Below are 70,862 nucleotides of genomic sequence, written 5' to 3' on the forward strand. Positions count from 1 at the left end.
AAAATTGTATTTCTAGTCTAACCGGAAACATACAAATTTAATTAAAATTTAAAGCTCATATAAATTTATAATTGAATCCAAAATTTAATTTAATTTCAGTCGCATTTAAATTAATTCATGATTTTAATTTTAGTAAAATAATTAGAATAAATTCCATTTATTATAATTATAATATTCAAAATTAAAATCCAAGAAATTAATTCAAATTATTAATTTTAAAATTAATTAAAATTACGTGAACTGAAATTTTCAAATTAAACATTCAAAACGATCTAATCGAAACGCAAACACCCTACGCGTTGCACGCCCATGGGCTGTACGCACACAGCCATTGCTGGCCATGTGCGCGCAGCCCATGCGCTCGTTGCATAGCTGCTGCTGTCCCATACGCAAGCCTCCGCACAGCGCCCACCGCACGCGAGCTATCGCTCGCAGCGCGCGCGCGTTACCGCGCTCGCTGGTGCGCGAGATCGCTCGCTGGTGCGCGCGAGCCATCGCTCGCTGGGGCGCTGCATCGCTCGCTGGTGCGCGCGAGCCATCGCTCGCTGGCGCGCGAGATCGCTCGCTGCGCGCGCGCGAGCCATCGCTCGCTGGTGCGCGACATCGCTCGCTGGGCGGGCGACGTCGCGCGCTGTGCGCGTGAGTGATGCTGTGCGCAGCGCTCGTGGCACGCGAGCTTGCGCTCGCTGCGCACGAGGCTGCGCGCTGTTGTGCGAGGCAGCACGCGCTGTGGCGCAGCTCGCTTGCTGCCCACACGCGACTGCCTTGGCTCGCCCCTCGCCCATGCCCATCCGTTCATTGCTCGTGGCACACGACACAAGGCAGGGCTGCTGCCTTGCGCTCGTGCACTACGCCCTTGCTCATTGCATTCGTGCCGCACGGGCGACGAGCTCCCTTGCTCGTCGTCGCATGCCCGCATTATACAACACCCCTTAAGGGTAACACGAAGCGTCCATTGCTTCGTGCGTGCAAGTTATTTGAACGAATCGCATAAAATTTAAAATTTATATTTAAAATTAATGACAAATTAATAAATAATATTAATTTCATAATTTTAGGGCGAAAAATCGAAAATTTATTATCCAATTGATTTCCGATTGATATGGATTCAAGTCTAGGTCATAAAAATTTAAAATTTATCGTAAATTTACAATTTTTATGGTGGTTTTTAATCATAGGTTTCTAATTAAATTACAATTAATTATGAAAATCAAATTAATTCTAAATTATTCTAATTTTCAACAAATTAATCATAATTACAAATTAGATTGCATAATTAACAAGACTAGGCATTCAAACTTGTTAAACATATGCAGTAGGTCAATCAAAAATTCAAGATTTATCAACAGGAATCGCAAATACTTAATTTAACATCTTAAATTTACGAAATTTTGCATCCGAAAAACTAAAACCTTCGAAAAGTCATAGTTAGGCTTCGAATTTGAGAATTCTGGGTTCGGCAGAAAAATACTATTTTTGTCAAAATTTTAGAATGCCTTTTACATGCGGAATTGACACAAAAATCACTCAATTCGGATGAGTAATGAAGAAACTGCCGAAAAACTGCGTACATATAATTAAATAAACGCAATTTGCAATTAATTAACAATTACGAAAAATTAATCACCCCTTTTAATTCTTGCAAATTTGTAATATTTAACCATGTTCATGCAATTTAGATTATGAAAATAATAAGGGGCTCGTGATACCACTGTTAGGTTATGATACATATGACATTTACATAAATCATGCGGAAACAACCATTAACCCAGGAAACATATTATTTACACATAATCATATAGCATAATTAGATGCATACTCTTTGTTGCGTGCCTTCCCTAGCTGCGCCCGAACCGAACAAGAACAAGTCTTTTAGGACTCCAAGTGTCGTCCCTCCGTAGAAAGTCCACAGCACGTCCGGATCCGCCTTAAGATTGACCAACTAGAATCGCCCTTAAGGTACTCAGAAAATTCGGCACTTTTGGGGCAAGATGGGTGTTTGAATTTTCTCTCAAAAAACTCACTTTTGAATACTTTGAAACTTGTGTATAAATTATGACCCCTAGGCCTTTATTTATAGAGTTATGGAAAAGGAATCGTAATCCTAGTAGGATGCGAATTAATTGGAATTAGAATTCTACATGAATTCTACTTAATCAATTTATCCAATAGGAATAGACATTTAATCATACACTGACTCTTGCAGATTCAGGAATCTCGCATGAGCTCAAACTCACACACACACGGCAGCCACAAGGGCTGCCCACGCATGCGAGCAGCAGCCCACGCAGCGCGGCCCACGCATGCGCGGCCTTGTGCGCGCTGGGCTGTGGCGTGCGTGCTTGCTGGGCGATGGCCTGGCTTCGTGCTGGGCCTTCGTCCGGCAGGCCTCGTCCGATGCTAATTCGTACGATACGCTTCCGATTAAATTTCCATTTCCGGAATCTATTTCCGATACGAACAATATTCAATATTTCCGATTCCGGAATTAATTTCCGTTTCGAACGAATATTTAATATTTCCGTTTCCGGAATTATTTTCCGATTCCGGTAATATTTCCGATTCTGACAATATTTCCGTTTCCGGAAATATTTCCGATTCTGGTAATTTTTCCATTTCCAACAATATTTTCCGATACGTACCATGTTTCCGTTTCCGGCAACATCTACGACTTGGATAATATTCATATTTCCGATACGATCCATATTTCCGTTTCCGGCAATATCATCGTTTCCGGAGTATTCATTTCTTGCCTGTGACGATCCTAGCTCCCACTGAAACCAAGATCCGTCGGTTCCGAATATTCATAGATGGAGTATTTAATGCCATTAAATACTTGATCCGTTTACGTACTATTTGTGTGACCCTACGGGTTCAGTCAAGAGTAAGCTGTGGATTAATATCATTAATTCCACTTGAACTGAAGCGGCCTCTAGCTAGGCATTCAGCTCACTTGATCTCACTGAATTATTAACTTGTTAATTAATACTGAACCGCATTTATTAGACTTAACATAGAATGCATACTTGGACCAAGGGCATTATTTCCTTCAATACCCCCCCTCAAACTGGAGATGGTGATAAACATCTTCAGTTTGAAAGCTTCAAAACAGACTCTTTCATTAACTTTGCACCAAGAACTCCTCATGAACAAGCATAGATGTTGGCCACTGCTGTTGCTGTTGTACCAACTGCTCATGCTCATATCAAACTGCAACTTGGAATATTGCCTTGAAGAAATGAGCCTCAATTAAATGAACTGCTCATGGTCATGCTCCTCCTGGCGATGAGAGCTGCAGCCAAAGTATCTGGAACACTGCCAAAATTGTTAGGTTATGATACATATGACAATTCATAAATCATGCGGAAAAACCATAAAGCCAGGAAAACATATTATTTACACATAATCATTTAGCATAGTTTAGATGCATACTCTTTGTTGCGTGCCTTCCCTAGCTGCGCCCGAACCGAACAAGAACAAGTCTTTAGGACTCCAAGTGTCGTCCCTCCGTAGATAGTCCACAGCACGTCCGGATCCGCCTTAAGATTGACCAACTAGAATCGCCCTTAAGGTACTATTATTTTCGGCACTTTATAGGCAAATGTGTGACTGAATTTTTCTCTCAAAAACTCACTTTGAATACTTTGAAAACTTGTTATAAATTGTGAGCCCTAGCCTCATATTTATAGGGGTATGGAAAGGGAATCGAAATCCTACTCAGATACAAATTAATTAAACCTAGAATCCTACAAGAACTCTAATTTAATTAATTTATCAAATAGAATTAGGAATTTAATCATTAACCGAACTCTGCATGTTTTAGGAAACGTGCACGAACACAAACACTTGCACACACACGCACGGCAGCCACGATGGGCCCCCATGCGTGCGCGCGAGCAGCAGCCCACGCAGCGCCCGCGCGCGCTGCGCGCTGCGCGTGTTGTGCGCGCTGTGCGCGCTGCGCAGCCTGCTGGGCCTGGCCTTGCGCTGGGCCTGGCGAGGCTGTTTGTGCGGCGCGCTTGGCTTGCTGGGCGATGGCCTGGCTTCGTGCTGGGCCTCGTCCGGCAGGCCTCGTCCGATGCTTATTCGTACGATGCGCTTCCGATTAAATTTTCCGATTCCGGAATTCATTTCCGATACGAACAATATTTAATATTTCCGATTCCGGAATTAATTTCCGTTTCGAACAAATATTTAATATTTCCGTTTCCGGAATTATTTTCCGATTCCGGTAATATTTCCGATTCTGACAATATTTCCGTTTCCGGCAATATTTCCGATTCTGGCAATATTTCCATTTCCGATAATATTTTCCGATACGTACCATGTTTCCGTTTCCGGCAACATCTACGACTTGGATAATATTTATATTTCCGATACGATCCATATTTCCGTTTCCGGCAATATCATCGTTTCCGGAGTATTCATTTCTTGCCTGTGACGATCTTAGCTCCCACTGAAACCAAGATCCGTCGGTTCCGAATATTCATAGATGGAGTATTTAATGCCATTAAATACTTGATCCGTTTACGTACTATTTGTGTGACCCTACGGGTTCAGTCAAGAGTAAGCTGTGGATTAATATCATTAATTCCACTTGAACTGAAGCGGCCTCTAGCTAGGCATTCAGCTCACTTGATCTCACTGAATTATTAACTTGTTAATTAATACTGAACCGCATTTATTAGACTTATCATAGAATGCATACTTGGACCAAGGGCATTATTTCCTTCAGTCTCCCACTTGTCCTTAGGGACAAGTGTGCATTTCCTAATTCCTTTGTCGCTCGATGCTTGCTCTTGAACATAAGGTAAGAGTTGTCATCCTTATTATGTCCAGAGGTGTTCCTCGGTTTCAGAGTTCAACTGATCAAATAAACAGATAATCATAGCCTATGATTCATCCGAGCACGGCCATGCATTTCACAGTTTCTAGCTCTCCGAGTGGCCTTGTACAACTTTTAAGCATCTCATCCCGATTTATGGGAGGACAATCCCAATCTTGCGATCTTGAGATTAGACTTCGTTTGATAGGTGATTACCTGAGCGTTGCCTTTATAGCCTCCTTTTACGGTGCGACGGTTGGTCAACGTCAAAGCAACCAGTTCTCAAACAAGTAATCTCAAATCACTCAGGTATTGAGGATTTAGTGTCTAATAATTTAATGAAATTTACTTATGACAGACTTTCATCTCTTACAGTAAAGTTTCATAGGTCTTGTCCGATACTAGTCTTCCCAAAGTAAGTATCTATGCAAATGATTATGACATTGCCATGTCCACATAGTTCAAGAAACAGAACTACTAGTCATCTTGCATTCTAATCGTCTAACGTTTTCTATGCGTCCAATTTTATAGAAAACTCCGACTAGGGACCATTTTCAACCTTTGACATTCAAGTTCACTTGATAGACATTTCTTAGTCACAGGACTGGTCCTGACAGTCTATCTTGAATATATCGTCAAATTGAAGGGACTCATCATTTAATAAACCATAAATTAAATGGAAAAATGAATTCATTTCATTTATTGTGAATGATTAACCAATAATGTTTTACAAAGATTTAAACTCTAAAATTTTAAAACATTAAACAGAGACATCAAAGCCATTCTCCAATATGCTTGATTCCCATAGCTGCAGTGTGCGAGTTGTGCTTCGCCTGCGGCAGAGGTTTAGTTAATGGATCTGATATGTTGTCATCAGTTCCAATTTTGCTTATCTCGACTTCTTTTCTTTCAACGAACTCTCGTAGAAGGTGAAATCTACGAAGTACATGCTTGACTCTCTGGTGGTGTCTAGGCTCTTTTGCCTGTGCAATAGCTCCGTTATTATCACAATACAGGGCTATTGGTCCTTTAATGGAGGGGACTACACCAAGTTCTCCTATGAACTTCCTTAGCCATATAGCTTCCTTTGCTGCTTCATGTGCAGCAATGTACTCCGCTTCAGTTGTAGAATCCGCAATGGTGCTTTGCTTAGCACTTTTCCAGCTTACTGCTCCTCCGTTGAGGCAGAAGACAAACCCAGACTGTGATCTAAAATCATCTTTGTCGGTTTGGAAACTTGCGTCCGTATAGCCTTTAACAATTAATTCATCATCTCCACCATAGACCAGGAAGTCATCTTTGTGCCTTTTCAGGTACTTCAGAATATTCTTGGCAGCAGTCCAATGCGCCTCTCCTGGGTCTGACTGGTATCTGCTCGTAGCACTGAGTGCGTACGCAACATCCGGGCGTGTACATATCATAGCATACATTATTGAACCAATCAATGATGCATATGGAATCCCATTCATTCGTCTACGCTCATCAAGTGTTTTTGGGCACTGAGTCTTGCTTAGAGTCATTCCATGAGACATGGGTAGGTAGCCTCGCTTGGAGTCCGCCATCTTGAACCTATCAAGCACCTTATTGATATAAGTGCTTTGACTAAGTCCAATCATCTTTTTAGATCTATCTCTGTAAATCTTGATGCCCAATATGTACTGTGCTTCTCCTAGATCCTTCATCGAAAAACGTTTCCCAAGCCAAATCTTGACAGAGTTCAACATAGGAATGTCATTTCCGATAAGCAATATGTCGTCGACATATAATACTAGGAAAGCAATTTTGCTCCCACTGACCTTCTTGTATACACAAGATTCGTCCGCGTTCTTGATGAAACCAAAGTCACTGACTGCTTCATCAAAACGTATATTCCAGCTCCTGGATGCCTGCTTCAATCCGTAGATTGACTTCTTTAGCGTGCATACCTTTTTAGCATTCTTTGGATCCTCAAAACCTTCAGGCTGTGTCATAAACACAGTTTCTGTTAAAACGCCGTTTAAGAAAGCAGTTTTGACATCCATCTGCCATATTTCGTAATCGTAATATGCAGCGATTGCTAACATTATCCGAATAGACTTTAGCATTGCAACTGGTGAAAAGGTTTCATCGTAATCCACACCGTGGACTTGCCTGTAACCTTTTGCGACCAATCTAGCTTTGAAAACTTCAAGTTTCCCATCTTTGTCCTTTTTCAGTTTGAAAACCCATTTGCTTCCAATGGCTTGGTAGCCATCTGGCAAATCGACCAAATCCCATACTTGGTTTTCAGACATGGAGTCTAATTCAGATTGCATGGCTTCTTGCCACTGCTTGGAGCTAGGGCTCGTCATAGCTTGCTTGTAAGTCGCAGGTTCATCACTTTCAAGTAATAGAACGTCATAGCTCTCGTTCGTCAAAATACCTAAGTATCTTTCCGGTTGAGATCTATATCTTTGCGATCTACGCGGGGTAACATTTCTAGATTGACCATGATTCTCACCAGATTCTTCTAAAGATCTTCTGAGTTTCATCCTGAATGTCATCTTGAGCATTCTCTAGAGTTTGTTGTTCGACTCGAATTTCTTCGAGGTCTACTTTTCTCCCACTTGTCATTTTGGAAATGTGATCCTTCTCCAAAAAGACACCATCTCGAGCAACAAACACTTTGTTCTCAGATGTATTGTAGAAGTAATACCCCTTTGTTTCCTTTGGATAGCCCACAAGGATACATTTGTCAGATTTTGGATGAAGTTTGTCTGAAATTAATCGTTTGACGTATACTTCACATCCCCAAATCTTAAGAAAAGACACATTTGGAGGCTTTCCAAACCATAATTCGTATGGAGTCTTTTCGACAGCTTTAGACGGAGCTCTATTTATAGTGAGTGCAGCTGTATTTAGTGCATGTCCCCAAAATTCTAATGGAAGTTCGGCCTGACCCATCATTGACCTGACCATGTCTAGCAAGGTTCTGTTCCTCCGTTCCGACACACCGTTCCATTGTGGTGTTCCAGGAGGAGTCAATTCTGATAGAATTCCACATTCTTTCAGATGGTCATCAAATTCATAGCTCAGATATTCACCGCCTCTATCAGACCGCAGTGCCTTAATCTTCTTGCCTAATTGATTCTCTACTTCACTCTGAAATTCCTTGAATTTGTCAAAGGATTCAGACTTATGCTTCATTAGGTAGACATAACCATACCTACTGAAGTCATCAGTGAAAGTGATAAAGTAGCTGAAACCACCTCTAGCATTTGTACTCATTGGTCCACATACATCTGTATGGATTAAACCCAATAGTTCATTTGCTCTTTCTCCAACTTTAGAGAAAGGTTGCTTTGTCATTTTGCCAAGTAAACATGATTCGCATTTACCATAATCCTCTAAGTCAAATGGTTCTAGAATTCCTTCTCTTTGAAGTCTTTCTAAGCATTTCAAGTTTATATGGCCTAATCGACAATGCCACAGATAGGTGAGATCTGAATCATCCTTTTTGGCCTTTTTGGTATTTATGTTATATACTTGTTTGTCGTGATCTAATAAATAAAGTCCATTGACTGATCTAGCAGATCCATAAAACATCTCTTTAAAATAAAACGAACAACTATTGTCTTTTATTAAAAGGAAAATCCCTTAGCATCTAAGCAAGAAACTGAAATGATGTTTTTAGTAAGACTTGGAACATGGAAACATTCTTCCAGTTCCAAAACTAGCCCGGAGGGCAACGACAAATAGTAAGTTCCTACGGCTAATGCAGCAATCCGTGCTCCATTTCCCACTCGTAGGTCGACTTCACCCTTGCTTAACTTTCTACTTCTTCTTAGTCCCTGTGGATTGGAACATAAGTGTGAGCCACAACCTGTATCTAATACCCAAGAAGTTGAATTAGCAAGTATACAGTCTATAACGAAAATACCTGAAGATGGAACGACTGTTCCGTTCTTCTGATCTTCCTTTAGCTTCAAGCAATCTCTCTTCCAATGCCCCTTCTTCTTGCAGTAGAAGCATTCGGATTCAGAAGTGGGTTGATTGACCTTCCTCTTTGCAGATTTGGCGCCAGTTTGCTTAGTTGGGCTGGCCTTGTTGCCACCTTTCTTAGCATTCCTCTTCTTTCCAGATTTCTTGAACTTGCCCCCACGCACCATAAGCACATCCTGCTTATCACTTTTGAGCGTCTTTTCAGCGGTCTTCAGCATACCGTGAAGCTCAGTGAGCGTTTTGTCCAGACTATTCATACTGTAGTTCAGTTTGAACTGATCATACCCGCTATGAAGAGAATGGAGGATGGTGTCTATAGCCATTTCCTGAGAAAATTGCTGATCCAGCCGACTCATATTCTCAATGAGTCCAATCATTTTGAGAACATGTGGACTTACGGGCTCGCCTTTCTTAAGCTTGGTCTCAAGAATTTGCCTATGAGTCTCGAATCTTTCGACTCGAGCCAGATCTTGGAACATGTTCTTCAACTCACTGATGATTGTGAAAGCATCTGAGTTGATGAACGTTTTCTGCAGATCCGCACTCATGGTGGCGAGCATTAGACATTTCACATCCTTGTTGGCATCAATCCAACGATTGAGGGCTGCCTGAGTGACCCCGTCGCCTGCAGCTTCGGGCATCGCCTCATCTAGGACATACTCCTTTTCTTCCTGCATAAGAACTATTTGCAAGTTCCTTTGCCAGTCAAGGAAGTTTTTCCCGTTCAACTTCTCCTTTTCGAGAATTGATCGAATGTTGAATGAATTGTTGTTTGCCATATTAAAAACTACAATTGAAAAGAATAAACAAATAAATAACCATTCACAGTTTCTCTTAATAAACTTAAATTCTAGCATACATGCATAATTCAATGTTTATTAAGCATTTTATTCAAATTATGTGTTCCGGCAGGTGTGAATAAAATGATTCCAAGATCCTAAAATCATTGAAGAACTAAGCACAGTTTGTCGACTTAATCCTAGAACATCTTAGGTAAGCAAAAGCCTTTTGCTAATAGTCTAGAAACTATTCTTGGTTGATAGGTACGTCTAAGAACTTATTAGGTAAACCTATCGAATTTGCCACGACATAAAAGGACTCCTTACTTATATCGTTGAGTTTCACCAAAACTAACATGTACTCACAATTATTTGTGTACCTTGCCCCTTTAGGACCAATAAGTAACACCTCGCTGAGCGAAAACTATTACTAGATTGATGTAAAGGATATCCAAGCAAGTGTATATTTTGGCATGGCACCTTTTAACTCAATTTTTAAGTTTGGAACTTAAGGCTCTTACTATGTTGGTTAGATTTTAAGTGAACTAAAATCCTTAATCATGCAACATAATCAAGCTTTTGATCTCATGCATTTTAAGACATATTTAAAACAATAAATAACTTAAAACATGCATAAGATATTTGTGATCTAGTATGGCCCGACTTCATCTTGAAGTTTTGACTTCAAAGTCCGTCTTGAAAATCTCCGTGGGAGGCACCATTTTCTTCAAATAGGATAAGCTATAACTAATTACAACTATTTGATGGTTCGCAGACCATATTTGAATTGAAAAAATAACTTTGGTACTTTAGACCAATTACATTCAAATTAATGGTACGCAGACCATATTTTCTATCCTATTTGGGCCATACTAGTCACTTCATAACCTGCAAAACAGTACATATACAATATATACCATTCACCCATTCATTATCATGAATGGCCCACATAGCTGGTTAGTAAAACACATTATGCATCACGTAAACATTTGCAGCAATTAATCAAGGGCACCAATAATCTACCAATTATTCAGTCCTTATTAATTCTAATCAAGTTGTTTTAACCTTAAGGATTTGTAGACCTAATCAAGAGTTTATGACTAAAATACGCTCCCACTTAAACCAATAAATTCATATGCTTTACTAATTTTAAATATAAAAATGTATTTCTAGTCTAACCGGAAACATACAAATTTAATTAAAATTTAAAGCTCATATAAACTTATAATTGAATCCAAAAAGTTTAATTTAATTTCAGTCGTATTTAAATTAATTCATGATTTTAATTTTAGTAAAATAATTAGAATAAATAAAATTTATTATAATTACAATATTCAAAATTAAAATCCAAGAAAATAATTTAAATTATTAATTTTAAAATTAATTAAAATTACGTGAACTGAAATTTTCAAATTAAACATTCAAAACGATCTTTAATCGTAACGCAAACACCCTACGCGTTGCACGCCCATGGGCCGCACGCACACAGCCATTGCTGGCCATGTGCGCGCAGCCCATGCGCTCGTCGCATAGCTGCTGCATCCCCATCGCAAGCCTCCGCACGCATTGGTGCTCGCTGTGCGCGCCAGCGCTCATCGCACGCGAGCTATCGCTCGCAGTGCGCGCGCGACATCGCTCGCTGGGCGCGCGACATCGCTCGCTGGGCGCGCGACATCGCTCGCTGGGCGCGCGACATCGCTCGCTGGGCGCGCGAGCCATCGCTCGCTGGGCGCGCGACATCGCTCGCTGGGTGGGCGACATCGCTCGCTGTGCGCGCGAGCAATGCTGGGCGCAGCGCTCGTGGCACGCGAGCTTGCGCTCGCTGCGCGCGAGGCTGCGCGCTCTTGTGCGAGGCAGCGCGCGTTGTGGCGCAGCTCGCTTGCTGCCCACACGCGACTGCCTTGGCTCGCCCTTCGCCCATGCCCATTCGTCCATTGCTCGTGGCACACGACACAAGGCAGGGATGCTGCCTTGTGCTCGTGCACTACGCCCTTGCTCATTGCATTCGTGCCGCACGGGCGACGAGCTCCCTTGCTCGTCGTCGCATGCCCGCATTATACAACACCCCTTAAGGGTAACACGAAGCGTCCATTGCTTTGTGCGTGCAAGTTATATGAACGAATCGCATAAAAAATTTAAAATTTATAAAATTAATGACAAATTAATAAATATTATTAATTTCATAATTTTAGGGCGAAAAAATCGAAAATTTATTATCCAATTGATTTCCGATTGTTATGGATTCAAGTCTAGGTCATAAAAATTTAAAATTTATCATAAATTTACAATTTTTATGGTGGTTTTTAATCATAGGTTTCTAATTAAATTACAATTAATTATGAAAATCAAATTAATTCTAAATTATTCTAATTTTCAACAAATTAATCATAATTACAAATTAGATTGCATAATTAACAAGACTAGGCATTCAAACTTGTTAAACATATGCAGTAGGTCAATCAAAAATTCAAGATTTATCAACAAGAATCGCAAATATTTAATTTAACATCTTAAATTTACGAAATTTCGCATTCGAAAAACTAAAACCTTCGACAAGTCATAGTTAGGCTTCGAATTTGAGAATTCTGGGTTCGGCAGAAAAATACTATTTTTGTCAAAATTTTAGAATGCCTTTTACATGCGGAATTGACACAAAAATCACTCAATTCGGATGAGTAACGAAGAAACTGCCGAAAAACTGCGTACGTATAATTAAATAAACGCAATTTGCAATTAATTAACAATTACGAAAATTAATCACCCCTTTTAATTCTTGCAAATTTGTAATATTTAACCATGTTCATGCAATTTAGATTATGAAAATAATAAGGGGCTCGTGATACCACTGTTAGGTTATGATACATATGACAATTCATAAATCATGCGGAAAAACCATAAAGCCAGGAAAACATATTATTTACACATAATCATTTAGCATAGTTTAGATGCATACTCTTTGTTGCGTGCCTTCCCTAGCTGCGCCCGAACCGAACAAGAACAAGTCTTTAGGACTCCAAGTGTCGTCCCTCCGTAGATAGTCCACAGCACGTCCGGATCCGCCTTAAGATTGACCAACTAGAATCGCCCTTAAGGTACTATTATTTTCGGCACTTTATAGGCAAATGTGTGACTGAATTTTTCTCTCAAAAACTCACTTTGAATACTTTGAAAACTTGTTATAAATTGTGAGCCCTAGCCTCATATTTATAGGGGTATGGAAAGGGAATCGAAATCCTACTCAGATACAAATTAATTAAACCTAGAATCCTACAAGAACTCTAATTTAATTAATTTATCAAATAGAATTAGGAATTTAATCATTAACCGAACTCTGCATGTTTTAGGAAACGTGCACGAACACAAACACTTGCACACACACGCACGGCAGCCACGATGGGCCCCCATGCGTGCGCGCGAGCAGCAGCCCACGCAGCGCCCGCGCGCGCTGCGCGCTGCGCGTGTTGTGCGCGCTGTGCGCGCTGCGCAGCCTGCTGGGCCTGGCCTTGCGCTGGGCCTGGCGAGGCTGTTTGTGCGGCGCGCTTGGCTTGCTGGGCGATGGCCTGGCTTCGTGCTGGGCCTCGTCCGGCAGGCCTCGTCCGATGCTTATTCGTACGATGCGCTTCCGATTAAATTTTCCGATTCCGGAATTCATTTCCGATACGAACAATATTTAATATTTCCGATTCCGGAATTAATTTCCGTTTCGAACAAATATTTAATATTTCCGTTTCCGGAATTATTTTCCGATTCCGGTAATATTTCCGATTCTGACAATATTTCCGTTTCCGGCAATATTTCCGATTCTGGCAATATTTCCATTTCCGATAATATTTTCCGATACGTACCATGTTTCCGTTTCCGGCAACATCTACGACTTGGATAATATTTATATTTCCGATACGATCCATATTTCCGTTTCCGGCAATATCATCGTTTCCGGAGTATTCATTTCTTGCCTGTGACGATCTTAGCTCCCACTGAAACCAAGATCCGTCGGTTCCGAATATTCATAGATGGAGTATTTAATGCCATTAAATACTTGATCCGTTTACGTACTATTTGTGTGACCCTACGGGTTCAGTCAAGAGTAAGCTGTGGATTAATATCATTAATTCCACTTGAACTGAAGCGGCCTCTAGCTAGGCATTCAGCTCACTTGATCTCACTGAATTATTAACTTGTTAATTAATACTGAACCGCATTTATTAGACTTATCATAGAATGCATACTTGGACCAAGGACCACTGTGGGTCTGAAAATGTCCTCGATGGGTCTGAAAGAATGAGCCACTATGGGTCACAAAACAGACCTGATTTTACAGGTTTTGATTCTCCAGATCTGTTGCTGGGAAAAATGCACAAAATTGACCTGATTTTACAGGTATTGATTCTCCAGATCTGTTGCTGGGAAAAATGTTGAATCGTGCCAACATTCAAAAGAAAAAAAACTTCAAACCAAAAAAAAACTTGGCAACAAATCATGCCAACAGCCAACAATCAACCTTCTTTGTCTGCAATACTAGTGCTGAATTCCCATGTTGTTCCCACCATTCTCCAAGAACTTGTTCTAACTCATATATAACTTGTCCAAACATCGATTTATCTAACAAGTGCACTATTAAATGCTAGCTTTAGAAGCCCAGGTTTAACTATCCTATTAGCCAGGCACCACCAACTATGCCCTTATGAATCAATCCAATCTTGCAAACACCAAACTTCAAGAATTACAAATTTGAAGATTATGAATCAATCCAACCTTGCAAACACCAAACTTCAAGAATTACATCAACTGATTACCCAACAACATCCAAGAAATCAGTCAACACACACAGCAATCAAAACAAATGCAAGAAAAATACTCCAATATGAACACTCTGATATTATCAACCATTTCACAGAATTATCAAGAACTCGCCAAACTCACTGACTCAAGATTATCCGAGTCAACACCAATTAGAAAAGACCAAAAGTCAACCCAAAGCTATCAACCCACAAATCGAAAACTCATAAATCGGAGAATAATTTGGGTAAATCGAACCTTGAAGTGGCAGAATAAGAAGCAGACAGCCGACAGAAGAACAGTCCCCGCCATTAATTTGAGCTTCGAAATTGAAGAACAGCAAAACTTGAAGTATCAGAAGCAGACGTCGAAGAAGACGACGACGGAAGAGCACGGTCAGAAATCGCAACCAAATCGATCATAGATCAAACCTCCGATCAAAAAGTCCGGTCAATCCTTCGATTAAAAACACCGAAGAACGTAGAATCACAAATTGCTTCAAGAATCTACCATCAATACCAGATTCTTGCAAATATTTCAAAAAAATTTCAAGAACCCTAGAATTTGGGGGAAAACTCAAGAATCAAAATCGTTTGATTCAAGGTTGGAAATAAGATTTCTGAGCTGAATTAAGAGATATTAGGGCGAATTACATCCTAATTCATCGAATTTTGACTCAATTCGTCCCAAAAATAAATTCGAAGCAGAAAAAAAAATTGGGGAAAAATTGATGAGTTGAACCGAACGGAAATTTTATGCGGAATTGTAGAGCCGGGATCGTTCCCGCTCTGATACCATGTTGAATTTGTGAGTGAAGGAGGAAAGAAGAAGAAAGAAGGAAGGAAAACTAAGGAAGCCATTGATGAGCTTGAGGAGCTCGTGGCTGAGAGTAAAGAACAAGAGACTACATTTTTATTAATTGTGTAACTAATTGAGATGGTACAAATCTAGAGTATTTATACTAAGTAACAAACTAATTACAAGCTAATGTTCTATACTATGTTATATACTCCAATAGCTTTAAACCCGCCATACACAACACCAAAGGGATACTTGAATACATCCATTCGGATTTGTGGGGCCCCTCTAGAGTTCTTTCGATTGGTAGTTGTAACTATTTGCTCACTATAATTGATGGATTCTCTAGGAAGGTTTGGGTGTTCTTTATGAAGCATAAAGATGAAAAACTATGGCTGTACAATATGGCAACAAAGCAAATGAAGATAAGGAGGGTAAAGACTAATTGAGTTAGTCGGGTCAGGGGCGGAGCCAAGGGGGGGCTAGGGTAGGCCATGGCCCCCCCTATGGCTAGAATAAGTATTAAATTCTGCTATCATTAACACAAGCCAGCAGTAGCAGAGATGGTAATCCTTAACTCCTAACATAATATGTGAGCATATCACAGGTTCGAGACCTAGCAAATGCAATTTTAGTTTGCCTATTCTTTGCTTTTTGTTTCTACTTTCATTTATTGTTATTTGTTATGTTTTTTTTGTTCCAATTCTTTGCTTTGACAACTTCATTTTAATGGCCAACTTTAACAAAGTATTTTAAATGTCAAAAAAGGATTAAGGAGTATATTTTGAAACCGCGCTATTATTTTTTATTCTCGAAGGGATATGAATAAATTTTGTATATCATACACCGCAGTATATTTGGCCCCCCCAATTAAAATTTTCTGGCTCCGCCCCTGAGTCTGGTTATCCTCACCGTCAAATTCATGAGGAAAGAGGATGGCAGAACCGCAGAACTTTCCCCTTCTTTTGTTTGGTCTTATATTTTGGAAGGAGAAAATCTAACTTGCTTAGATATACAAGGTATGTAGCCCCCTTTTATTGATGTTTGACTTATAGCCTTAAAAATGAATGTAGTTTGATACAGGGTTATCCTTAACGTATGCATGGCTAAGAAAAAGTTCTTGTACGACTGAGAATTTTTATGTATTTTTGTTGAAAACAATGGGTCGTGGGACAGAGAAAGAAATCATAGTATCTTATTAGTAGATGATGGTTAAATATAACTTCCGATCACTGTCATTAGAGATAAATTAACAAATTTTGGTACAGTCTGTTGTTGGTTTGACTCAGGATTTTAGCATCAGAAAATATATATGTTTCCAAGTTGGTTGGATAATCACTTGGAAGTTTATACAAAGTAGACAGGTTACTAGAAAAATTGGCTATGATAAGTTGTTGCCTCCTCCTTTGTAAGTTGGATATGTGACTTTATTTATAAGGAATGAGTATTGTAATACCAAAACTACCAGTAGTTATCGATCATGTGCTGATATGCATTCTTCATCTGAGATGTTGCATGACATTCTGGGTGTCTGTGGTCCTCATTTGACATCATCGTGATTCTGAGGTTCTGTTAATTCTTCCTTTACATTTCTAATGTAATGTAGCACCAGGGGTAAACCTACATAGCCAGGGTGGTGAGAATCCGCGTTTTCTTTCTAAAATTTCTAGGTCCGTCACTGATTAGCACCCCATTTCACTATTACATGTAGGCTTTCACTGTATCTGATCTTTTCTTCTTTGGACATGATTTCTTGAGTTTCTTAGTTAAGGGATATAAATTACGCCCTCTAATCTTTCAATTTCCTGAACTTTTGTGCAGTAGTTCTGCAAAATACATTGTAGAATGTAATGATATTAGATCAAAGTGTTGAGATTTTTATTTCTGTTTATCTTTCAATAGGTTGTCATACGATGGAGTTTGTTTTTATAAATAGAAACGAGTATTACTAATTTGGTATGTATTCCCCTCCTTTCCAGCTGAATGAAAGATGTGAAGTCTGAACTTAATTAAGTTACACTTCAGTTTACCGGACCATTATTTGCGGCATTGCAACTGTTTTTTCTGAATGTTTATTTCATTAGTGACTAGTGAGTGACCTCTAAGATGTGAGAATAGAGCATGGAACTGCATTACTTGAAAAAAGTTGAGAAATTTCATATCTGTAATCATTTTCTGCAGTATTCTTTCATTTCTGTAATAATTTTTCTGCAGTACTCTGCATTACATGACTTCTCATGTACAAAGAATTAATCCAATTAATTTGAATCACTCATATTTCTTTACAAACATATTCATCGTAATTTGTACACAAAACTTGTTCATTCTTGGTTCCTGGATTCATCTTCTTTCCAAAATCAAGTCAGGCACCAGGATGCTTTCATCTATATTAGCCAATCTCAGAGAAGGCAAATCACATAAGCACTAGATATACACCAGGCCCTCTTGCATGTTAAGGATAGAAAAGTTTTGCAAATAGTAGTTCATTCCATGTATCTTGCAATCCTGGTAAACACCAGTGGACACAGTCAGCATAGCTCTTAGGGTCTGCTTGCTGTTCTGGAGTCAGAGGACCCCATTGCTTCTTATAAATTTCTGTGTGTGCATCCTTCCGGTAGCTGGATAATTGGGTGATGTTAAGAAATGTTACAGGGGCCTTAGATCTGCTAAACTCTTCTCCAATAACTTTCATTATGCTTTTACGAGAATCTGAACCCCAGTATTCAGGATCCTCTATCAAAGTTGTTTCGTTATAACAGTTGCCGCCTTCCTCGCCTCCCCAATCTATGCTCCTGCAACAATGAAAAAATGTTTAATACTTCCTTTTTGTAAGCTACCAAACTGGTAGTTTTTCCTAATAAAGATCACCATGGGCGAGGCCCGGTCGGGTTTCAGGCCAGGCCCACTCTCCGTGATGAGAAGTTCAAAACCAGGCCCGCCCCAGGCCTACTGGCTGTCGTGCCTAATTTTACTACATTTAGCGTGCTGGGTTGAGTCATGTTGTGGCTTGTCATGCTTTTTCCAAAAAAAAATGCGGCCCAGGCCCGGCACGACTTCGTACACGTCACGCTTGCCGCTTTTTTCATGCTCGGGCCGGGCCTGCCTATTTAGTGTCCGGGTGGGTTGGGCCTCGGCCCGCCCCACAGCCATCTTTAGTACCACTTCTTCCTCTTTTTGATGTTTAGGACCCAAATGATTGCTGTGTTAAATTGGAATTATAGATTTTACTGCATCCTGTACTACTGTGGGTGACCTATGTGACTGTATTTTATCTTAAACAAATGAAAATTTGAAAAAAAAGAGGAGCTAATTTTACAGGCAACTTACTTTGCATGAGTAGGTGACATGCTAGTGAAGAAGACTCTGGTTTTCTTTGGGTCCATATTTCTCTCAACCCATTTCAACATGCTCTTCATTCCCATCCGATAAGCATCCTCAGTGGAGAGCTCTTCAATTTCCTGCACTTCATCTTTGAAAGACCCTTTCCTGAAGGCAGGAAATAGTAAGCTTAGTCAGCAAAAAAGATTGGACAGCAACAACAACAACAGAGAAAAGGGACCGGGTTGCGGACATTACAAGATCTTGAACTGAAGACCAGTCATCCACCAGAGGTATGTATTAAACACCACAATATCAGCACCTTTCCAGTGTTTTCCATGTGTAGCTATTGATCCCTTGCGAACTACTCTATCTGCTATTCTGTGTACAACAGCATCATCAGAGTTTGACTCTAGCAGGAAAGGTGCCCAGTAGAATTCAACTGTTGCATTGTAATCCTGTATTTATAACAATTAAAAGCTCATTTTCGTGCTTATAAAATTAAAACTATGCAGAAATCGAATTTACAGTATGATCTAACCTTTAATCTGAAAACTGTCAATGAAGAGTAAGAGCTTTCCATCACTTTGCCTTGTTCAGGTACAAGTCTGTGCAGAAGACAGATCATGGAAACATACTGACCCCTGTTCAAGGAATCGCCTACAAACAGCATTCTCTTGCCTCGAAGAGCCTCCAGCATTAAGGTTGCATTGAATCTGCATGTCAAAGCTTTTGTTCAGTACTCCTATATGCATATCAATTTGCATGAACTGCAAATAATGCATAATTATAATGGAGGTATGCATCACACTTGATAACTGATCCCCTAGCTAGCCTTTTGAGGTTAATTTGGATGAATAAAATCCTGGAAATATTTATCGATTATGGAGTACCTTTTTTACCTTCAAAGTTTTGCTCTTTCATCAGTTTCATGATGTGAATGAGGATTTAATTTGAAGCATACAACATACACAATGTATGATGGAGGATTTGAAGATTGAGTCTAAATTAATTATTATCGAACACAAATCACATTTGTTATATGTGAAAAGGATCTAGCATATCATCACAACAACAAAAATGAGGTGTTTTGCGTGCAACACTCAGAAATATACCCTCGTAGTGCATTTTCTACCAAAAACATCTTGTATAAAGCCTGTTTGACAATTGGTCGTTGGTTGTTTACTTGGCTTGTTTGACTGACTCTTTGTATTGGCTTTTTAAGTTTGTTATTTGATTGTATACTTTCTAAAAATGTGTTTGGTAAAGTTGGTTCTAGCTGTTTCATACAAAATGTAATTAGTAAATTGAAAAGCCAACAACTAATGTAAAAAAGATACTCTTACTAGCTTTTGAGTTTTGGCGAAAAAGCTGCTTTTTAGCCAAGGAAAAAAAGTCACTTACCAAACATGTATATTGGTTGTTTGATCACTTTGAAAAAGCCCAAAAAAAAACCTATTACCAAACAGGCCCATAATTTCAAGGCATGTTGAAAATGTCCCTTTGTATCCCAAAAACTACTTGAAAATGCCCTAAATAGTGGATTATAGGTACATGCATCAGTGCAACACCAACATTAATTTACCAGAGGAAAACCAATCCATATTAGAGTCGCATTATTTCACATTATAATAAGGATGCTCATGTGCTGATGCTTTATGCTTACACTTTAAAAACATTCCTTACTTTACAGTTAACATTGTCTTTTTTAACTCTAGTTTTTTGTTAAGAATTGCACTAATTCCTAATCTAATCTAATCACTTTAATCCCGTCAAACACCACCCTTTAGACAACATTCTCGTTCTCTATAAAACGCCAGCTGCCTTCCCAACTTCCAATCCAAACACAAAACATTCACTTTTATAATACATCTTTAGGCAAAAGTGTTGTAATTGTTCGATTTGGATCGGAATAACATTCTTTTTAGTGAATTTATTTATAGTCCCTTGATCTGGAACTGATAATAGTCGTGTTGATAGTACATATAGTCATAACACTCAAAAGTCAAAACTGATTATGTGGCGATTAAATTCAGACGAAGGAGTACGTACATTATGTCTATCAAGTTGTCAAGGATAAATTGTAAAATTCCCAATAACTATTATTGAATAATCATGACCCTACACCACCTATTACCTATATAAGTGCAAACTCAAGTTTATGAAGATTGTACACCACATATATACATAATCCGTTTTGTCCCTACTTGGCTAGCTATACTTGTACATTAATCAAGCAAGTAAAGTAACCTGTACGTAGTAGTATACCCTATCTCAGAGAGTGGACATTTTTATTCGACTCACACATTTTTTTCGTTATAGAATACCAAAATGGGCATACCTAAAATTATCTATATATCGACTCAAAAAAGATACACGAAATACAGAGTATCTCTTTGTAACAGGAATGTCAACTAAGTTAAATATTACTCTCACCAAAGTTTGCTTATTCAGTATTTATTCTCAGAGTCAAAAATAGGTACGTGTGTGATAAGGTGTATACTGTGTAATGTAAATGTCAACTGACTTAATTGATAAAATCGCGGTAAGAGAACTTACGAGGGAAGATCACAACCGCGAGGCTGCCAACGCCAGTGTTGGTAGTCCTTATCTGGACGACCATGTTCTTGACAAGTCAACTGAGGCTGAATGTAAGGGCATTCCCATTCTTCGTACATTGGTTTTCTCTCCATGTCCCGAACCCATTCTCCGTCGAATATATCACAACTCTCCGCCGTACTCCCCACCGCGAACGGAAGCTTTTTCTCTCTCCTCCCCTTCTTCTTATCCTTCCTCTCAACTGCAACAACCACCCAACAAGGGGGAAAAAATCAATTTAGAAATTCTTTAGTTACATGCAAAAACTACACTGAAAGAACAAAAATGAAAACAAGAAGTCAGAGGAGAGAGATTTGCGTTTTGACTGACCGAAGTTGGAGTGAAGTTTGGGATTGCGAGGGGAATTATCGAGTGTTTGCGGTTGTTGATGATTGTCGAAGCTTGAGAAAGTGCAGGCGAAATCCTGGCCGTACAAAATGGCGACGAAGATAATGAAAGCAAGAACGGTGAAGATGAACGGCGTTGATATTCGAGCTTTTCTGACCATCTGATTTACCGGCGACAATGATGAAAGAGGTGCCTTCATTTTTATTTTTATTTTTTGTTATGACGTCATTTGGGTGGGGATGGTTTGGGTTATTGGGTGGGGGTTTGGAGAAGAGAAGAGGAAGTTAGTTGGTTGGATGGATGGAATATATAGATTTCAGAAAATTAAATTAAATTAAATTTGGTGAGAAAATTAATTGCTTTTAATTTTGATTTAGGTGGATCATCATAAAAATTAGGAACTTTTTGAGGTTTTTTATTTCATTCATTTGTTTCCTTTTCCAAAGGTTTTTTATTTCATTGATTTTACTGATTTCATTGATATCACTGATTTTATTGATGCAATATTTAGTTTTGGTCAAAAATGTTTTAATATTATTCGCTCCTTTTTTAGATGTGAAAGTAGTAAATAGAACAGAATCTAATGCTTGTACATGGTTATCGCGATTATAAACTTTTATAAGACGGTCTTACATAAAAGATCACATTGGTGTCATATAAGTTAAGTAATGGAATTAATTAGTTAAGCATTGTAACTAATTAGGTAAGCACCGAAACCAATTTGTTAATCAATTAAACTAATTAGTTAAGCATTATAACTAATTAGTAAACCAATAAAATTAATTAGTTAAGCAGTAAAGGTGGTCTTTCGATAAGATAGTCTTACACAAAAGTTATCGGCGATTACAAACTTTTATAAGGAGTGACTTTTATCATTTGTATATGAAAATATTTACACTTAAATATTGCACTGAAAATTGTAAAAAAAAAAATAAAAAAAAAAAAAAAGTAAGATATAACAAATATTAAGAAATGGATGGATTAATATGAATACCTAACAATGTTTTTATTAGCATATACGTAGTACGTATATTTTAAGTCAAAACTAGTGCCAGTTCTATAATAAAGAATGAGTTGATGACTTAAGGTGTGCAATTTCGGATACCGAATCTAATCCGATTCAAAATTTTGGATCGGAAAAATATGGTCTGGATCCAATACAAAAACTTCGGATTGGATCATCTGATTTTCTATTCTATAAAAAAACATGAAATACTCTGGATATTCGAAATGGAAAAAATGTTGATATATCCGATATGAAAATCCGAATATTTTTGCGGATATTAAATATCTGAAACCTTAAAATCGAATCGGATATTGAAATTTTGAATCAGGTCATCGGATTTTCGGATAGGATCAAACAGATCGGCTATTTTTGCACACCCTAATTGATGTAGAGCTTGGTTAAATTATTTCATTCGAAAATTAATATGAATACTCCGTAACAGGATTCTAAATTTCTATTAGACCGGAATCTCTCACGAGTTAACTCAAACCAGCTACAGAGATATGCCTTTGGAAGAGGGTGGAGAAGGAGATTAGCTTATTAATTAACTTAAGAAAAATAGTACAAAGTCATCAAGTCCTTTTGAGTAGAGGAGTTGAAACTTGGAAGTATAGTAGAGAGCAAGACAGGCTAGCTATTCTCAAAAGGTTGATTCCTTTAAGAGTAAGATAACTAGATTTGTGTACCTTACCTTAATGAATAAAGGTACTAAAATGATGTTCAACTATTTTATGGTATTATTTTTGCTTGACTTTGAAGTGAAGATTTGAGAGGTAATCAAATGAATTAATAAACATTATTGTAGGGTATGTCACCTTAAAGTTTTGGGTTTGGGTAGCTTAACATCCCTTTTTAGTTTGAAATTAGGTAAGTGTGTGAATCTCTTTTGGTTGAGATTTTAACATCATTTTATTTTATTTTATTTTATTTGTCTTGCATTCTTTGAAATTAGGTATATAATATTCTTTATTCCCTACTTTATTTATATATAAGGTCCAAGAGAACACGTCGTGATCAACTTTGCAATAATGATAGTGGCTGATTACAGCTTCTTACAAACCAAGTTTACAAGAACAACGAAATCATTATCGAACTTAGATTTCAGAAAATGTTATTACTGAAGAGTAACAAAAAAATGTGTTAAAAATTGATCAGTGAACATTCTACAGACACTACACATAAATAATAAATTGCATTTGATAAAAACATTAGATGTTATACAAATGAATCGAATGTTAAAGGAAGACAAATTTTGCGACCTGCTCTACAACAAAATAGAGATTGTCAACAGTATATAATGTTATCGTTCAACAAAAAATATATTCCTCACTTGATAAAACCTTCTTGTGCAAATGGAACTTGTTGTATTCTAAAATGCACAATTGTCAACCGTCTAGAAGTTGACAATCCCATCCGCCGGAAGACACGATATGAGCTCAGAAGTTAACTGAGGAATAAGAACTTGTGTGATGGTAAGTAGGTCCTCTAAACCTTTGCACCAAGGACATGAAAACACTCTGCAACATGAATGAGCACAGTAACAAGATGTGAGATGTTGATATTCTACAACACCATCCTTTACACCTAGATGGTCAAAAACAATCTTAAGAGGAAATAACATCCTCAGAGTTTAAACTCTAAATGCCGTCCAGATTGTCAGAAGCATGCAGCGTTCTGCGTTACCCCTAGATAGTAAAAAAAAACAATCTAAGAGGCAAGGCTTTGTTTGGTTTGGTGTAAAACGTTTTCAGTGTAAAATGATTTTCCATGGAAAACATTTTTCAAGGGAAAACACAATTCCAAACTAAATTTTCCTTTGTTTGGTTCCTTAAAGGAAATTTGGAGAAGATGGAGAAGATTGAGGGGAAGAAGAGAGAGGGAGGTAAGGAGGAAAGGTGGAAAAGTTGTTTGCCTCCCTTTTAAATGGAAAAAGTTTTTCCACCTTTGAGGAAGTTATGAAATATTATTTTCCATCCTTTGCCAAACCAAACAACGTAAAATGATTAAAAAGGGGGAAATCGTTACACCCTACCAAACGGACCCTAAGTGGCAAGGGATTGGGGCGTGAACTAGGACACTGCGATGGATGTGTTTAGAATTTGCAGGATGAGATCACACCCACTCGCAAAAACAAAATTAGCCCACCATAAAATTTACTTTACGTTCATTAGTCTCATAATACAGATGAAAGGCACAAGTTATAACACTATTAGAGGGTAACTGCTTACCTTTATGCTATATGGTAAGCTGATCCAAAAATCTAAGTTAGGGATTACCTGGAAAAAGAAAAGGCAACAAAATAAGCCACGGAGATAAGGGAACTAACTTTAAAAAGCAGCAATAAGAACTTCAACACAGATATGTCAAATGTGGAACACTTGAGCGCACAGGGAAACACATAATAGGTACACAGCATATTATCAAAACTGTGGCATGTCATAACAAACTAAGTAACAAGCAGACATACATCTAAGCCACGGATTCCAAGGTGGAAAAACCGATAGACTCCACCAATGAGCAGGTAGGCTCCAACACTGCATATCAATCTGAGATTCAAGAGAAACAGACGTTAAGTCTAACAAGAAGTCCGCAGAAGAAAGGCAAAACGCGCACATATATGATTCTTAAGAGCCTCTGAAGCAGATACACACACAATCTTCCTACTCACATTGTCAAAAGGAGACGAAACCACCCCCATCCGGTCGCATGAACTGCAATCTTTGGACAGCCTGAGGGATGTCTTAGCTCAGTTGCCTGTCAAAAAGACATATTAAAGCATATCATTTTACATTTCAACTCGAATACGTTTACCATCCATGAAACTGTGAAAAATACAGTATCATTGTTCCTCCAAAGCTGTCAGCACATGAGAGTAAAGCTACCCAATATGTTGATCTGTATCAAGGGCATCCAAAATCCAATATTGCCAATTCCATACATAACAAAACCAAGTCTCTATGACACCTTTAAAAGGAGTAACATGTACTTAAAGTCAGAATTCAGTAATTAAGCATTTCATAGAATCTGTTTCACACCATGTAAACCACAGCACTACAAATGAATTATGAGACAAATTACAAAACTTAAGTCTTGTCTGCGTCTCATTTTTTTTTTTGGGGGGGAGGAAAGACATCCAAATGAAAAGGCAACCATCAGCATATTATGAGATCCCAGGTCTTCCAAGACACTAACTCCAACACATACTGACATGCTATGTCATTTTCATATCTCTTGGGATGTGAAACTTTTACATTAGTAGCATAACTCAGACCAGATACGATGTCCGAATAATCACATGTTTTACGCAGATCTTTTATGTAAAACATAATCTAAAATTCGACACTGCAGATTAAAAATTTTAAGTTCATACACACTTACATAATGACAGGCTCCTAGTTTTTTTAATGACTCTGGCTCCTGCACACAAGGAAGACATCGGGCAATTGGCAGTCAGCATTTCAACAACCAATTGGTAGATCATCAGTCTCTTTAATCAAGTCACATAATCTTACCTTAATTCCCTTTGAGTCACAAATAACAGAAACAGAAAGTGAACAGTTAACTCCGTCAGTATAGCTTGACATTGTAATAGTGACGCCCTTATCTGGAGTCTTCCTATCTGGTGTCCAACCAACACAAAATATCATAATTAACAAATAATGATGCCGAATAAGGGCTTTCAAATTCTAAAATATTAAAAAGAAGGTGATAAACATGCACAAACGAAAAATTTGTGGCAGTGAAGAGACTAATGTCTATCTCACTAAGTAACAGAAGTCACGAAAAACACGACTATAAGTAATGGGGCCAAAATTTTGTTAAGATGTATGCCTTTCAGATATAATTGCAGCTACATGACAGATGGCTTGAAATCTTAAACTCATGATGTTTTTTATTAAGTTTGATAAATTAACCAAGCTATTAATAAGTCATGGTCTATATGAGCATAATAGTATATAGAGAACTTCAAAACCCTGGGAGAGGCCATGGCCACCTATGCCTAGCTTCACCCCTGCCAGCAAAAGCACTGAGATGAAGAAATATGGTTGTGACAATCTTATTTCCTTAACTGAGAGAACAGATAAACAAGAATGAATAGTATTACCTGTAAGATTGATGTCAAAGTTCATTTCACGTCCAATAGTTGTGCATGCATAATAGCCTGCACAGGTATTGGATCAAACCATCAGAATGCATAATTGAATTATAACAAGGAAAATGCAGACATCTTCAAAACAACATGCAACACCTCTAGCTCGGACTTTTACACAATTGGCATACCATGATTGCAATCTTAATATAAAGAATCAAGGATACTGTATCAGCAGGAAGCAGAGTAGCAGACAAGTTGTGGCTACAATTGAATAACACGGAATATGGAACAGGACCAAACATGCAAGATGATATATTTAACAAAGGCAGTTCTACACTTCTGAAGTTCTACTCTTACATAGTTATAGATGGATGATAGAAATCTTGGAACATGCACAGATGAACCATGTAGGCAACGAGAAAAGGTGGCTCATTGAGTACCAAAGCCATGTCAAGATTTTTTCTATAAGAATCCACATCGAACAATAGCAATCAGTTTTCTATTGGTAAAGAACTAGGATTCTTGTAAGTGATGAAATCTTATCCATGATAAAGGAATGGAGAAGAAAAGGTTGAAGTGCAACTGTGCAAGAAAAACAGCAAAACAAAAATGTGTTCAGCAAATAGTAGCAAAAGCTATACACCAGAATGTTCAGCAGTATTTTCATTGTTTAAATACATCTCCATCGTTATGGTTTGGCTTGCTGAGAACACAAAAATACAATCAGGACCTTTTCTAAAATAGACAGAGGTCAACAGCACACGGCGATATACAACATCTAACAGTATAACAGAAGCTTTTTTGTTGTCCTTTATATTTTCAAAATTTGTGACTGTACTACTGCTGTCAGTGAACTAAAGCCAAATTCAGAGACATTGGAAAAGATCTTTGCAAACTTTTCTGTGTCACCCAGGGCGTTAACCGCTAAAGAATACTACAGCATTATCACGGCTGGTTGATAAGGAAGTTCAAATCCCTCAGCTCTAATCATCCAGCTGAGGGAGAAATAAGAAAATATTTATAATAGGCAAACAGGAAAAATAAATAAAAGGAACTCTGCGAAAAGAGATCTCACCTCCAGTGTATTTAGCCACAAGAGCACTGCAACCCATTCCGCACCGTGATGGGCCTCCACAATCCTACCAAATGAAATAGTAGAAGAATAAATCACGTAACACAAGAACAGTCTAAAATATTTTGAGGTTTCCGAATATGTATTGTGTAAAGCTATTCGGAGAAAGGTTCCATGCTTAATCATCGATAGGATTATACCTTCAACGGTTTATACAACTACTTATCTTTCTCCTACTGCCTGCCTTATTCATTGTCCGAAGTCAGAATATAAACTAACTATAAAGGAGAGTAGAAATGATTTAGGCAAACTCTAGAGTATCTAGACAAAAGGAGGATGTAAAAAAGAATGGTCTTAGATGTGAGAAATACGCAAATGCAATCAAAGTTACTCATAAGGCTGATGTGAAAGATGGAAAGGGGAACAAATTTCTTTGCTCAACAGCAATGCTTTACAAGAACTCATAATAAAATCTTAAATTTATATATTTGTAGCTAATGGTTCTTGTTGCGTACTCTGAGGAATACAACAATCAAACAGTTTTTCTGTAAATGCAGCAAACACAAACCAGAAAAGGCTTGCTTTTTGTAATACAATATGTATCTAATACATCTCCACTTCTTCAGAGTACAAATCTAGAGATTTTGCAGCAAGTTGAACTTGAACCAACACAAGGAATGAATTATCTTCCCCTGGTAAATATACATTTCGCAAGCTAAACAGTCCAAATATTTAATTCCTATGTTGTCTTAAAAAAAATTCGGCTCACAGCATTTAGCTGTCACAAAAACAATGCAGAATTTCCACCTTCAAAAGACTGGCTTAAAAGAAAGTTAGAATGTATTATATAGGCAATTAATATTAGGAGCTTCTAAAATATTTAGTCAACCAACGAGATTTTATGCCTATAAGTCTTTAGATTGTTTTTAGATTGATAAGGAGCAAGGAGACTCCACAAGCTCAACCTCAGAGAGGGACTTGGATGTAAAATAGTCCTGGGGGAAAGAGAGACTCAGACAAGCAGCCTAGACAGCAGGATGCACCCTTGGCTAAAAGAAAGGTTGACAAGAATCACACTCCTTCGATTAACTGAGGTACTGAGAACTTAAGAAGTACACTAGTTGAGCTTCAAGATCCTTGACTAATAGGTATCTCACCTTAGTTTAAATGCCAAAAAATAAGAAACATAAATAAAATACTGAATCATATTACAAGGAAAACCTACCCAACAATCAGCGCATCTTGGAGGATCGTGATTGAAGATCATTCCATCACAAAGCTACAGCAGAAAGCCAGAAACACACAGAAAAAGAAACCTCAGAAAAATACAAGGTTGATTGTCAGATAAATAACGAAAGCAAGCATAGGGTATGAAGTCTAAGTCGTAAACAACTCAGTAGTAAAGAGTAAAGAGTCAATAGTCTCAACACTAGACAATTAGTCCCTGCTGGAAAATCAACTCTAGAACCTTTTTTTGTTTTGAATAATCACAATTATATTTCATCAGTAATGAGGGTCATGCAATAAGCAAAAATTAAGCCACTTCAAAAAATTAAAAGTAGCACCACTGTAATTCAAAGAATGTAACCTGGTAAAGCAAACCTGAAACCAGATAATAGTATCATTTGCAGCTACTTTGTAAAACCTGATGATCATAAAGGACAAAAAATTTATCAAAGACCCAGTTGATTTGAGCATAATAGCCAAACACAATACAAAACATATGTATGCGGTGTATATATGGAAGTCCACCTATTAGTGAAGAAATGCTTAAAGGGGTCTGTTGTTTTGTCTGTTGTCAGGAAGAGCAAATACAACTGTGGAACTGCAAGAATAGTGTTGCTATAACCCATCCATGAGTAATTTGGTAATCAAATAACCCATGATTATCTAATCTTTGATAGTCCATACAGTGGCAGAGAATCAACCCAACACCAACAGTCAAGGGGCCACAAAGAAAGCCCTCTCACCTTTTGGATGATAGTCGAATTATGTTGCTTGGTGTGTTTTGCATAGTTGTATATACAGCATTGCTACCAACAGTTCCTTGGTGTGATCCAGAGGCAATTGCATGGTTTTTCACCCGAGGAGTCCCCTACTTCTACCTAATATTCATTGCACTTCTCTCATTGTGCTTGATTGATACTCCATACTTGATATGTTATTAGACCCCTCGAATTCAGTGCATAATGGTTAAAACGAAGCTAACCGCGCCCTCATTCATCTGCTTCTCTATGCCTTAGTGGCAAAACCTAGGTCCCTTGTGCTACTTTCTAGTAAAATGCTCTTACGCGGTATGCAAAAACTATTCAGACAAACAATCCAGCAAAAAGAACATTGACAAAGGAAACAAGTTCAAAAATACTAACCCTAGGTCCCTAACTCAAAATGTCTTCTCCTAATTAGAATGAATAACAACTTAACTTGAAAATCCAAAAACATCCCAACATAAAACCATTCAAAACCCAATTAAATTCGTAAAGAACAATTGTAATAATTAACAAAAACATCAGTCGAATTAATTCCACAATCAAACAAAACCCAAATACTGAAATGTGGCTAAAACTACAATAACAACTATAACAAGCAATTCAAGTTGATAAATGATAATCAATCACAGTCAACAAAACCCACAACCAAAATCAGCAAAGAAATCAATCGAAAAAGTACCCATCTTCGCTGAGAACGCCATGGCGGAAATTCTTAACAGGGGAAGTTAAGCTATAGCTGTACAATTTGTTGCGCTCGCGAGTACCATATTCGCAAGTAGCAGCGAAGACTGAGCTGAAGTTGACTCCGACCAAAATTGATAATAGAAAGAGAGTAAGCTTTGAAGAGTAATGGGAACCCATGATCTTAGGTGTTTCAAAATCTTACAGTAGTATTACAAAGCCAGATGATATATTTCATGGTTTTCATGTTATAAATCTGGAATTATTTGGCCTTCTCTCTTTGATGAGATATCAGCTGGATTCTTAGCTCACGCCTGGAGATAGATCGAACCAAGTAGATTATGGTCTATGATACTCCTACAAGGGTATGAACCAAGAAGTCTTTGGTCTAGTTGGTTGAGCCGACGGGGTTCAATTCATACTACTGTGTATCCCGGTGACCGAGACTTCTCTCCTCACTTTAGTGAACATCTTTTGTCATTTTATTCTCAAATTTGGATCGACTAACATAAATCGTCATAAGAGCATTCCCAAAGAAACTTTTTTCTTTTCCCACCTACTTTCTCCTTCCTCCATGCCAACTCTCGTCGTGAGTTTTTTTTTTCTTTTTCTTTTGGTTAATCCAGAAAAAGTCTTATCTCTATTCGATAAGGGAACTCCTGAAGTCAATTTAGTATTTGCATTATTGGTGTCCCCTGTGGAATAGACTTAAGTACCCTGGACAATTTTACAATTTAACTCAATTAAAAGGCTGATTATTTATTGATTCATAAAGATGATTATTTATTGATTTTAAAAATTGATTGCAATAACAAATCAGGAAAGTCAGACGTCTGATAATTTAGTCTGGCATAGCCGCTCTCGGCTCTCCCATCTTCTCTCCCTCTCTTATTTTCTAGGGTTTATTTTCTTGGCCGCCGTACGCCGGAAATAGTCTAATTTCTTCGGAAATTAGACCATTTCCGACCCTTTTCCTTCATTTAATTCAGTTATTTTCTCTTAAATTCAATAAGTTTTCACCATATGGGCGGAGTTCGTCCTTGTTCGTTAGTCTCCTATGGTGGAGTTAGTATTAGTATGTTTGGTTTTTCGTTCAGTTGATTTATGTAGAATTGGTTCGTTGGTAAAGTTTTATGCGGGATTGCAAAAGATATCAATTTTTCGACTACATTCAGATGAATCAAGTGGAAATCATCCTCGCGGCTACAACAAATTGTTAGACCCTCTCTCTGAAAAGGCTGCATGTTCCAGCGTTATATACGGGAGACGTTCTACAGTGCAAGATTCATTCAACGACCGTAGTTTTGATGAAAGAAACCTTTATTTGATTCAATTTGTCATGTATTTGTTAGATCTATATTTCTCTTGTAGATGTCGTATGACTCTTTATGAATGAATTAATTTTCCTTTAAAAAAAACATATCAGGAAAGTCAACAATCAATTAACTCCACCAAACCTAAAATCAACGTTATAGGCTGCATAGAGGGCAACAATCAATTAAAATTCGATATTAATTTGTTAAACCCAAAAATAATCTTTGATGATTATTTGATTTTGTTACTAAATTAACAAAGATATTTAGTCGTATTTACTAAATTATTTGAATAACTTGGCAATACGTACTCCATGTATTTTTGTGAATAGATATTATTTGAATAATCCGTAACTTGGTAAAACGTACTCCATATTTGCTGAATTATTAGAGCGCCACATAGGATTCCTAATGGTTTCGGCCAATGAAAAATAAGATTTCAAATTTATTTTGGAATTAAAAAAATCGATTGCCACGTAGATAATTAATTAGGTGCCACATAGATATTTTAATTAATTAATTACTAATATATACAATTTCATCTAAAATCAAATACTATAATAATTAAAAAAATAAATCTAAAATAAAATTCATCCAAAATTAAACACTAATCTAAAATAAAATAAATAAAATTCAATTTAAAAATCAAACATTAATCCAATAAGCATATTTGCTGAATTATTAGAGCGCCACATAGGATTACTAATGGTTTTGGCCAATGAAAAATAAGTTCTACTTTATTCTTGAATTAAAAAAAATCGATTGTCGCGTAGATAATTAAATAGGTGCCACATAAATATTTTAATTAATTAATTACTAATATATACAACTCCATCAAACACTCTAATAATTAAAAAGTAAATCTAAAATAAAATTCGTCAAAAATCAAACACTAATCAGAAATAAAAAACAATTTAAAATCAAACATTAATCCAATATTAGAGCGCCACGTAGGAAATCTAATGGGTTCGATCAATGAAAAATAAAATTTCAAAATTAATTTTGAATTAAAAAAGTCGAGTTCCACGTAGATAAATAATTAAGTGCCACGTAGATATTTTAATTAATTAATTATTAATATTATGCATATACAATTTCATCCAAAAACAAACACTCTCATAATTAAAAAAATAAATCTAAAATAAAATTCAATGCAAAATCAAAAACTATTCTAATCTAATACCAAATATATAAAATTGGTTTTACCAAAAAAAAAAAAAATATATAAAATTGGTATATACATAAGAGTTTTATTTAAACTTAACCATTTAATAGAAACCGTGCATCGCACGGGCTAAAATCTAGTTGATTATATATTAGGAAGGTTGACAATCAATAAAAAAGTTCGATTAAGAATTTCGCAAACTTGACATTTTAGTGTCAAATTACACTCGCATATGTTTGTAATTGATTTTAAATTGTATTTTATTTCTTTATTTCTTATGTTCTTTTTTTTTAGAAGGTTAGATAGAGACCTTATGCGTTTTCTTATAGAATAGAGATTAATATTTCTCTCCCTCCTTTGATCACCACACTTACTCACATACTCTTTTTCTTCAACAAATAATTCACCCACTGTCAATTTATTACAATAAATAATAACTCAACTAGTTTGTGCCCGTGCGATTGTACAGATTCTATCAAAAGTATAAAAAACGCTTAAACGATGTTGTTAATTAACTACAATGTTTATTGTGTAGCAATACCCAAACGTATCTAAATATTGTATGTGTCTTAAGCACATAAAACCCGAAGTAAGTAGCTAAACGTATCAAAAATTATGTTTTGTTTACATGATGGTCTCAAAACCTTTGAAACTGCAAAATTGACTAAGAAATATATATATATACTTTAATTTTGTTGATATCTTCTCGTAAATAATGAAATTCTTCTTCCCATTTCACTTGAAAAATTATAGCGACCCAATTAATTGGGAGATTAAATTTGAAAGTGAATAATTGGTTTAAATTGTTTCCTTATTCTTTCATGTCCAATACTCTTAATTATTCTTATTTCCATTTTAGTTACCAATTAGTTATGCGGGTAGACTTTAAGTGATTTGTTTCTTCTTTTTATTTTATTTTTTATTTTTTAAGTTGTCTGAATTTCCTAAAATAACGAAGAATGAGAGATGAAGATTTGGGTTTTGAAGCCCTCATATTTCTCATCACTCTTCCTTAATAATATAGATATCTCACTTTTATCTTATTGTAATAAATTTAACCCACCCTCCTAAAATTATGTGTCGGTCAAACTGTATCTTTTAATCAAAATACGGAGGGAGTATATTGTTTGATATTAAATGAAAATGCAACAATTGGAAAAAAATATTATTTTATTGCTGGTACTGTAGTGTCCAAGAGGATAAAAAAAATGTATTTTTAATCACTCTTTCCTCAAAATAAAAGCATAAAAGAGTTAATTTAAAATATATTCAAAATAGCAAATTGGTTTCGTAGATGAAGAAAAAATTTGAAGGTTGATGTTTTTATTTTCTTGGAGTAAATAAAGTCACTAGTAGAAAAAACCCCTGTTGCAGCCCCCTTGTTGCAGCGTACATGTATAAATACGCTTCAACAACCAGTCGGTCAACGCGGGTCAAACCCTTTAAAGGGTTATCGCAGCGTACATTTTAGTTGTTCGCAGCAAATGTGTTTGTTGCAGCGTACAAAATAAAAGCCCGCAGCAACAACCCGACTTTATTGCAGCGTACATGTTATTGCCCGCTGCAACAAGTCCGCGTTTCAAAATTTTTTACTTTCCTAGGTTGCAACAAACCGCGCTCAAACGAGCGGGCTCAAACGTACGTTGTTCCTTCTCTTATAGCTCCAAGCTTTTTCCCTTAAACAAATATCCAAGAAGCCGTCGAACTCAGCCCTGCGTCGCCGTCGAACTCAGCCCTGCGTCGCCGTCGAACCCAAGCGTTGCTCAGCCCTGCGTCGCTGTCTTCGCCGGTGTGTGGTGTTCTCGCCTCATCTCCCCCATCCCGTTCAATTCTCGCGCAGCCTGTCACTGAAAGATATATTCTTGGTCGGCCGGGGTTTCAGCATCTCCCCGTCGCGTCGTGGTTCCGGTGGTTGCTCGGCGTCGTGGTTCCGGTGGTTTCTGTATGGTGTGTTCAATTTCTATTTTCGTTTTTTATTTTCGTTTTCAGATTAGGGTTCAATTTTAGTTTTTGATTTTCGTTTTCAGATTAGGGTTCAATTTTAGGTTTATGATTGACAAAATCACATAGTTTTGAGTTCGATGATTTATGGGTTTCTTAGGGTTTGTTCAAATGATGTTTATGGGGATAAAGTCATAGCAACCAGTGCAGTGTTTGGCACAGAAATCTGGCCGGCTGCTGAGTATGGTAGAACCATGTATACCATCCGTCAGAGGATTGGTCCTCTCTTCATGAAAATGCAGAAGCGCTTTGGAAACCTTGATTATGCTGGTGAGTTGTCTGAGAAGGATATTATTCGCGCTGAAAGGAATTCTGGTTTTATCAGTGACCGTGTCAGAGAGATTCAAGTAAGCCAACCCAACCTCTCACCACACTACTTAGTACCTATATCATCTATTCATCTGTAAACTTATATTACAGTTTTTATTTCTTTGCAGCGCCAAAATTACCAGAGAAAGATGGAGACTAAAGAAAGTAGGGAAAAGGACCTCCGGGAAGGCCTCCAACTTTACAAGTATTTATCAATCCATTCTTCTGTTTGCTGTTACTCAGCTGTTTAATTATGTTATTTCATCTTCTTTAATTTTCTTGTTTTTTATAACATCAAAGGAGCGGAAAATACGAGGAAGCACGAGAAAAGTTTGAATCTGTTCTAGGTTCTAGGCCTACTCCAAATGAAGCTTCAGTGGCTAGTTACAATGTTTCTTGTTGCTATTCTAAGCTTAATCAGGTATTACTCGTCTCCCTCAATCCTCTTCTTCCTCAGTTATTTTCTACTTTGGTTATTATGGGATATCCAATTATGAGTACCCTGGTTGATGTGCTGACAATTATTTTTGTAACACAATCGAGCCTGAAATAATTAATACCCTGTATTCCGTGGGTTTAGTCGAGATAACAATGTAATTTGATTAGCAACTGCATTGTGTCCTGAAGATTTAGGGTTGTGAGTCACGATTAAAGAAATTAAGTTAAGATGTATGTTTGCATTAAAGGTTGTTGTTGACTTCTTAATTTATATGTAGAGAATAAGTCAATCAGACATGTATGGCATGATTAATTTTCTAAAGTTAATGTAAACTTGTTTTCTTGCAGGCTATCACTTCTACTGGGACAAAGAAGGGCGAGTTGTTTTTGGCTGATGTCAGCACTAAGTTGACAAACAAGAATATTACCACCGATGTGAAAGTTGATACCAACTCCAATGTGAGTTTGTTTATTTGTATTACTACGAATTGATTCTATGATACATTACGGTTTCATTGGTTTATAGGTTTTTATAATTGGTAATTGTGTAAAATTTGGTGACAGATAGCATTGCTTTCTATGAACATCTTGTTTTACATAATTGGAATCTATTGTAATCTGATTCCAACTTCTTTGCTGTTTCCGTCTTCCGCTCCTAGCTTTTCACCACCATTACGTTGATGAACCTGCCCCTGGCTTGAAGGCTATTTTTAGTTTCCGTGTTCCTGATCAGAGATCTGGCAAGGTACCATACAATTATCTTTCTAGTATTTTCTTACCTAAAGAGGCATGGTTCAAAATACTACGGGATAATGGTTCTAATTTGTGGAGTATAAATTATGTTAACAGGTTGAGCTTCAGTATTTGCATGAGTATGCTGGCATCAGCACAAGCCTTGGTTTGACAGCAAACCCCATTGTCAACTTTTCTGGTGTTTTTGGAAACAGTACTCTTGCTTTGGGTACTGACCTCTCATTTGACACTGCTTCTGGAAACTTCACCAAATGCAATGCTGGGCTGAGCTTTACTAATGATGATCTCATTGCATCTGTGAATGTGTAAGTAGTTTTTGTTATACTAATCAGCAGATTATCACTTTGGTATATCCATGTGCAACATTTAATTGCTGTTCAGAAATTAAAGAAAGAGAATCACTCCTATTCTCATTTAACAATTTTCATATTGGTAATTCATATTATCTCTATATGCGTGTATCCTAGAAATAAATTTGGATTCTGCTTGTCGAAAACTACTTAATAATGTTCTAATCTTTCACCTTTGGCTGTTGTTGAGTGTATCATTTGAAAGCTGGATACTGGATATACATTTCTGATACACTTGTGATTTTGTTTACTTTTGGGTACTGCAGGAACGACAAACTGGACATCTTTATACTCATTTCAATCTATTTATTCACATTTAAGGCTTATTGGGTCGTTATAGGTCATATTAAGGCTAAAATGAAGCATTTTCCCTCCCAACTTTGAACTAAAGAACCTAAGGACTCATTTTATACTTATTACATGTTTAATATGAATAGTTTTAACTTTCTAACACTCATTCCAATCTACTTATGCAAATTTAAGGCTTGTTTGGTCGTTATAGGTCATATTAGGCTAAAATGAGGCTTTTTTGCTCCCAAATATAAAATAAAGAACCTTAGGACTCATTTTAAACATATTAAATGTTTTATATGATTAGTTTTAACTTTACAAGACTTAATCCAATCTATTTATGCACATTCATGACTTCTTTGGCCGTTATAGGTCATATTTAGGCTAAAATGACATTTTCGCTCCCAACTTTGATCTAACGAACTTAAAAACTAATTTCAAACTTATTACATGATTCATATGATTATTTTTAACTTTCTAGGACTCATTCCAATCCATTTATGCACATTTAAGGCTCATTGTGTCGTTATAGGTCATATTTAGGCTAAAATGACATTTTCGCTCCCAACTTTGAACTTAAGAACCTAATGACTCATTTTAAACTTATTATATGATAAATATGCTTAGTTTTAAGTTTCTAAGACTTATTATAATCTATTTATGCACATTTAATGCTTGTTTTATCGTTATAGGTCATATTTAGGATAAAATAAGGCATTTTCGATCCCAACTTTAAAATAAAGAACCTAAGGACTTATTTTAAACATATTACATGATTAATATGCTTAGTTTTAAGTTTCTAAGACTTAATCTAACTACTTATACACATTTAAGGCTTGTTTGGTCGTTATAGGACATATTTAGGCTAAAATGACATTTTCGCTCCCAACTATGAACCAAAGAACCTAAGGACTCATTTTAAACTTACTAAATGTTTTATATGCTTATTTTTAACTTTCTAGGACTCATTCCAATCCATTTATGCACATTTAAGGCTCATTGTGTCGTTATAGGTCATATTTAGGCTAAAATGACATTTTCGCTCCCAACTATGAACCAAAGAACCTAAGGACTCATTTTAAACTTACTAAATGTTTTATATGCTTATTTTTAACTTTCTAGGACTCATTCCAATCCATTTATGCACATTTAAGGCTCATTGTGTCGTTATAGGTCATATTTAGGCTAAAATGACATTTTCGCTCCCAACTTTGAACTTAAGAACCTAATGACTCATTTTAAACTTATTATATGATAAATATGCTTAGTTTTAAGTTTCTAAGACTTATTCTAATCTACTTATACCCATTTAATGCTTGTTTGATAGTTATAGGTCATATTTAGGCTAAAATGAGGCATTTTCGCTCCTAACTTTAAAATAAAGAACCTAAGCACTCATTTTAAACTTAATACATGTTTAATATGCATAATTTTAACTTTATAAGACTCGTTCCAATCTATTTATGCACCTTTAAGGCTCATTAGGTCGTTGTAGGTCATATTTAGGCTAAAATGACATTTTCGCTCCCAACTATGAACTAAAGAACCTAAGGACTCATTTTAAACCTACTAAATGTTTTATATTCTAGTTTTAACTTTCTAGGACTTATTCCAATCCATTTATGCACATTTAAGGCTCATTGTGTCGTTATAGGTCATATTTAGGCTAAAATGACATTTTCGCTCCCAACTTTGAACTTAAGAACCTAATGACTCATTTTAAACTTATTATATGATAAATATGCTTAGTTTAAGTTTCTAAGACTTATTCTAATCTGTTTATGCACATTTAATGCTTGTTTGATAGTTATAGGTCATATTTAGGCTAAAATGAGGCATTTTCGCTCCTAACTTTAAAATAAAGAACCTAAGCACGCATTTTAAACTTAATACATGTTTAATATGCATAATTTTAACTTTATACGACAAGTTCCAATCCATTTATGCATATTTAAGGCTTATTGTGTCGTTTTAGGTCATATTTAGGCTAAAATGACATTTTCGCTCCCAACTTTGAACTTAAGAACCTAAGGACTCATTTTTAAATTATTATATGATTAATAAGCTTAGTTTTGAGTTTCTAGGACTTATTCTAATCTACTTATACCCATTTAATGCTTGTTTGATCGTTATAGGTCATATCTAGGCTAAAATAAGGCATTTTCGCTCCCAACTTTAAAATAAAGAACCTAAGGACTCATTTAAAACTTATTACATGTTTAATATGCATAATTTTAACGATCTAAGACTCGTTCCAATCTATTTATGCACCTATAGGCTCATTGGGTCGTTATAGGTCATATTTAGGCTAAAATGACATTTTCGCTCCTAACTTTGAACTAAAGAACCTAAGGACTCATTTTAGACTATTAGGACATTGTCATTAGTTTCTTGAATGTTAAAATGTGATATTTAATTTGTATTTAATCTAATGTTTAATTTAAATTTCTGTTTTTGTAAAGGTCTACACTCCGAGGATTGCGCCTTATGCGAGGAATTTGATGTGGTTCGTGAGCAATGGGCTAAGTTTTTTACCAACAAGTATTTATTATTGGCTTTAGCGCGCTTGATCGAGTTGGTTTAGTTGTTATAGAATAAATTTTATATTAAAATGTATGTTTATGTTGAAATTGGAACATATATTTAAATGTAATATGTGCACTTTGGTTTTGGGATATATAGTATACAAAACTCCAGTTGTTGTTTTTATATTTGTTTTACAGGTTGCGTTATTCTATTATTGTTTTGACAGGTTTCTATATTTGGTGCAAGGCACTCTACGTATCCCTAAACAAAATTAGAATTTTCCCCCCAAAAGTGCTTTTTTGCAGCGTACATATATGTTGTACGCTGCAACAAGGGAAAAAAATTTCGCAAAAATTCAGACTTGTTGCAGCGTACAAATAAATGTACGCTGCAAAAAGTTGAGTCTGTTGCAGCGGGCTTTTATATGTACGCTGCAACAAGTCCAAAATTTTGCCAATTTTTTGGCACTTGTTGCAGCGTACATATAAAAGCCCGCTGCAACAAATCACTTTTTGCAGCGAACTTGTACGCTGCAACAAGTTCAGACTTGTTGCAGGCCCCCCAGTTGCAGCATACGATGTACGCTGCAACAGGGGTCTAAAAGCCCGCTGCAATAAGGGTTTTTTCTACTAGTGAGTAAATATTTATTTTTCTTTCTCCTAAAATTTTGGGTCAAGTGACATGATCTGATTAGAGCATCTCAATGACAAGCTAATTGTCATACTAGCTTGTCATGTCACATAAAATTTTAAGCTAATTAACTTACTGGTTAGTTTATATTTCAATGGTAAACTAATTTACTAAACTAGATCGATTGATATTTAAATAGGTCCACTTTTATATTAACCATTTGATTTTAATTTTATTTTCAATATTACTTAAATTTCTATTGGGTTACTTTTTTCGACGCAAATTTGCTTGGCCAAGATAATTTATAAAATATTATTTTGAAAAATATATATACTTCGTATTAGGAAGAAGCCAACAATATATTATATACTATCATTTGTTTTTATATAATAGAAATAAAATAGATAGGGTCAAAGTGAATTATTTGAATAGTGCAAAAAGTCAAAACGGTGAGAGTATTTTGGGATGGGAGAATACATATATAAGAGTAACTTTTAAGCATTTAAAATTAACTTTTACTCATGTAACAATATTTATTGTACTAAATCAGAATTTGTGCTAACCTTATACATGTTCAAATATATTTGTTTACTATCAAGTAAATTTTATCCCATTAAACCTTTTAATTATTTCTCTCTCCTACCCATATACACTAGTAGAAAAAATCCTTATTGCAGCGGGCTTTTAGACCCCTGTTGCAGCGTACATCGTATGCTGCAACTGGGGGGCCTGCAACAAGTCTGAACTTGTTGCAGCGTACAATGTTCGCTGCTAAAAGGGGTTTTTTGCAGCGTACATATGTATGTACGCTGCAACAAGTGCCAAAAAATTGGCAAAAATTTGGACTTGTTGCAGCGTACATATATATGTACGCTGCAAAAGACTCAACTTTTTGCAGCGTACATTTATTTGTACGCTGCAACAAGTCTGGAATTTTGCGAAATTTTTTTCCCTTGTTGCAGCGTACAATATATATGTACGCTGCAACAAAGCACTTTTGGCGGGAAAATTCTAATTTTGTTTAGGGATACCTAGAGTGCCTTGCACCAAATATAGAAACCTGTCAAAACAATAATAGAATAACGCAACCTGTATAACAAATATAAAAACAACAACTGGAGTTTTGTATACTATATATCCCAAAACCAAAGTGCACATATTACATTTAAATATATGTTCCAATTTCAACATAAACATACATTTTAATATAAAATTTATTCTATAACAACTAAACCAACTCGATCAAGCGCGCTAAAGCCAATAATAAATACTTGCTGGTAAAAAACTTAGCCCATTGCTCACGAACCACATCAAATTCCTCGCATAAGGCGCAATCCTCGGAGTGTAGACCTTTACAAAAACAGAAATTTAAATTAAACATTAGATTAAATACAAATTAAATATCACATTTTAACATTCAAGAAACTAATGACAATGTCCTAATAGTCTAAAATGAGTCCTTAGGTTCTTTAGTTCAAAGTTGGGAGCGAAAATGTCATTTTAGCCTAAATATGACCTATAACGACCCAATGAGCCTATAGGTGCATAAATAGATTGGAACGAGTCTTAGATCGTTAAAATTATGCATATTAAACATGTCATAAGTTTTAAATGAGTCCTTAGGTTCTTTATTTTAAAGTTGGGAGCGAAAATGCCTTATTTTAGCCTAGATATGACCTATAACGATCAAACAAGCATTAAATGGGTATAAGTAGATTAGAATAAGTCCTAGAAACTCAAAACTAAGCTTATTAATCATATAATAATTTAAAAATGAGTCCTTAGGTTCTTAAGTTCAAAGTTGGGAGCGAAAATGTCATTTTAGCCTAAATATGACCTAAAACGATACAATGAGCCTTAAATGGGCATAAATGGATTGGAATGAGTCCTAGAAAGTTAAAACTAGAATATAAAACATTTAGTAGGTTTAAAATGAGTCCTTAGGTTCTTTAGTTCATAGTTGGGAGCGAAAATGTCATTTTAGCCTAAATATGACCTACAACGACCTAATGAGCCTTAAAGGTGCATAAATAGATTGGAACGAGTCTTATAAAGTTTAACTTATGCATATTAAACATGTATTAAGTTTAAAATGAGTGCTTAGGTTCTTTATTTTAAAGTTAGGAGCGAAAATGCCTCATTTTAGCCTAAATATGACCTATAACTATCAAACAAGCATTAAATGTGCATAAATAGATTAGAATATGTCTTAGAAACTTAAAACTAAGCATATTAATCATATAATAAGTTTAAAATGAGTCATTAGGTTCTTAAGTTCAAAGTTGGGAGCGAAAATGGCACTTTAGCCTAAATATGACCTATAACGACACAATGAGCCTTAAATATGCATAAATGGATTGGAATGAGTTCTAGAAATTCAAAACTAAGCATATAAAACATTTAGTAAGTTTAAAATGAGTCATTAGGTTCTTTAGTTCATAGTTTGGAGCGAAAATGTCATTTTAGCCTAAATATGTCCTATAATGACCAAACAAGCCTTAAATGTGTATAAGTAGTTAGAATAAGTCTTAGAAACTTAAAACTAAGCATATTAATCATGTAATAAGTTTAAAATGAGTCCTTAGGTTCTTTGGTTCAAAGTTAGGAGCGCAAATGCCTCATTTTAGCCTAAATATGACCTATAACGATAAAACAAACATTAAATGTGCATAAATAGATTAGAATAAGTCTTAGAAACTTAAAACTAAGCATATTTATCATATAATAAGTTTAAAATGAGTCATTAGATTCTTAAGTTCAAAGTTGGGAGCGAAAATGTCATTTTAGCCTAAATATGACCTATAACGACACAATGAGCCTTAAATGTGCATAAATGGATTGGAATGAGTCCTAGAAAGTTAAAAATAAGCATATAAAACATTTAGTAAGTTTAAAATGAGTCCTTAGGTTCTTTGGTTCATAGTTGGGAGCGAAAATGTCATTTTAGCCTAAATATGTCCTATAACGACCAAACAAGCCTTAAATGTGTATAAGTAGTTAGAATAAGTCTTAGAAACTTAAAAATAAGCATATTAAACATGTAATAAGTTTAAAATAAGTCCTTAGGTTCTTTATTTTAAAGTTGGGAGCGAAAATGCCTTATTTTATCCTAAATATGACCTATAACGATAAAACAAGCATTAAATGTGCATAAATAGATTAGAATAAGTCTTAGAAACTTAAAACTAAGCATATTTATCATATAATAAGTTTAAAATGAGTCATTAGGTTCTTAAGTTCAAAGTTGGGAGCGAAAATGTCATTTTAGCCTAAATATGACCTACAACGACCTAATGAGCCTTAAAGGTGCATAAATAGATTGGAACGAATCTTATAAAGTTTAACTTATGCATATTAAACATGTATTAAGTTTAAAATGAGTGCTTAGGTTCTTTATTTTAAAGTTAGGAGCGAAAATGCCTCATTTTAGCCTAAATATGACCTATAACTATCAAACAAGCATTAAATGTGCATAAATAGATTAGAATAAGTCTTAGAAACTTAAAACTAAGCATATTTATCATATAATAAGTTTAAAATGAGTCATTAGGTTCTTAAGTTCAAAGTTGGGAGCGAAAATGTCATTTTAGCCTAAATATGACCTACAACGACCTAATGAGCCTTAAAGGTGCATAAATAGATTGGAACGAATCTTATAAAGTTTAACTTATGCATATTAAACATGTATTAAGTTTAAAATGAGTGCTTAGGTTCTTTATTTTAAAGTTAGGAGCGAAAATGCCTCATTTTAGCCTAAATATGACCTATAACTATCAAACAAGCATTAAATGTGCATAAATAGATTAGAATAAGTCTTAGAAACTTAAAACTAAGCATATTAATCATATAATAAGTTTAAAATGAGTCATTAGGTTCTTAAGTTCAAAGTTGGGAGCGAAAATGGCACTTTAGCCTAAATATGACCTATAACGACACAATGAGCCTTAAATATGCATAAATGGATTGGAATGAGTTCTAGAAAGTCAAAACTAAGCATATAAAACATTTAGTAAGTTTAAAATGAGTCCTTAGGTTCTTTAGTTCATAGTTTGGAGCGAAAATGTCATTTTAGCCTAAATATGTCCTATAACGACCAAACAAGCCTTAAATGTGTATAAGTAGTTAGAATAAGTCTTAGAAACTTAAAACTAAGCATATTAATCATGTAATAAGTTTAAAATGAGTCCTTAGGTTCTTTAGTTCAAAGTTAGGAGCGCAAATGCCTCATTTTAGCCTAAATATGACCTATAACGATAAAACAAACATTAAATGTGCATAAATAGATTAGAATAAGTCTTAGAAACTTAAAACTAAGCATATTTATCATATAATAAGTTTAAAATGAGTCATTAGGTTCTTAAGTTCAAAGTTGGGAGCGAAAATGTCATTTTAGCCTAAATATGACCTATAACGACACAATGAGCCTTAAATGTGCATAAATGGATTGGAATGAGTCCTAGAAAGTTAAAAATAAGCATATAAAACATTTAGTAAGTTTAAAATGAGTCCTTAGGTTCTTTGGTTCATAGTTGGGAGCGAAAATGTCATTTTAGCCTAAATATGTCCTATAACGACCAAACAAGCCTTAAATGTGTATAAGTAGTTAGAATAAGTCTTAGAAACTTAAAAATAAGCATATTAAACATGTAATAAGTTTAAAATAAGTCCTTAGGTTCTTTATTTTAAAGTTGGGAGCGAAAATGCCTTATTTTATCCTAAATATGACCTATAACGATAAAACAAGCATTAAATGTGCATAAATAGATTAGAATAAGTCTTAGAAACTTGAAACTAAGCATATTTATCATATAATAAGTTTAAAATGAGTCATTAGGTTCTTAAGTTCAAAGTTGGGAGCGAAAATGTCATTTTAGCCTAAATATGACCTATAACGACACAATGTGCCTTAAATGTGCATAAATGGATTGGAATGAGTCCTAGAAAGTTAAAAATAAGTATATAAAACATTTAGTAAGTTTAAAATGAGTCCTTAGGTTCTTTGGTTCTTAGTTGGGAGCGAAAATGTCATTTTAGCCTAAATATGTCCTATAACGACCAAACAAGCCTTAAATGTGTATAAGTAGTTAGAATAAGTCTTAGAAACTTAAAACTAAGCATATTAAACATGTAATAAGTTTAAAATTAAGCATTTTAGCATATTAACTAAGCATATCCTGTTAGGTGAATACCAGGCATTAGTTATTAATGAATATCAGCAGTCGAGTTATAGGATTTGTTATGCCTAATCCAAGAAAAAAAAACCAGAATTTTATTTAGAAAAACATCTAAAAGTTGAATAAGATTGGCAGAAAATTAAGAAGTTGAGAAATTTAGAGGAAAACCTTACATCAGATAGGCTGAAACGAGATGAAGTAGTAACCAATTACAAGCACAACCCAAGATCCAAATACAAACTTAAAGCACTCAAAATTGTATTAAAAAGCCCCATTATTAATCTTAGTCTTTTTTTTAATCAAATCAAGCAAAATCGGATGTAAAAAGGTGAAAATTCTAAAAAATGAAGCAAAACTCTTAATAAAGTACGAACTACGAAGTGACTTTAACTCAGCCCCACTAATGAGTTTATTTTTCAAATCAACTAAATGTCTAGAAACACATAAAACTAAAAAGATGCAAAGTATAGCCGGCTAGCTCCTTGGAGTTCCTTAAAGCACTAGATAGAACGAGGATTCAAAAGATGAAACTCTCCTATAGCTCTTTAAATATTTATTGAATAAAACCATTTCAACACACTTTTTTGCTCTTTCTCAACATGGATCAAAATGAACTCTTCAGTGAATCACAATCATGTAAAAGAAGATACTAATTACTACTATAAACAAGAGATACTAATTGTGCTTAAAATCCCAAGAAATTCCTCAAGGCCAACTTGTTACCTGAATTAACGTTAGGATAGCAGCAACATCATATATGGGACTCCATTGGTTTTATAGAATGTCAAGACAGATCTTCCATCTGCATAAACTAATAAATTCCCACCCAAAAAAAACACACATATAGATAAGGTTAGAACAGGAAATTGGCAGGTTGATTCACTTATATAAACCACAGGTAAAGACAACCAAGTACATGCAGAACAAAGTCAAAAGCAGCTAAAGAACCAAGTTACAGATGGATTTACTCCTTTCGGATCAAGAAATCAGCTTCTGTATCATGGTGATTTTTTAAGACACGTGAGCATCAGCAAGTTGTTTATTTGGATAAGAAGAATGGGAAAATTGCAGCAAAAACCTTAAAATACATAAATTTTAGTAAGCTGAAGCCAACAAACTAAAATAAGAAATAAGTATGAAGTTCTCAATCATCACATACTCCATGCAAGATCATCTTGAAACAATCATCATAAAACAAGCTAGTCGAAGTACAATGAAGCAACACAATGCAGGTATTTTTATAGGTATTAGGTTACTTCCATGAATTATGATATAATCACATAAGGGGGTCAATTGCTAGCTAATACACAACGGGAATGCACCAATATCTCACAGATCCACTAGTAGAAAAAACTATTGATTTGCACTTACTGTACTATTGATTTCAACTTTCAAAAGAGGAAAAGAGAAATTTTATGAAGATAATTAGATATATCAATACCTTATGCAATTGTTGAAATTCGAACAAGCACGATGATAGATTATGCTGGCAGTACGATCATCGCCCCTCTCTTCAACCATATGCGTATATACCCATCTTCACAATTAACTGCAAATTAAAGAAATAATTGAAAAACAGCCAAAAAAATCAAAATAAAAACGAAAATCAAAACGAAAATCAAAAACGAAAACCAAAACGAAAATCAAAACGAAAATCAAAAACGAAAATCAAAAACAATAATCAAAACGAAAATCAAAAACTAAAATTGAACCCTAATCTGAAAACGAAAATAAAAAACGAAAATAAAAATTGAACACACCATACCGAAACCACCGGAACCACGACGCCGAGCAACCACCGGAACCACGACGCGACGGGGAGATGCTGAACCCCCGGCCGACCAAGAATATATCTTTCAGTGACAGGCCGCGCGAGAATTGAACGGGATAGGGGAGATGAGGCGAGAACACCACACACCGGCGAAGACAGCGACGCAGGGCTGAGCAACGCTTGGGTTCGACGGCGACACAGGGCTGAGTTCGACGGCGACGCAGGGCTGAGTTCGACGGCTGAGTTCGACGGCTTGCTTGGATATTTGTTTAAGGGAAAAAGCTTGGAGCTAGCAGAGAAGGAACAACGTACGTTTGAGCCCGCTCGTTTGAGCGCGGTTTGTTGCAACCTAGGAAAGTAAAAGTTTTTGAAACGCGGACTTGTTGCAGCGGGCAATAACATGTACGCTGCAATAAAGTCGGGTTGTTGCTGCGGGCTTTTATTTTGTACGCTGCAACAAACACATTTGCTGCAAACAACTAAAATGTACGTTGCGATAACCCTTTAAAGGGTTTGACCCGCGTTGACCGACTGGTTGTTGAAGCGTATTTATACATGTACGCTGCAACAAGGGGGCTGCAACAGGGGTTTTTTCTACTATACGTTATATTCTATTGAAATCTACGACATTTTTTCATTTTTTTTGTTAAGGACGGAAGGAATATTACGGAGCATATGTTAATCGGGAAATTTCGTAGTTTTAGCTTCCTCTTTGGGTTTATTCTGTTCACCTTAAAAAAATAAGTTTCAGTTCCAATAAGTTCTGATAAGTATCAATAATTTTCAGTAAGTTCAGATAAGTTCCAATGAGTTTTAATAATAATAATAATAATAATAATTAATAGGTTTACTTCGTATTATTCTTATTATTATTTGTTATTATTAATTTATTATTATTATTATTATTATTTATTTGTTTTTATTATTTTTTACTACTCCATTATTATATTATTTATTTTTATTATATTACTCCATATATTTTTATTTTTATATTATTTTATTTATTTATTAATTAATAATAATAATAATAATTATTATTTATTTATTATTATTATTTTTATTAATTATTAATATTAATATCAATACGGAGTAATAAGTTCAAATAAGTTTAAATAAATCCCAATAAGTTCATATAAGTTTCAATAAATTCCAATAAGAGTAACTCTAATGGTTAAAAAATAGACATGCTCACCAAAATAATGAACATGTGAGCATGTAGCCCACCATTGGTGCAACAATGACATATGCAGCTGTTAAAACCTTGTAGCTGTATTGGGCATGTAGCTCAAATAAATAAATTAAATATTATAGGGAGCTACAAGTTATTGTAGCCCACCAATGTAAAATTATGTAGCTTAAATTAGCTAAAAATCTAATGTGGCAAAATTAACCACAACACCTTGTAACTTACCAATGGAGTTGCTCTAAGTTCAGGTTAAATAAGTCGAATAGAACGCACCCCTTGTTAGAATAATCAACAACCGTCTCCTTTTACCAATCAACCACCAAAATGTATAGCCATATCCGTTCATTCCACCACCGTTGTGACCGGAAAAGATTCCTCAAACCATCCCAAAGTGTGGGAGATTCATTGCCCTGAACCTTATACGAAGTGTATATTTTTATTTTATTTTGGAAAATTTGTCAAATACAACCTAATAAAGTTCTCTATTTGTCAATTACACCCTCAAATTTTTATTTTTGCCAATTACAACCCGAAATTATTTACCGGAAAAAGTCACCGGAAGATGATGTCATAATGTTATTAAAAAAAATAGTTACATATTTTCTATAAAAAAATTAAATCGATAAATAAGAATTAAAACAAAAAATAAAATAAAATAATCGATTTTTTTATACATATATTATGTGCTTCATGATTTTCTTTAATAACGTTATGACATCATTTTCCGGTGATTCTTGCCAGAAAATGGTTTCGGGTTGTATAGATGTACAAGTTTAAGGTTGTAATTGACAAAATTAGAAATTTGAGTTTGTAATTGGCAAATAGAGAACTTTATTAGGTTGTATTTGGCAAATTTGCTTTTATTTTATTAGTTGTGATTTGATCTTCTGGCATATTATCTCTCCTCTATTTTTCAGCCACCTAGTGGTGTCATCAGAAGAAGGCAAATCGATGGGAGTTTCCCGGCATTGAGGTGGCCGGTGATGGAGGGTAGGACTTAGGAGAAAGTGACTAGGTACAACTCTTTTCTTTTAGGTAGGATAGAGAGTCTTTTATAATTATATCAGGGATATTTTTGTCCATATAAAGTTTCATTTAACCACCCCAAACGAAGAGGTTGTCTAAACCACAAGTGGCTTGTGTCCATATGGTCACAAGCGGGGGTAAAATAGTAATTTCGTATGCATTTTCTAACTGTCCTCATGTTGCTGACTTGGACTCCGTTAACGGGATTTCAAGATGTAAAAAAAAGCTTTTGAAAATCAAAAGGCAATTGATTCTTCTTTTTTGTGAAACATCCAACTTCAGGGATTTCTCTCTCCACCCCAAGTCCTCACCATTGTTGACTCCTCTACTGAGCTCTCATCTCCCACAACACTTCTCCTCTCAACCGTCCAAAATTATGTGCACAAGAACTCATCTTTATTAACAATTGTAAGTTTATCTCTATTTTGTAAACAATTTCATGATTTTACTCTAATTCCACTTTTTTATGAAAATAGTTAAATTTTTTGTTTATAGGTATTTTTCTTTACAACTCATCTACATTAACCATTGTTGATAGCTCGAAAATTCTAGGTATGGATCTTTTCAAGGTTAGGTTTAGGTTTAGGGTTTTCAATTTGTGAATTTAGGGCTAAAAGAACTATGATTGTTTTGAATTTATGGGTAATTTTGAATTTTGGTTGTGTGATTAAGATCTCCCTCATTGTTGATTATGAATTGTAGTTCATTTAGGGATAAATTCACCAGTCAGAATTTAAGAATTTAGGGCTAAAAGAACCACAATTATTGTGAATTTAGGGGTATTTATTTTGTTGTGTGATTAAGAATAAGAATGTTGCAAGTACAACAGGAAGAGGAGAGATAAATTTGTGTAGTAATTTGGGGGAATTTTTATTATTATTTTACACTCAATTTTCTACATGTTTAACTCTGCTCTGCTCTGCTCTGCTCCACTTTGATTTGCTTATGTATTGGTACTGAAACGTTATGTATTAGTTCTATATAATGTTGTATTGGTATTCAAATTATGTGAAAAAACATGGATTTGATTTTGTAAAATATTGCTAATGGTTGCTTTGCTTATGTATTGGTATTGAAATGTTACTATATAATGTTGTATTGGTATTGAATATGTGCGGAAAAGATGGACTTGATTTTGTAAAATATTGGTAATGGTTGCTTCGCTTATGTATTGGTATTGAAATGTTATATATCAGTACTATATAATGTTGTATTGGTATTGAATATGAGCGAAAAACATGGACTTGATTTTGTAAAATATTGCTAATGATTGTTTTTACAGCATTATGCAATAATGAGTAATTATCTTCTAAGGATGAGAGTGACGGTTCCTTCTACTCCCCGGATGCCCTTGATGACACTTCTTGTGGTGGTGATTTATTATTTCGTCCTAAGCTACATCGGATTTGGACATTTTGGTGTTTATGCCATTTTATATTATTATCATGGTGTATGGTTGAATTCTCCTTTTTGGGCACTTAAGTTGTATTCTCACTTTTGGATTCTCCCTTTTTAGGCACTTTTATATTGTATTCTTATTAATTATTATGACGTTTTAAAAAAAAAAATTAGGGAATATGACGTTTAATATAGTTAGTCTTGAATTTAACGGTAATCAATGTCGTATTCTTGCTTTTAAATTCTCCCTTTTATGGACTAATGAGGTCAGATAACTATAGGAGTAATGATATAATGTTGTATTCTTGCTTTTAGATTCTCCCTTTTATATCGTTTGTCGCTTCCTTGCCAATAGTGCTTTTCCTAAATTGAATTACACTTAATTAGCTACATTGAATCACTAATTAGAAAAATTTGAAAGAACGTCAAAATATAGGGATGGGTTATTACCTTGTAGAATTTGTTCTGCAGAAACTTGGTAAGGAGTGTTCATGACGATTCTTGCGATGTGTTGAGTTAGGGATTTGTTGATTCTCTCTCTTCATTTGCTGATGGGACTAGGTTTTTTGATTAAGTTCCCTCTTTGATTTTCCCACCAAAACCCCCTTCACGTTTTCCCTCTTTTTCACCTTTTTCCCTCTTTTTCACCTTTTCCCTCTTTTTTACAATATAAATATTTAGTTTCTTTTACCCTCTATTTTATAAATGTAGTACATATGTTTTGTTTAATGAAATAATAAGTTGTAAAAGTCAAAAAATTATACAAATATTAATGTAATACGGATGTGTAAACTTCTTATCCAAGATAAATATATTTTCATGTTAATTATATTTAAGGGAGTTCGAACTCGAGAACGAGACTTACCTAAAACGGAGGTTGTGTAACTACAAACAACACTAAACGGAATGGGGTTATAACTTTTTATTATTACATTCTTCTACAATATTAGCCTTTTCAAATGCAAGATTAATTTCGGCTAAGTCTTTGAACTATAAACTAAGTTCTAATACATTAACGATTGATACCTTTATAATAGTAAAGGGTACCAACCTAGAGTGCAAGGGTAGCTTTTTGAAATGTAAATGTATTATATTCTGTAAACCTTGTACTAATACAAAAAGCGTGTTCCAACTTCAATGACCAATGGGTCAAATCACATGATTAAAGGACAAATGATTGCGATTAATCGTAATACTTATCTAATACGAAATATGTGAAGTAAATCGTTTCATAAAATTCATACGAGGATTGAACAAAGAAATTCAAATAATTATACATAACATATTGCTATCAACATAACGAGGATTGGAAAAGGAAATTCAAATGAATAATTACGAGAATCAACTATCAAGTTAATTAACAACATCACAATGTTCATACTCAATTCCTTATCTATTTTAAGCATCAAGAACACAGTCAATTCTTAAAATACACATGAGACTTAAGGAATATACTATTGACAACACAAATAAAAATAAATTTATTATAGTATGTTCCATATATATATGTACTGGGCTAATGCGAGATTCAAAAGTATAGATATTTCGTTTTATTTAAGACGAAAGTTGTGTAACTACAAACAAAACTAAACGGAATGGGGTTATAACTTTTTATTATTATTATTATTATATTCTTATCTAATATTAGCCTTTTTCTAATGCGGGATTTAACTTTATTAGAGTTTCAAAAAAAAAAAGACATTCAACCTTATCAGTATTTATTTTAAGCTCGGCTAAGCCTTAAATGGTACCAACACTAAGTGCAAGGGTACCAACGCTAAGTCCAAGTGTCCCAATACAAAAAGGGTATTCAAACTTCAATGGCCAATGGGTCAAATCACATAATTAAAGGGCATACGATTGCGATTAATAAGAAATTATATGAAGTGAATCATTTTATAAAATTCATATGAAGACTAAAGAAGAAAATTCAAATAAATTATACATAACCTATTGCTACATAACAATGTTATTATACTATTTATTAAACCAAAATTCACAAACATCAATACTTTATCTATTTCAAGAATCTAAGAATCAAACACATTATTATTCATAAAATACAAATGAAAATTAAGGAATGTATTATGTGACAAACCAACCATTAACTAATTTGTGAGATTCAAAAGTTTCAATAGTCCGTCTTATTGATTTGAGTAACTAGTTAACTACAACCATGCCTAAATGGAACAATTATGAGTTACGAATATTGAGTATTAACGTTCTTCCTTTTCTAATGCGATATTCAATGTTATCAATATTTATTTGATTGTTACTAAGATAAGCCTTTGAATAAAAAAATTAAATGCAAATAAGACAAGCCTTTATAAAAAAAAAATTGCAAATACAACAAAAGAGGGTACATTTCCCGTCCCAAAGGGTTCCAACTCAGTTTTCAAGGGTTCATTTTCCTATGTAAATGTATCACTTGCTACAAAAACAAGTACCAACACAATAGGTGTTCAATGGCCAATGGGTCTAGAGGTAAAGTTGTTCGGTTCAATTGCCAATGGGTCAAATTCACATAGAAACATATGACTATATGAGTGTGAATAATAGTAATAATTATCTAAAAATAAATTATAATAAGTGAATCATTTTATAAAACACATATATGATTTTATAAAATTCATATGAGATTGAACCATGTGTGCCAAATAAATTAAATGTAACATATGGTTATCAAATAAATTACACATGAGATACAATTAAGATATTGAATGTCAAACCAAATTGAACATAAGCTAATAAATTAATGTAACCTATGATCATACAAGAATATAAAATGTTAGTAGTTCAATACGGGATTATCTTATTGAAGGAGGAGGATGTTATGACTTTTAATTATTATCGTGTTTTATTGTTATATTCTTATATCAATATTAACCTTTTCTAATGTCACACATTTAATATTACCAATATTTATTTCCAAATGTGTGATAAGCCCTTAACAATACGTACCAATACAACAAAATTTGGTACTATTATGATTCTCAAATGTACTGATTGATCTCCTTTTATTCATGTAAATGTATTATTTCCTTTATAATAATTATCAACACAATATAGTATACCAACTTGAATGAGTTAAAGAGTCACGTTCAGATGTTTTGACAACATCGTGAGGGAGAATTGACAACATTATGTGATTACTCCTATTGTTATTTGAATAATTCGTCCATAATAGGGAGAATCCGAAACCAATAATTTAGAGAATACAATATTGATTACTGTTAAATTCAAGGCTTATTATATCAAACGTCATAACACTTAATAAAAATACAATAATATCAAACGTCATAACACTTAATAAAAATACAATATAAAGTTCCCAAAAATGGAGAATCCAAAAGCGAGAATAACATAAGGGTACCAAAAAGGAGAATCCAACCATACAACATGGTAATAAACGTCACAAACACCACAATGTCCACTCCGATGGAGGACGAGATAATAAACCATGAACAAGAAATGTCACCATGTCAATTCGGGGAGTATAAGAAACCGTCTCTCTTTTCCTGGTTCCAAAAAAATGACAAGTTAAAGAAGAAACATATTCAAACAAACAATATGTATAAACATAATCACATGTATAAACTCAAGGTAAACAATCATTAGCAATATTTTACAAAATCAAGTCCATGTTTTTTCGCATATATTGAATGCCAATCCACCATTATATAGTACTAATGCATAACGTTTCAGTACCAATACAAAAGCAAAGCAGAACAAAGCCGAGTTGCAATAATTTACCAAATCAAATCCATGTTTTTTCGCATATATATAATACCAATACACCATTTGCTAGTACTAATGCACAACGTTTCAGTACAACACAAAAGCAAAGCAGAACAGAGCCGAGTTGCAATAATTTACCAAATCAAATCCATGTTTTTTCGCATATACTAATATACCATTTGCTAGTACTAATGCATAACGTTTCAGTACCAAACATTAACAGAGCAGAGCCTAGATAATAACAATTATCTATGATATGGTGGATTATCTTTCTGAATTCTTATTTAAAACAAATTAAAAGTAACATATCCAATCTACAAAAATCTAAGCCAAAATTTCAATAAAAAGCCCCCATTTGCCACCATTTTCAACACCAAATAAGCTTAAACGTGCAAATGGTCATACTTAAGCATAAATTATGATTCTAATTTCAATAATCAATAACAATAAATTACGAATGTTCACAATTCTCATCCCAATTTCAACAATTATGATTCCAATTTTTGTTTGCCCTAAATGTTAACACCTAACTAAATTTGTAAAAACAACAAAAATTAATAGGGATGAGACCTTACCTTGAAGAATTGATTTTCTGCAGAAATGGTGAGGAGATAAGAAATTCGGAACTGTTGAGATGATGAGGCATTTTTCTATCTTGTTCTTCAGAAATATTGAGGAAGGAGGTGTTTCTCTCTCTTCAATTTGTTATGCCCCCTTTTCTTTCCCTCCTTTTCCCTAACGGACTCCGTTACTAGTTATTTACTTTTCCTTTTTTTATTTTTCATTTTAAATTATTTTAATCCCACAAGTCACTTGTGACTTATACTTCCTCCAAACGAAATTGAGGAAAGCAAAAACCCAAACCCTCTGCGAACGTGATTTCATCAGCAGCCAAACGGAAACAATGGAGACGACGGCGGCGGCGGAAGAGTTAGCGACCACCTCAAATCAAAACAATGCCCTAACCATTACCTCATTCTCCGACCTGAAACCGGCGCTCTCAGAACCGGTTATCGAAGCCTTACATCGAGGCGGTTTCCACTATTGTACGCCGGTTCAAGCCGCCACTATCCCCTTACTTTGCAGCTATAAAGACGTCGCCGTTGACGCCGCCACCGGTTCAGGGAAAACCCTAGCTTTTGTGGTTCCACTTGTTGAAATTCTCCGCCGGTCCTCCCCTTCTCCTAAACCGCATCAGGTTTGCTCTCCTTTTGTAATTCATTTTATATTTGTTGCTGTAATTAATGTAGTATAATTGCGCATTTTGATTCAGTACAGTTAAATGTGAATGTTTTTTAGGATTAGTTGTAAATTCAAATTTGTTCAACCAAGGTTACTTTGTTGCTGTATTGTTTAAATAGTGAGTGATGAACTGATGATTGGTGCTGAATGATAAGAACAATTTACGGGTTTTGATAGATTTCCCATTACCATTACCACCTTTACTAGTTGTATTGTATTGAGAGGTATTGGAATATTATGAAGATAACATCTGTTTCGGGAATGAAGGTTTCATTACCATGGGCACTGGTTTTGGACTTCCTTACTGATTTATTAAACGGGGTGTTAATGCAATATGTGATTGAGGGCTCGATGCTTTTCATGATGGTTTTTAACAAGTAGGGTGGTTGGTGACTTGGTGTAAATACTTAGCTAGAGGCTTCTAGCATATGATTTTGTCAAATGAATCCATGTATTCGGTGTATTGTTGATTGTGGTGAATTGGATTTTGTTCGTGCCTTGGGGGAGAAAATGTACTGTTGTTGATAGGCTGATAGCTACTGCCTTACATGATTTAGGGAGAAGTTGCACTCTTGTTGAATCTGCTTGTTCATATTACCTCAGAAAAAAGAAAATAAATTATGTTTGTTGTTTAATCATAGAAGTAATTAAACAATGTCCTTGACCCTCACTATCATTTGTGGATGCTGAAGAAATTTTTGATGGGTGAAGATAACACTTGTGTTCCTTTTGGTACAAACTCATAAGTTTATCTGTAACTTTCTGTGTGCCATGTAAATGCCTATAATAATGCACCTGCAACCTGATGTATGTGTTCTTCTTCCTATTTTTGTTTTATAAAAAACTCTCATTAGTTACTACCTAGTACCTATTAGGCTACTTAGTGAGAAAGGGACATACTTCAGGATGTGATTGCCTTGCCGTGAAATTTTACACGGGACATTCTGCCTCATATATTTGAACAATCAGAACAATACTTGTTTTGACTTTTGAGCTTCCTCGCAATAATTTTTAGCTATTGGGACGCTTGGTGCAAAATTAGTTGAACTTTTAGAATATGGTGCATGCTAAATGACTCCATATGCCTGATGCCAACTCATGGGTTGAGGCCTGGTTACTGAATTTCTTCTAAGTCTTTGTTCTATCCACCTTATTCCCGCTTATTATGGAAAAATAAGTTCAGATAAGAGAATTTCAGGAAAAATACTGTGTTATCCAAACACAATTTATAACTAAAATAAGTTCTGATAAGTTTTAATAAATTCAGATAAGTTCAGATACGATAAGTTCAGGAAAAATAGTGAAAATTAGGTGAATAGAACGCACCCTAAGTTATGAGCATATGCCTTTGTTCTGTTGTAATTATGTGGAATAAGCTATTGTTGCCAAGGTTTTACTGAACACTTGCTAAATTATCTGTTATCGTTAGTTCGTTACTATACATTATCACAAAGGTTTCTGTATTTGTCTTTTTGTTGATATATTTTTCTCATGCTGCTTATATCAGATATTTGTCTCAATTTGAAACAGAAGGTAATGGGGAAATTTGATCTCTATTAAAAATGGGCAGCTGAAACTTGAAAATTTAGGCTTGCTAATAGGCCTGTGAACAAGTTGTAATTTCGTATTGGTGATAACAACACCAAAATCTTCTGGTAATGAAGTGTTGACCTTTTAATCTACTAGTTGTTAGCTCAAAGAAATGATGTATTTTAGGCTCTCTCTTCCTGCATTAGTGTGATAATTCTTAATTTCTTATCAATGAACAAAATATGCTTGTTCTTGCGCTTAGCATTTACTGTCCTGCAGGTGCTTGGGATAATTATTTCACCAACAAGGGAGTTGTCATCACAAATATATAATGTTGCACTGCCTTTTATATCGACACTTTCAAATGTCAAGCCAATGCTTCTTGTTGGAGGAGGGGAAGTTAAAGCAGATTTGAAGAAGATAGAGGAGGATGGGGCAAATGTTTTGATTGGGACACCAGGAAGGTTATTTGACATCATGGATCGGGTAGATGTGTTGGAATTTCGTGACCTTGAGGTATATTTAATATTATACACATATCAAATTTGAACTTCCTCGTATATCTCATGGTTCAAAGTCGATTTTCAATTGTCGTACATTTGTTTTGGTTTGGGGGGCTGCTGTGCAAATAGGGTTTCTGTTAATTTTGCTTAACTGATTTAATTCCATATTGTATTGGTTTCTTGTACAGGTTTTGATTTTGGATGAAGCTGACAGGCTTTTGGATATGGGGTTTCAGAAGCAGATTAATAACATCATATCACGCTTACCAAAGATCCGTAGAACTGGTCTGTTTTCTGCTACTCAGACTGAAGCAGTTGAGGAGCTTTCTAAAGCTGGGTTACGGAATCCTGTGAGGGTTGAAGTTCGCGCAGAAACGAAATCATCAGATGATAAATCTGCAATTACGAACACTTCCAAAACGCCTTCAGGACTCCATATTGAGGTACTTTGATTCATAGAGATCATCATACTTTTGTTAGATGTGTGAAGCCTTCCCGTGGATCTTGCTTCACGCAGAGAGCTAAACTTTTTCCTCTTTGGTCTATTGTTTTTGTTCTTGAGACCTCAGAATTCACGGAGAGCTAGTTTCTAATTGGAGTGGCTGTCTTTGCTTGATCATTGTTCTGATTGGTTAGCTATGTAATAAGGGTCCTTCTAACTTGCCTAAACGATTAAGCTTGAGTTTTCTTCTTTGTATTGTCTATCTGGTCTTGATGAGGGCCTGATGGGTCTACTCATTACAGTAACTTCTTCTCAGGTGAGAATTGGAACGCACTTGCAGCTAAAGTATTAGTTATTGAATGAGGAGCTTGTCCTTTTAGCAGTGTTGACGGTTAAAGACTTAGTTTTAAAAAGCGCGCCTTGGCCGCGCCTAGGCTCAAGGCGCAGTTCCTGACGCCTAGCCATGACAGGCTCAGGCACCCTCCAAGAGGCGCACCCCTTTGTGCCTTTTTTACAGGCTCAAGGCGCAGCGCCTTACGTGCCTTATAGTATACGGCTCCAGTTGTTAGCAAGTAATAATTTTTTTGAAAAAAAGGCCAAAACTAAAATTTTCCATTTTTTCCTTCGTCTCTTCCGTAACAGGTCATGTCAACTCCTTTTTCTATTTTAAATTAACTGTTTTATATAAGATGTGGCGCACTTCTTTTTAGAATCTAAATGAATAACCAGTGACCAAAAAGTTACTTGAACCTTCCTTAGTCCCCTTGTTTGTTTTTTCCCCTCAAAAATGCTTTTGATTTTACTGTAATTACTATTTTATCCCTTTGTGACAACAAGTAATACTATTTTGCTTATTTTTTTTATTTTTTCATAAAACAAGTACCACTAAAAATTAATTAAAATTGTGCGCCCCTTGCGTACGAAAGGCGCGCGGCTTCGCCTTGCGCCTAAGCATCAGGGACCTTTGCGCCTTGGTGCGCCTCACGCCTTTTAAAACTAAGGTTGGAGATCAGTGAGCTATCACTGAATTTGGCGACCCCGGAAACAATTTTCCAGTATATCATTTATGTGTGCATATTCACTATGCAAATGTTGTTCATTAGTTTCCTCGCTAAGCAGGAAATAGGCTTTTGCTGTTTCAAACATTATATTGAACATGTATAACTGAACTTGATCCTGTGACTCGAACTCATTAAATGTTAAGGTTAAATGTTGACCACCTATGATTGGTCATTAATGGCTCTTTCAAATGTGCGTACAGTTTGGCTACTACGTGAATCATGTTTAAATCTCATTCATATCACTGTGCATGTTTCCCGTTCTCAAATAGTTTGCCTATTATGCTATGTTTTTAATGGTTCCTTTCCCAACTTAAGGCTACTTTTGTTTATTTATTTTTGCTAATGCCGACCAGAATATACCCGCTAGCTAAGATAGATGCTATTTTTATTCCCCTTATATTCTTTTGACATTTTACTTATTACCTCGTAATCTATCTTTCTTAACATGTAGTATATGGAGTGTGAAGCAGACAAGAAATCTTCAGAGCTTGTTGACCTTTTAGTCAAATACAAATCCAAAAAGATTATCATGTAAGTTACAAAAAGTGTCTTTGTGTATTACTGTTTTTATGGACATCTTTAAAGATGATAAATGGTTTGATGTATTTACATTCTTACACTCTGTGCAGCTACTTTATGACTTGCGCTTGTGTTGATTACTGGGGAGTTGTTCTTCCACAGCTTGCTGTTCTGAAGGGTCATCCACTGATCCCTCTTCATGGGAAAATGAAACAAGTACGATTTCATGTCTTTTACTCTTGGGTTAATAAAGACATTCGGGGTTATATTTTTCAAGTTGAAATTTTATGCGTTTTTAGATTCTTACCAATTCATATGTCCTCAGAACGCTAGAGAGAAAGCTTTAGCTTCATTTACGAGTCTTTCAAATGGGGTTCTTCTATGTACTGATGTTGCTGCTCGTGGATTGGACATACCAGGCGTTGACTGCATTTTGCAGGTAACACTAATCATTGTGATATTAATATCATTTGAAAATTGATATCTTCCTTGATTTGATGTGGACATAAAAAGATTAGCTCCTGTTCTGAGGTTAAACACAGAATTTATTGTCAGGCAGGGTTTTATATTGGGTTCTATCTGACAGAATTTGGGTGGCAATAGTAGGTTCGTATGTTGTTGTAAGGCAAGTTATACTTCACTGAAGCATCTTGTATTCACTCTCTGATATTACTATTATGTGCTGGACGTTCTTTCACTGCGTTGAAATTCTGATATATCGATTTTGTGCTGAAATTTCTTTCTGTGTGTTAAAATTTGGTTATTACAATTTGTGCTGAATTTCCTATCACTGCAATGAAATAAAAGGTGGGCTTGGATAAAAATTTGATCTTGTAATGCCTGCTACAGTTCTACTGGAAGCAGTGAGGGGAAAGTAAGGCTAAATTAGTCTTAGGTGCTAATACTTTCTACTCCGTATCATTTAATTAGATCATGTAAAATGCCAATTATGTTGTTCTGTTATTGCAGTATGATCCCCCACAAGATCCAAATGTATTTATTCACAGAGTTGGACGAACTGCTCGCATGGGGAGTCAGGGAACTGCAGTTGTCTTTCTTTTACCCAAGGTAGTTTCTTGAATTTCCACATGATGGTTAAGACTTTGGAGTTGGAATTTCAATGTTCAAATGTTGCTGATTCTTGTGATGTACTGATTGTTATACCGTTGTAAAATGTACAGGAGGAAGCATATGTTGAATTTCTGCGGATTAGGAGGGTTCCTCTTCAGGAACGTGAGTGCTCAAATAATGCTCCTGATATTATTCCCCAGGTGGGTGATTTGGCAGTTTGGAGTACTGTCTGGATGACTTGATATTTTGATTTTATTTTTTGGGGGATGATTTTTTCAATATAAAATGCTCTGGAATTGTAGATATAGTTAGTTGCAAACTTGCATGTGTGATTGTGTGGTCTTGTTAAACAGGAAACTGTGGATACGAAACTAATTTCTCCTCCGTTGTCTTTTTTGAAATCTTATTTCAGATAAGATCTATCTCACAAAAGGACCGTGATGTTATGCAGAAAGGACAAAAAGCCTTTGTCTCTTTCGTCCGTGCATATAAGGAGCATCATTGTTCTTTCATTTTCAGGTCATATGGAGTACCAAAATTTGATGCTCTGTGATATGTATTTATACAATTACATTTATATTTACATATTGAGGTGCTGATAAATGGGAAATTGGCGTTGATTATATATAGGTGGAAAGAACTGGAGGTTGGAAAGTTGGGGATGGGATATGGTTTACTGCAGCTACCTTTAATGTCAGAAGTGAAGCTGAATGGACTGTCAACTGATGGTTTTATTCGAGTTGAGGGTGTGAAGTTGCAGGAGATCAAATTCAAGTAAGAAAACAATCCTAGAAAATATGTCGTCTTTCTGGTTAAAGTGTTGAATTAAAAGTAGTGATATTCTTCTTATTTCTGCAAATTATTATACAAACCCGTCTTTTATGTTTTGTTTTAGGGACAAATCTCGTGAGAAACAAAGGAAGAGGAATTTGGTGGAGAAACAATCGGAAGAAAAACAAAAGGGCAAATTACAGAAACGCAAACCTGTACCAAATAATAAGACTGCTGAAATGAAGAAGACAACAGCAAAGAAAAGACGTGCTGTTCAAACTAAGGAAGATGTAGATGACTTAACCCGGGAATACCGGCTTCTGAAGAAGTTGAAAAAAGGAGTTATTGGTGAAGACGAATATGCAAGGTTAATGGGAGCCGATGATTTGCTTTAACGAATCAGGACACTCTGCAGAAGGTATCCCGTACCCCTAGGGCCCACGACCGTTGATGTTGAGAAGGATTCATTCCTCAAATGTTCCATGTTCGTAATCTGACAAATGTTATAGGCAAGTAAAACAAACACAGAGTATGTTTTTTTGAGTGACATAAGAAACACGGTGACTGACTGACTATATGAGTTGAGCTGCCAAATGCCAATGCGATTGAGGATTTCAACATCATGGAGCTTCAGAAAAAAAACAGAAACAACGGAAATCTGAGTCACAAAATTTTGATCCCTTTTGATTTTGTAATTTGATGATCTGGTACTGATTCTGTAGTCAGAGGTGTATTAAGCTTTAGAAAGTACCAACTCTATTGTTACTAAATTGTTATAGAAATGGGGGGAATGAATATATATAAAGGGAATTTTCAAGGATTTTAATCAATAGTAATATAGAGAGTATTTTAAGAAAGAGAAGGAAATGAGAAGGGAAGATTTTTATTAATTCAGCATAACTGCTTCATACATTTTCAGTGGCTATATATAGAGCTGGCAAAAATTGACCCAACCCACCAACCCAACCCGAACCCAACCCAATAATAAAAGGTTGGGTCAAGATTTTCAACCCGTTTAATTAAATGGGTCAACCCAACCCAACCCGTTTAATTAAATGGGTTGGGTCAGGTTGAAATTTTCAACCCGAAAACAACCCGCCTAACCCGTTTAAGTTCAAGCAAGTATGTAATATAGATCTGTAGAATGTGATTTGAAAGATTTTATTTCTCATTTTCTCTTCAACATTGAATAATTATTTGACGTTTTGATTCATGTCAAATACATATTGGAGTATTACTTTTTGCTATGAGATATGCCATAACAAAATCACCTCGCAATTCTATAGTCAAATCAATTTACACTTAAAAGTGGGGAAAAAATTAAGCGGGTCAACTTCAGGTCAACCCGTTTATAGTTGGGTTGGGTTGGGTTGAAAATCTCAACCCGTTTAATTAAACAGGTCGGGTTGGGTTGGGAAAATCTCAACCCGTTTATAAATGGGTCGACCTGATTTCGACCCAACCCAACCCATTGCCAGCTCTAGCTATATATATATATATATATAGCCTTTCATGCATAACAGAATCTGAATAACAAAATGACTAAAAACATAGAATAAGAAATGAGAATTGATCAGATACATCTCACATTCTCACCCCTTGCTTTGTTTGGATTCATCCTCCCTGTAATATTCTCTTACAATGGATTTGCACAAAATGAGGAAATCAGTTGTTGCTCTGCTAGCTCTGTCAATTTAGCTTCTTTTGTCATTTTCTTGTCCATTTCTTCTGACATCAACACACCAGTTTCTAGAAGGTTGGTGCTTGCATCAATGCCTTCCCCTTGAGATGATCCTTGACCCCAAGGATCAAAAGTAGGATATAGACTCTCAATATCAATTGCATCTTCCGGGGTAGAATTTGACCATTGTACAAGCCACTGTACTACAACATGGTTATACTTCTTTTGTCAATCACCGATATGGGATATTTTGAGACATTAGGGTCAGGAATAAGAAGGGAGGAAGGGTCAATTGTTGGAGGTACAAAACCATGGTGCCTCTTAAGTTGGGAGACATGAAAGGTGGGATGGACTTTTGATGAGCTAGGAAGTTGCAGAGTGTATGCCACCTTCCCTAGCTTCTTAATTATCAAATACGCCCCAAAATACTTAGCTGCAAGTTTCGGGTTTGGTCTGTGTTCTACTGACTGTTGTCTGTAAGGTTGACCCAATCTCCCACTTCAAACTCCCTTTCACTCCTTTGTCTATCTGCTTGCTGCTTCATTCTATTTTGTGCCTTAGCTAAGTGCTATTTCAACATAGCTATAGTGACTTCCCTTTGCTGTAAGCTTCTGTCCACACTCTCTACTGCACTAGATCCAGCTAAGTAAGGAATATGATAAGGAGGTGGTTGTCCATATAACACTTCATAAGGGGTCATTCTGATTGCTGAATGAAAATTAGCGTTGTACCAAAACTCGGCCAAGGATATCCATCTTGCCCATTCCTGTGGTGTGTCACTGCACATACACCTGAGATATGATTCCAAGCACCTATTCAACACCTGCGATTGCCCATCAGTTTGAGCACTTCTTGAGGTTGGCATGCAAGGAATGAGATCTCATGATCTCCAAAACCACTTGTAAATGGTTAAAGTGTTCTTCCCAAGTGGGACTGTACACTAGAATATCATCAAAAGAAAATTGTACCTTGTAGTTCATCGAGCAGTTCCTCTATTACAGGTATAGGGAATTTATCTTTGACAGTAGCTTTATTGAGTGCTCTGTAATCTACACACATCCTCCACCCCCATCTTTTATCTTCACCAACACCACAGGTGCTGCAAATGAACTATTACTATCTATGATAAAGCCTTGATCAGTCAGTTCTTGTACTAACTCAATCAGTCTTTTGTGTAGATGGGTACCTGTATGGTCTAATATTGATTGCCTTCTTTCAGTGGAATTTGGTGATCAAACTTTTCTCTTGCAGGCGGTAACCCTTCTATTATCGTCAATACATTAGAGAAGCTTTCAAGAAATGTCTTGATATCAGGATGTACCCCTTCATCATCATGTGCTTGTGCTGACCTCAACTGAGGATACCAATCTGTGGTGGGTTGTACTAGCTGCAACCTGGACAATTCACCTTCTTTTTGTATTAATTTTGTGAGTTGATTGGACTGGATACCTTTCAATGTCTTGTTGAACTTCACCTTCTTCCCACCTTGCTTGAATTCCATGGTCAGGTTCTTAAAATCCCATAAAATAGGCCCCAAGGTGGAAAACCACTGAATTCCCATCACCACATCACTCCCACTCAAGGGTAGAAGCAACAGGTCAACCACAAAAGTATACCCCTGCATTCTCCATTCGAAGTTCTTAATCATAGCATCACATCCGAGATGTCCTCCATTAACAACCTTCACCCACATAGGTGGTACACTCTCTACTTTACAATTCATTTTCAATGGCGTGGGAGTGTCGATAAAATTATGGGTGCTTCCACTGTCAAGAAGCATGTGCAGTGGCTTCTTCCCATGTTGTCCCATCATTCTCATGGTATGAAAGGTACAATTCCCATTCAATGCATGTAATGAGATTTGTGCACATAGAACCTCGGCTTGATCCCCTACCTCTCCTTTTGTTTCTACCTCTTCATCATCTTCTACTTCAATGTGATACAGTTGAGGTCTCTTTCCTTTACACATGTGTCCCAACTCAAACTTCTCATCACACCAAAAACATAGGCCCTTAGCTCTCTTATCACTCATTTCTGCAGCTGTTAGTGTTTTTTCTGTTGGTGTTTGGTACGGTTGTTCCCCTCCAATTTGAAGTAGAACTAATATTGGTGAAAAATGGTTTTGGTATAGGTAAAAGAGGTGGTAAGGGTTTAGATTGTGTTTTGGGTTTTCTGGCTTTGTGTGTTGCATCCTGTAGCTTAGCTAGGCAGTGTGTCTGCTGTAAAGTGGTGGGTGTAAACATTCTAACAGATAGTTGTATTTCATACTCCAAGCCGCCCAGATAACAACTTAATAAGTGTTCCTGAGACAGATTCAACCTACTTGCAAGAGCATCGAATGCATCATGACATTCAAGTACGGACTCCGAATGCACAAGGCAGGGGACACATGTCCTCTCCTCCAAGCTCAACCAAACATATTGTAGGGATTTTAGGTCATTCCTTGGATAACCTAGAACTATATATATAACTCCAGCTCCCAAGGGACAGGGACATTCAATTACACAACAATCACCAAATATTTTATTGTCTACCTTCTCTCTACTTTCTCTTTCTAAAAACCCTTACTTACTTAAGCATCGAAGGGAAGGAATATTCTTGTTTTGCAGGTCGGACCAGAGATCGTGCCGTGACAGACCGGATACCTCCTTGTCATCAGCTCATTGGAAAAACCTCACAATATCTATATGTACCATAAACAACACAAACAAACATATAGTAAGTTTAATAGCATTCTGATACTAGATTGGGGTAATTGTCATCATAGCAGCACAAAGACAAACCCAATTTATAAATATGGGAGAGTGAGGGTATGTCTTCAACTATACGCAAACATACATATATTCATACATATATACATACATACATACATACTGCATACACATATACAATACACACAGGGGCTGACCTACATGGTCCTTGAGGGGACTAAAGGGACCCCCATTTTCTAGAAAAAAAAAAAAAAAAAAACTCCACATTTATATATTAATAATTAATGTCTGTTTAAAGAAACAACAAACCTCTGTAGCTCAACGATTAGCACATAACCCTTGCAGCGCAAGACTCTTCAATGCTGGATTATTTCATTTTTTTTTCTCTTTACCACTGACCATTCAGTCTTCATGGTTCATGTACTCTAAAATGTTTTTATCTTTATATTTTGATATCTTCATGATTTCTTCCTTGTACTTTTTCGTTTTTGTGTGTGCAAAGATGTTAGTACTGTGCTTTATATTTTATTGAATTTTTTAGGGGTTTAATTATATAATAACACAATGCCCATAAACATTAAAAAATATGCAACTTTTTTTAAAAACAATATTCATAGTGTAGTTTTGTCATTGTTTTTGGTAAGTATGGCTACTTATCAAGTGTAATTGTAATGAATCAAATTTCTTTTACCGTATGAAAACTCGTTGTGTATGTACACTCGTATTTCCTCCGTATTTTAAAAAGAGATACACTTTTCTTGAACGACCATATTTTAAAAAGAGATACACTTCCTCTTTGACATGTTTTGGTCCCCACTTACCATTATATTAATATTTCTCTCTTTCTTGTGGTCCCCACACTTACTCACATCATCTTTCTACTATAATAAATAATTCACTCACTACCTCACTTTCATCTTATTTTAATAAATTCAATCCACTCTCCTAAAACTACGTGCCGGTCACAGTGTATCTCTTTTTAAAATACGGAGGAAGTAAAAAAAATTCTTTTAAACGAGTCGATGTAAACTATGGTTGTAATTTGGACTCATATATTGATTTTTATTGCTATTTTCCTTTAATAAAAAAAAGTAAAATAGAAGGATCGCATAAAGCAAATAAATAAAAAAGTTAGCCCGCCATTTCTAAATTTCTGGGTCCGCCACTGAATACACACACGACATGTAGATATCTATGTTCAGCATTGTGGTGGCACTTAGACCAAAAATATGTTGAAAATATTGCTAAAAATTAGAGTACAATAAGTAGGGCTGAGCAAAACTATTTGAAAAAAAACCCGATCCGTCTCCGATCTGTGATTGGATGTCCGATCCAGAACAATAATTCATATCGGATATCATTCGAATATTGATATTAAAATATCGTGATATCGGATCTCAGAAACATTATCCGAAATGTTGGCCTCTTCCCCACTGGCCTGTTAGCCCAAATTACCTATTTCCCACGCATCAATTCATTCACCTCCGTACTCCTTGGATCTTTTACCAAACTAGCTACTTTTACAATTTTATTTACCAAAATAGTTACTTTAAAAATCTATTTCCCAAACTAGCTAAAGTATATTTACCAAAATGACTATTTTAATTTTTTGGCAAAAAAAATTAAACCGGTTTGGTTATGTTCATTTTTTTATATAGTGAGCCGGTCTTTTTTCCATTTTTTTTATTAATCTTTTATTTTTGTCTATTTTATACTCCGAATTGATTTTTCTTTTGAAATTGCCCACAATCAATTCAAATGTTGCTCATGATGTTATAATTTCGATACATACACGATACACCACAAAAATAATTTAAGTTCGTTTATTTACCGATTTTAATATTTTAATCACGTTTACTTTTGGAAAAATTACTTTAAATAATCCAACCTTTCGACGATTTTCCATTAATAATCCAACCTTTCGATTATTATCTAATAATCCAACCTTTGTACCCCATTAACTTTTATTGCACCCAACCGGTCACCAACCTGATACAACAGGTAACTAATACACGTGTCATCTAACCATTCGTTATATAAAAAGTTAAATTTATTTTTTCTTTTTTTTCCCCTTTCATTCATCCTTCATTCCTTCCTCCCTCTTTCATCCCTCCTGCCCCTTTCATTCAACCTCATCTCCTCTTTACGGAATTCGTAGCCATGGCAAGGAGACGGAAGGCACCGGCGAAGGGTGGTAAGAAGGCGAAGAGTAAAGAGACTCCTGTAGAATCAGTGCGAAGCAAGGCTGTTCGACGGCGGCCGGAGCTGATAATCCGCTTGTGACCAAACGACTTAGTGGTTCGATCGAACCAATTCCGGAGCTTGATTTTTCTGATTCGGATGATAATATTCTGTCACTAGATGAATCTGAAAGAGTTTTGGTTGAGCAATCAGCAGCGAGGGTACAATTGACGCAGTGGTTGACCGTGATTAACACGCCGAGTGTCGCGCGATTTGGGTGGTGCTAGTGGTTCTACTCATGGCGGAAGTGGTTTCCGGCAACAATCAGGTACTCAATTTCAGGCTTTCCTAAGCCTAGTGTTAGAATTGAGTTTGATGATTTTGCTGAAGAAGTAGACGATGATCCACCAGTGGCGCCGCCGGAGGTGCGGGGTTGATTGGCGGTAGCAACGATGATGCTCGGCGATGTAAGAAATTCATCTTGGAATTCCGACAACGGTAGTGAAAGCTCCAAATTGTAAAAAATAAATATAAATTTGATCGAAATTAAACAAGAGATACTCAAATTCATGTGCAATCCCGATAGAATTGCTCAAACATTTGCCTGAAATTATATTTGAACAAGAATCAGAATTTTTTCCCCCAATTTGATTTTTGGGACTTCTATAAATCTGGTGTTGGCTTGTGCGAATATGGGCTTCAAGTATTTGAAACAATGATGACAATTCGAAACTCGAAGGTGGTGAATGGCATGGATGATTGACGAACTGGTGAAAATTCATACGGGAAAGACAAAGGAAAGAGACGGAGAAACGAGAGGGGAGGAGTTATTTTTTATTTTTTAAAATAAAAAATAATTATACTGTATTTCCTAAAGTTTTTTAGTTTTTTTTTTATTAAAAATAAGAGTGACCTTATTAGCAGGTAAACGGTCATATGGGTGTAATAAAAGTTAATGGGGTGTAAAGGTTAGATTATTCGAAAATAATCGAAAGGTTGGATTATTAATGGAAAATCGTCGAAAGGTTGGATTATTTAAAGTAATTTTTCCTTTACTTTTTGTCAACCTAAACTCCAATGGTGGGCAAGTTTGTATTATGCTTATTATGACACATCATCTTCTCAAGTTACACCATTGCTTGCTATTTCTTACTCCAATGATAAGTTATTTATTAATTTATTATTTTAATTAATTTTTAATCAATGGTTTCATATTTAATAATGAGATTTCAGTAATTTATTTTTATAAAAGAAAAATACAATTGGCTATAGTATAATAGTGACGTGGTCAGACTTTTAGGGATAAAAGACGCAAAAAATTGCACCGTTAGGCGCCTTTATTACACGCGCTACTCTTCTCCTTCACGTCACTTTCACGCACATGGTTTTAGAGTATGTTAAATTCTAATTAATTGGTTGATCAAGTTTGACAAGCAAATACGTTTAACACAACGAATCTGCTTATCTAATCGAATTAACAATATCCACGACAACAATTCAACAAATTTCTTTATATTTGTAATATTTGTGAGCAAGTCCCTACAAAAAAACTTGTGAAGTTGCTAGGCGGCTAAAAGTTCAAGCAAAACGTCAATTGTTTCAGTACTTTATAAAAATAAATTCAAACGGTTCACTATTTAGAAAAATTAAATTGGTTCATTGTTTTTATTAAAAAAAAACTCAAAGTTAATTGGTTTTTAATTTAAAGTCAAAAGAGTAGCTACTTTGGGAAATACAATTTAAAAATAGACATTTTGATAAATAAAATTTTAAAAGTAGCTAATTTGGTAAAAGATCCGTTCTCGTTGGCCTTTCTTCATTGATCCCCGGCCACCTTCTCTTTCACTGGTTCTCTCTCCTTGATTCCCAATACCTACCCATTTTCCTCTTCCCCGTCTAGGATATCTCTTTAATCCACAAGACATTAACCACCCTCCTCAGCCCTAACTTTATTAATTTAAGCCATGGTTAACGACAAGAAGCTTTGTGTTTCCATCCAAGTACAAATGCAAATGCGTCGCATAAAGTAATGTTCCTAAAATTAAGACCACTTAAATTGAGCAATATTTTAACACGCCATTTTGCTTCGAACTAGTAGGAATAATGAAACACTTCTTTCCAATATCAAATTTGTGATATACTCCCTATGTCCCTTAATACTCGCACCGTTTTAACTTTTTGCACTATTCACACAATTTACTTTGACCCTATTTTATTTCTAGTATATGAATACAAATATTAGTACATAATATATTGTTGGCTTCATCTTAATATATATTTTCAAAATATTAATATTTTTATAAGTTTTTATAATATGTAGTTAAAGATATTGGTGGTCTGTGCATTGGCAAGCGTGTCCAGTCAAAACGGTGTGAGTATTAAGGGACGGAGGGAGTATACAACTTTGTTAATGCACATTGTCACCAACACCATATCTTAAGACTCCAATCTCTATGCTTGATGCATTTTTCTACAAGACGGTTTTTTTACCCACGATTATGCACTTCTCATCACCATCATCATCAATAAATATCTATCACTCTTACCATGGTGGTTTGCTCTTCAATTTCTTTTATGCGCAACTCTTTTTTTTTGGAACAAATATTTATCACTCACATTTATGTATTTGGATGATCTTTGAACCCCAAAAGATCATTTGACTCTTGATATCAATTTGTTGGAGAAAGACTAATAAAGTAGAAAACAAAGTGCATGTGCAAAAAGATAAATCTCATTAAAATATACTCATTCGTTTTTTTAGTTGCAATACTTTATTTTTCACACTTGCCAATGTATAACTTGAACAATTAATATCTTTAATTACCGATAAGTA

At 35.5% G+C, this 70,862-nt stretch overlaps 3 protein-coding genes, 1 long non-coding RNA gene and 1 pseudogene across 4 annotated transcripts; 2 read left to right on the forward strand and 3 right to left on the reverse strand.

Moving 5' to 3' along the window:
* Positions 1-17,277: 17,277 nt before the first annotated feature.
* LOC110795144 (protein trichome birefringence-like 33) lies at positions 17,278-21,671 on the reverse strand. Its single transcript, XM_022000126.2, has 6 exons — positions 21,388-21,671; positions 21,019-21,259; positions 19,001-19,175; positions 18,718-18,917; positions 18,469-18,627; positions 17,278-17,933 (listed from the first exon to the last, which is right to left on the reverse strand). The coding sequence occupies exons 1-6, from the start codon at positions 21,602-21,604 to the stop codon at positions 17,594-17,596; spliced, it is 1,332 nt and encodes a 443-aa protein (XP_021855818.1). The 5' UTR covers positions 21,605-21,671; the 3' UTR covers positions 17,278-17,593.
* Positions 21,672-23,536: 1,865 nt separating this feature from the next.
* Positions 23,537-30,576, reverse strand: LOC110795143 (uncharacterized). The gene is made up of 11 exons (XM_022000124.2): positions 30,247-30,576; positions 29,179-29,221; positions 28,802-28,855; positions 27,580-27,643; positions 26,517-26,573; positions 25,924-26,030; positions 25,790-25,828; positions 25,080-25,165; positions 24,879-24,957; positions 24,640-24,687; positions 23,537-23,928 (listed from the first exon to the last, which is right to left on the reverse strand). The coding sequence occupies exons 1-11, from the start codon at positions 30,426-30,428 to the stop codon at positions 23,848-23,850; spliced, it is 840 nt and encodes a 279-aa protein (XP_021855816.1). The 5' UTR covers positions 30,429-30,576; the 3' UTR covers positions 23,537-23,847.
* Positions 30,577-34,407: 3,831 nt separating this feature from the next.
* On the forward strand, positions 34,408-37,263 carry LOC130459157 (mitochondrial outer membrane protein porin of 36 kDa-like; annotated as a pseudogene).
* Positions 37,264-53,806: 16,543 nt separating this feature from the next.
* On the reverse strand, positions 53,807-55,030 carry LOC130469823 (uncharacterized). Its single transcript, XR_008930088.1, has 2 exons — positions 54,893-55,030; positions 53,807-54,097 (listed from the first exon to the last, which is right to left on the reverse strand). It is a non-coding gene; the product is annotated as an uncharacterized lncRNA (long non-coding RNA).
* A 103-nt stretch (positions 55,031-55,133) lies between these two features.
* On the forward strand, positions 55,134-62,286 carry LOC110795142 (DEAD-box ATP-dependent RNA helicase 18). The gene is made up of 11 exons (XM_022000123.2): positions 55,134-55,515; positions 57,369-57,605; positions 57,781-58,035; positions 59,547-59,626; positions 59,725-59,830; positions 59,940-60,053; positions 60,584-60,682; positions 60,796-60,885; positions 61,098-61,204; positions 61,316-61,459; positions 61,581-62,286. The coding sequence occupies exons 1-11, from the start codon at positions 55,222-55,224 to the stop codon at positions 61,849-61,851; spliced, it is 1,797 nt and encodes a 598-aa protein (XP_021855815.1). The 5' UTR covers positions 55,134-55,221; the 3' UTR covers positions 61,852-62,286.
* The last annotated feature ends 8,576 nt before the right edge of the window (positions 62,287-70,862 follow it).

This window comes from Spinacia oleracea, chromosome 1, assembly GCF_020520425.1.
Source record: "Spinacia oleracea cultivar Varoflay chromosome 1, BTI_SOV_V1, whole genome shotgun sequence".
NCBI classification, from domain to species: Eukaryota; Viridiplantae; Streptophyta; class Magnoliopsida; order Caryophyllales; family Amaranthaceae; genus Spinacia; species Spinacia oleracea.

Coding starts and splice junctions, on each gene's coding strand:
- LOC110795143 (XM_022000124.2), bottom strand. CDS start 30,428: ATGGGTTCCCATTACTCTTCAAAGCTTACTCTCTTTCTATTATCAATT. Junction 26,031..26,516: donor CTTTGACATCAATCTTACAG/GTAATACTATTC, acceptor GTTGGACACCAG/ATAGGAAGACTCCAGATAAG. Junction 23,929..24,639: donor GCTTACCATATAGCATAAAG/GTAAGCAGTTAC, acceptor TTCATGTTGCAG/AGTGTTTTCATGTCCTTGGT.
- LOC110795142 (XM_022000123.2), top strand. CDS start 55,222: ATGGAGACGACGGCGGCGGCGGAAGAGTTAGCGACCACCTCAAATCAA. Junction 55,516..57,368: donor CTTCTCCTAAACCGCATCAG/GTTTGCTCTCCT, acceptor ACTGTCCTGCAG/GTGCTTGGGATAATTATTTC. Junction 61,205..61,315: donor CATTGTTCTTTCATTTTCAG/GTCATATGGAGT, acceptor GATTATATATAG/GTGGAAAGAACTGGAGGTTG.
- LOC110795144 (XM_022000126.2), bottom strand. CDS start 21,604: ATGAAGGCACCTCTTTCATCATTGTCGCCGGTAAATCAGATGGTCAGA. Junction 19,176..21,018: donor CGCGGTTGTGATCTTCCCTC/GTAAGTTCTCTT, acceptor TTTGACATGCAG/ATTCAATGCAACCTTAATGC. Junction 17,934..18,468: donor ATGTCACCTACTCATGCAAA/GTAAGTTGCCTG, acceptor TCATTGTTGCAG/GAGCATAGATTGGGGAGGCG.